Source organism: Dipteris shenzhenensis, chromosome 30 (assembly GCF_047967505.1).
Source record: "Dipteris shenzhenensis isolate YYH24624 ecotype China chromosome 30, Dip_SZ_1.0, whole genome shotgun sequence".
NCBI lineage: Eukaryota > Viridiplantae > Streptophyta > Polypodiopsida > Gleicheniales > Dipteridaceae > Dipteris > Dipteris shenzhenensis.
The window spans coordinates 28,227,787-28,299,875 of NC_141625.1; the positions used below are offsets into that span (position 1 = coordinate 28,227,787).

Below are 72,089 nucleotides of genomic sequence, written 5' to 3' on the forward strand. Positions count from 1 at the left end.
GAATAATTTTCAGTTTGTGCATCAAGGACAGCAGTCCTACCCTCAGCCTGTGATGCAACCAGGTTATTTTGGTAGTGGATCAGTTTTCCAGGCCATGGTGGGACAGCCCATGGGAGGAATGGGTATGCCAGGTCCTCAGAATGTTCCATTCCAACCCGGCATGCAGCCGGTACAGCAGCCTATGATAGGAGGCATGATGCAGCCCAGGAGTGCAAATGTAATGTATGCCAACATGGGGATGCAGCCCGGAATGCAGACTGGTACGGGACCCGGTGTGGGTAATCCCAGTATGGGAATTGTAACTAATGTACTTGGAATGATGCAGCCCCCATACTTGCAGCCACCAGTATATGACAATCTGGCGCCTAAGCGCAAACTAAAGGACTTCAAAGAAGAGTCAAGTTTGAGACTTTCAGTGGGATGCAGGACCGGTTGAAAGCTTTGATGTATTTGCAACAGTTTGATGCTGCATACACCGGAGGTAACTTCACTGAGAGCTCAAAAATCAGAAAAGCCGCCACTTTCTTGAAGGGTAATGCCCTGTAGTGGTGGACTAATTTACTTTTGCAAGGAAAAGCTCCCACGACATGGGTTGAGTTTAAGCAGTTGTTTTCAGCGGCATGGCTGACCACCGCGTTTGAAGTGGCCATTATGACTTAGTGGCATCAGCTTAATGCAAAGGGTTGCAGAAGTTTGTATGAATACAACAAGAAAATTTGGGATGCCTTGTTACGTGTCAGTTCTTACCATCAGGTTCCCTTCTCTGAGCAGGTTGAGAAACACTGTTGTGGATTGCCTAAAGAGATAAGGGATTATTGCACAACAACATAGGTGACAAATATGTCCCAACTCATAGAGAATGCAAATACAACATATGCTTTGATGCAGGGACGGATCAGTGAGTTCAAAAACAGCTCGGAAACAAAGGTAATGCTAGGGAAGATTTTAAAAAGGCTAAGCGGTTCGAAAAATCAACAAAATCAGCCTTTGTTGCAGGCCAGAGGTGTGGACAGCCTTTGTCACGACCTTGGTTGTCTCCCGAGGAGAAGCAGGCGTTGTTTGCCCACAAGTGTTTTATTTGCAAGTAGGAAGGCCATAGAGCCCATGAATGCCCTCATCGGAAGAGGAAGTCCTTTGCAGAGGAAAAGCATGAGCATAAAGAGGAAAAGAAAGATGACACAAGGGGGAAAAAGCCAAAGCCGAGTGTTGGTTTGTTGCCTGATGTTATTGGAGGCATGCATGAATCAAAGAAAACAGAGTTATGCAGGGATTGGGGAAAGATTAGGGATCAATCATGTCTTATTTTCTTTGATCCGGGAGCTCAGCGAATTTCATTTCACTTGAGCTCGCAGCCAAGTTGGGAATACGTGCAAAAGATATGGGAGCTCAATGTGAAGCAAACATGGCTAATCCCGAGTTGGTCACTCCTGTCACTCCGATCATCGGGAAGTTGCGGTTGCACATTTAGAACTACGTGGACACATAAGAGTTTTATATTATGCCACTACCTGAGTGCGACGTTTTGTTGGGGATGTTACCGAGTTGGAGGTGTGCTTGACACCAGAAACAAGAAGTTGACACTTACTCATTGGGGCAAGACCCATGTTCTTGATGTAAAACATAGGAGAGTCAATCCTTGTTGTATTAGCATCTGCTATTACAAATATAATGAAAAAGCATCTTTCAGCTTACTTGATTTTTGCAAAAGAGGGCTCTTTGAGTGAGGAAAATTCCAGTCTTTCAAAGCTGGATAAAAATAGGACGGATTTTCTTTTGCAATTTCAGGATTGTTTTTCTGATGCTTTGCCATAGGAATTGCAACCTGAAAGGCTGGAGGATCATGGCATTGATGTGATTCCAGGTAGCTCACCACCCAACAAGCCTCCGTATTGGGTTAATGAAGCCCAAGAGGAGGAGATCATGAGCCAAGTGAAGGAGCTGCGGGAAAAAGGGCCGATACAGCCAAGTTCCTCTCCTTATTGCTCTCTAGTGCTCCTTGTTCAGAAGAAGGATGGGTCATGGCGGATGTGCATTAACTATAGGGCTCTGAACAAGGTCACGATCAAGAATAGATTTCCAATCCCACATTGGAAGGGTCCACAGTATTCAGCCGTATTGATCTGAAAAGTGGGTACCACCAAATACGCATACGGCCAGGGGATGAGCATAAAACAGCTTTCAGGACAACCTTTGGTTTCTATGAGTTTTTAGTGATGCCTTTTGGATTAACGAATGCTCCTGCCACATTCAACAGGATGATGGACAGAATTTTCAGAAATCATTGGGAGTATGTTGGCACATTCTTCGATGATATCATTGTGTACTCTAAGAGTGAGGCAGAGCATGAGAAGCATTTGGCCATAGTTTTCGAAGAGCTGCGTAAGCACAAGCTGGTTATAAATGCCAAGAAGAGTGAATTTTCATGGCTGAAATTCACTTCTTGGGCCGGTAGAAGCCATCAGAAATTGGCCACCTTTGAGGAATATCCATGAAGTACGAAGCTTTCTTGGCTTATGCTCGTACTACAGGCGGTTTATACATTACTTTGCTGAGATGGCATCACCTCTGTATGCCTTACAGAAGAAAGGGGTCACCTCCAGATGGAAGGATCAGGAAATTGCAGCCTTTGAGGAACTCAAAAAGAAGTTATGCTCAGACCCCATGATTATTCTACTAGACCAACAAAAACCATTTGTTGTCCATTGTGATGCTTGTGGACATAGCATTGGGGGAGTGCTTATGCAGGATGGAAGAGTTGTGGCTTATGAGAGCAGGGTTCTCAGTGATACAGAGTACCACATGCAAGTTTACAAACAGGAGATGTTGGCTGTTATGCATGCACTTACCACATGGAAGCACTATCTTTTGGGTGCTGATTTTTATGTGCAGACAGGCCATCAATCCCTGAGGTACTTCCTCACTTAGAGGAAGCTATCCGAGAAGCACATGCGATGGGCCAATTTTCTTTCTATGTTTCATTTTCAGATTGTGCATGTGTTGGGCAATAAAAATGTGGTAGCAGATGCTCTTTCGAGGAGGCCACATCCAGATGCAATGTCTAAAAAGTCTCTAGTTTCAGCAGTGACCATTTCATATCACAATGAATTGGATGACATGGTAGATCAGTATGCAGATGATGCTAATTTTTTACGGGTACATGAACAGCTTGTGGTTGGGCAAAAGTATGACCATTATGCCCTCAAGAATGGTTTTATGATGATGCATGGGAGACTCTGTGTCACCAAGCAACTCAGGCATAAGGTTCTCATAGAAAGTCATGCTCTGCCATATGCTGGTCATAGAGGTATTGAGGCTACAATTAAGGCTGTGGAACATTATTTTTATTGGCCTACGTTGAGAAAGGATGTAGATGCCTATGTCAAGACATGTATCACTTGTGAGAAGGCGAAATATGATAGGCAAGGAAAAATGCAACTAGAGAGAAAAAGATGGGGACATGCACTGGAGGTAGAGGACCTCCAAATCTAGCTCTCTCACATGGTACTATTGATGTGACATCACCTTTGCATGGATTCGACACGGACTTCTTCGACAATGACGTTCTGAACGGAGATCCTTCACACTTTTTGCTACTGAAAGAGATATCTTCATTGCCACTTTCGGAGAATGGACCATCAAGAACTTTCGTTGCAAGCCCTCTCTCTCCAACCGCTGGTAGTAGAGACACAAAACAGATTGCATACGCGGGGGTGGTGCAGGAGTTTAGAGGCGGGCTCTTCACCCCCTGTTCATGCATCGTGCTGCTAGCGCTTCTAGGAAAGGAGAGCATGAAAAAGCAGGAGGAACTCACAGCTCCCTCAAGCTTTGAAGTGCCAACAATGGGGAGGACTGGAGATCAGCAAGTGCATTAGGAGGAATAGAACGAGGGACAGCGGTGCTAATACTGACGGCGAGGCTGATGGGTTCCGAGCGAGGAAAAAACGAATGTACCGATGCCCATCAAGAGCCCCTCTCCCCACCTCATGGATGAACCCATTACAGTTGGAGACGCAGGGGACAGACACCCCAACTCTCAATCGAAGGATGGAGCAGGCAGAGGCCCCAAGACAGCAAGCGCAAGCGGAGGAACCAAGGCTCTAGACCTAAGAAGAGAAGCTAAAAGCAATGCACCAAAGAACTCATGACAACATAAATCGCAGACTCAACAGCCTGAAGTTGAGGAGAAATCACCTTCTAAAGGTAAAGTGGCTGCTTTTCTAGATGAGGATAGGCTTGAACAATCTATAGACTAGCTTGAATCCCATGCCTTAATAGGATATCTTCCTGGCCCTAGACCTCCAGCTGCCTTTCTAGAGGGATGGCTAGAAACAATTGGATAAGGGAAGGGCTTGTAGTCACTAGTGTTATATTTCTAAGAAAAGGGCTCTTCTTTTTCCTTTTTGAAACTGAGGATATGGCCTGGAAGGCTCTCCACCATGCCGTCTGGACCATAAGGCATCAACCCCTTTATCTAGAGTTTTGGTCCGAAGACTTCAACCCTGATAAGCCCATATCCACCTTTGTAGCTGTTTGGATAGAGCTCCCTGACCTTCCCTTTTCTTTAGTGAACCAAGCTCCTAACCTTTGCAGAATCTTAGGGCAAGTGATAGATGTGGAAAAGGAGCAACTCATTAATCCTAGAGGCCATCCCCAGGTGTGTGTTAAATTGGATGTGGATGAGGAGCTCCTAGAGACCCTGGTGATAGTCAACAGGAATGGAAGTGTCTATATGGAGCAGCCTCTGGTGTACAAGAACCTCCCTAATTCATGTTTTTTGTGTGGGCTATCAACACACATGGTGAAAAACTGTCCTTTAAAGAGAAATGGTCTAAAACCAATCCAGGAGCCAGCTCAATAGCATGCCAATCTTCCTCCTAAACCAAAGTGGACTGTCAAAGGTAGGGCAAAAAACCAAGACATGGAGAAAACTGCAGAAACAGGGCAGATAACAGTTTAGACAAGAAGGTAGACGCTGAGAAGAAACATGTTGTATAGCAAGAAAAGGAGAGTAACATTTCCTCTAGCAACCAATAATACTTTTGAGGCTTTTATTGATCAAGAAACTGAGAAATAGATACAGGATGCACAAATGGAGGAAGCTGAAATCAAACCTGGCTGGTCCAGAGAGCTTGAGGAGGACATAAATCAAGTAGATCCCAGCATGAGTGAATCAGAGTTGGGAGACTCAAAGGAAGAACTCCCTTTGGCCCAAAAACTAGTTAGAGTAAGCAAACTGAGGTTAGTTAGGTTGGTGGAGTCAGTGTACATGTGTCCAATTGCATGGTTGCATGCATGGAGTTTAGGTAGGGTGGCGGCCACCTTATGGCGATCTATTATCTTGATCTTACCTTCTACTGCTCCTGATATTTCTCCATGATTGATGGGACATGATGCTCGGTTGCGACTAGCTTCTCTCTTGATAATCCTGGGGGGTCCACTAGGGTTTATCATATGGTACCACATGAGTGTAAGGGAGGGGGGTTATATAAGGGAAGGAAGGTACATTTTATAAGGTAAGGTCCCGTAAATAGGGGGTAGATAAGGGGAATTTTCATATATTTATTGCAGACAGGTGACGTCTCCTTATTACTACTAGTGAATCCCCCGTGTTGATAATGGCTCGGTGTCGAGGTGATAGAAGGTAGAGTGTGTCATCTCGTATGATGGCAGAGTTGTATTCACAAGACTGATCCTCCAACAAGCCCAATAGGGATGAGGAGGATCCATGATGATTGTATTGACAACTTTTCCTACATGCAATAATACTTTTAGTTAGTTATAAGAGCTCTCTATCTTCTGTGAATGTTTTCCCTAGGTTGATTTAGTGTCTTCATTTGGTATCAGAGCAAAAATCCACGAAATGGAAAGCAAGGCAGACTCTATGAAGTTGGGGATATTCGACGGAATGAACTTCAGTGCATGGCACATCGGGTTAAGGCTTTATTTCATGGAGAAAAGTCTATGGAGCATTGTCGTTGGCACCGAAAAGAAACCAACTGGCAAGGTCGCAAATAAATTTCCTGACAAGGTAAGTGCATGGGAAGGTAAGGATGAGAAGGCCCTCGGGATTTTTGGTCGTGCTCTAGGTGCCAAGTATAATCATCATCTTGATTTTGCAAAGAGTTCGCGGAAGAATTGGGTTGTCATTGAAACTCTGTTCAGTGCATGGTTGAAGAATTCGAAGGTACTCCTCAAGCAAGAGTTTTTTGGGCTCCACATGAAAGAAGGATCAACGCTTGAGAACACCTCAATCATATGAGAGTAGTACTTCGTCAACCGATAGATCTGGGAGTGAAGGTGGAAGATGACGACTCGAAGGTTGTGCTATTAACAAGTCTACCTCCAACATTTGATGAAATTGTGAAAATACTTCAGGTAAATGCAGATATGAGCTTAGAAGAGATGATTGCCACCCTGCTTGATGACAAATGATGTAAAAGGATGGATCAAGATCTCACGAAGGAGCAAGCATATAGCATGGGGTCCACTGGCAATATGATCTTCATTTTTGTTTTTGTGACGATCTTTTTAGCTCTTGTCTTGAGTTTTGTTGGACTGTTATCTCGGTGCAAGATCTTTTGCTTTTGGATCTTTTGCATATTTGTTAATAGCCACCACTGAAGGATCTTGGTCACCAATCCTCAGTTTGAGGGGGGGTGTTAGAGTAAGTAAACTGAGGTTAGTTAGGTTGGTGGAGTCAGTGTACACGTGTCCAATTGCATGGCTGCATGCATGGAGTTTACGTAGGGTGGCGGCCACCTTATGGCGATCTATTATCTTGATCTTACCTTCTACTGCTCCTGATATTTCTCCATGATTGATGGGATGTGATGCTCGGCTGCGACTAGCTTCTCTCTTGATAATGGCTCAGTGTCGAGGTGATAGAAGGTAGAGTGTGTCTTCTCGTATGATGGTAGAGTTGTATTCACAAGCTTGATCCTCCAACAAGCCTAGTAGCGATGAGGAGGATCCATGATGATTGTATTGACAACTTTTTTCACATGCAATAATACTTTTAGTTAGTTATAAGAGCTCTCTATCTTCTGTGAATGTTTTTCCTAGGTTGATTTAGTGTCTTCAAAATTGAGTAACCGTATTGGACCCCCTGCCAAACCTCAAGCCACCACTCTGAATAAGAGAAGGATCTCCCAAGTAAAGGGTCAAAGTGCCCCACCCCCCACCCAAAAGCCCAACCCCCAAGGCTAAAAAGGGGAAGAGTAAGAATGGTAAATAAACCATTCACATTTCTCACACTTAATGTTTGTGGATTAACTGACCCTTGGAGGAGTCAGGAATTAGTCAAGTGGCTGACAGACATCTCTCTGTCTCCTACATTTCTTGTCTTACAATACATGAAAGTAACAAATGATACCCTGGATAATAGGCTAAAAAAGGTTGACAGTAGAAGAATTTGGTATTTCACAAGACATGAGGAAGGAAGGGGTGGCACTGCAATTGGGATATTGTCACATTACAAGGATTGTGTCATCAGGATGCAGGCAGGACCCAAACCATAGATGGCTTGCCTTAGAATACAGAATGAAATTTTTTTCTTTCACAACTATCTCAGTTTATGCCCCAATAGGTTCCATGGAAAGAAGAATCACTTGGGATTCGATGCTGAATCTAGGAAGTGACTATATTTTTATGGGAGACTTCAATATGGTTGAGAATGTCAAAGACAGATGGATGCAGAAGGGATCAATACTAAGGGATCCTGAACAACAAATGTGGGAAGACCTCAAAGAAAATCTGCAAGTTGTAGACATTGGGACTCCCAGCATCTACACTTGGAGCAATAGACAGGTAGGTAATTTGAGGAGAGAAGCCAGGCTAGATAGAGTGTATATTGCTCAATGACCAAGCTCTAGAAGTCAAGCAATCCACCTTTTCATCTCTCACCTTATCAGACCACAAGCCAGTGTTAGCTTGTATTGATTTGGGGACTAGGAAGAAAGGAAACTCATGGTTTAAAGCTGACCCCTCCTTGTTCAAGGCTAACAGTTCAAATGCTCCGATGGCAAATGGAATACTCGAGTTAGGGTCATTTGGAAGATAGTAATTCTACCTCAGGCATCTTTGTTGCAGAAGGATGATGGGGAATTGGTTAAATCAAAAGCAGAAAATATGGAGATCATAGTCAGTCACTTCAAAAACATTTTAAGCATAGTGGACTTAATAGACAACAAGATCCTAGAGGCCAAAAATAGGTGCCATGCAATCAGACAAAACTCTGTATCCAACTTAGACAAAAATCAGTTGGAAATAGACCTCTCCCTTCGAGAACTTAATGAGGCTGCTTTTGCAATGGCTGATGGCAAAACACATGGGGAAGATGGGCTACCTGCAAAATTCTACAAGTTCTTTTGGGACACTGTTGGCCCCTCCTTACTAACTGTTTGGAGGGAGAGTGCTAAACAGGGTCTGCTTCCAAAACATTTAAATGGAGGGGTCATTAAGCTTATACCAAAAGAAGGGGACATGACAGTTTTAAAAAATTGGAGGTCCCTCACTATGCTAAACTGTTCCTACAAGATATATGTCAAAGCAATTGCTCTAAGACTGAGACACAAGATGGAAAAGTGGATTCTGGAGGAACAGAAAGGTTTCATCAAGAACAGGCATCTACTAGAGGAAATCATCAACTTATGGGAAGGGTGCACTCATGTTGAAGAAGCAATCAAGAGATCAGTATTATTAAAATAGACTTTGATAAGGCATATGATAGGCTGAATTGGGACTTTCTGCTGCAATCACTTAACAGCTTGGATTTGGGAAAGAAATTTACTTCTTATGTAGCTCTGCTACTATCAAATGCCTCTACAAATGTGTGTGTGAATGGTGAGATGTCTCAGAGCTTCATGTTGAGAAGGTCCATTAGACAAGGATGCTCTCTAGCACCTCTCTTATTTGCTATAGCTGCTGATGCTTTGGGATGGTTGATAAAAGAATAGGTGACTACAGGAGAAATCAATGGTATAGAACTCCCCTCAGGAAAGCAACTTGTAAACCAGCAATTTGCAGATGATACTACCCTAACAATTAGAAACACAGATGTAGACATACAAAGAGCTATGGACTGTATGGATATATTTTGTAATGCATCTGGTCCCTATGGGGTTGAATGTTAAGATGAAAGATAGGTGGGAGTGGTTTCTAGAAAAGTTCAAAAAGAAAATAGACAGTATCAGGGGATTGCAGGCAAACCTGGTAGTGATGAGAAGGGTAGTACTAAATCACTACATATATCCAATTGCCATTTTTAATCTCTCATGTTGGTGTCCTTCTAGAACAGGGTTAGAAAAGTTCATAAGGATCTGTAGATCCTTCTTATGGGGTGGGAGTGACACTAGAAGAAGGATAGCTAAGGTTAAGTGGGCTTTCTGCACTAGACCAAGGAAGGGAGGAGGATTGAGTGTCATAAATATTCAACTGGCAGCATATAAATTAGTAGCTACGTGGATAATTAAAGCCATCACTACTCTTGAAAGTGATTGGGCTAATCTCCTTCTCAAGAACTTCAAGCATGTAAGGTCTTTCAGAGCTCCTAGATGGAAGGACTATCCCCTTTTAGCAGCCATTGGGAACCCATACTCTTGCACTACCAAAGGGAGCTAGCTGTGGAAATCCCTATGGGGGACATTTGAACATATAAAATGCCACATCACTCTCTCTGGAAAAGGAAGCTTTATGACCTTAGATTCAATCTGGGTTTCTATCTTTTTCACAAAACAACAACTAAGTGACAATGACTTTCTGAGAGCATGGCACTTGGTGAAGAAGGGGCTTTCTTGTTGGGGGGACTTATGGGACAAGACTAATCTCAGATGGAAGAATTGGTTGGAGATAAGAAGAGAATTCAGACTGCACAATGCAGACCAAGGAATGATAATGGGCAGAATCTAGCTATGGGATGGGGACATCACTTGGAAAGGGGGCAGAATTCTTAATTTCTCTAGAGAGTTTGGATGGGTTGGTAGCTCAACTCTCCTACCTATACGCACACCATTTGAAGGTATAGAGGAGATTGTTGCTAAAATAAACTCTAGGTGGAACAACTCTGATAATGAAAGAAAATGGGCTATTAGATTTGAGCTGATTTGGGACAGAATAATCCCTGAGAAAATGTCTACACTTTTATGGTAAACTTTACATAAGGCAGTCTGGACCAATTGTAGAAGTTTCAGCATTGGTAAGGGAGATGGCACATGTAAACACTGTGTGGGCACTAAGGAAGACATCTTCCATCTCTTCATAGCTTGCCCCAAAGTAAGAAAAGTTTGGAAATATGTGCAAGTAAGAATAGGAGAACCTATAAACTGGAAGTCTATTCTCTTGGGAGATGCTCTCAAAATACCTTATGCTACATGGGCACACATCAGAGCATATGCACTATGGTTTATTTGGATATCCAAAAATGCTTTTCAATTCAATGATGAGGTCATGCATGCTAAACAGATCTTTGTTAATTGGTATGAATGCTATGTTCTTACTAATTGATCACTATGTGCTGTGGTTCAGGCTAAGTTTCTATTGGACCAAGAATATCACAATTATAATGACCAAGTATCTCAACTCTAAGCAGATTTGGAAGAACACATTTAGGAGGCAGGGAGATGCTCCAACTCAGGAGTGGATATGCAAGCTCAACTCTTTCCATCACTCTTCCCAGTCAAAATAGAACTTGTAGATTAGAGAACCTCCAGTGGCTACTGTTTCCTTGTTATCGATCTTTTGTGCACAAGCCCTATACACTATGGTTGGACACCATGAATGCTGTAGCTTTGATGGCTGTCAGAATAGCAGCAGTTTTGGTGGACCATGCAGTCAATTGTAGCACATTGTCTCTTTTTTGGATAGACAAGGATGGATCATAGTATGTGGCATAGCGTGCCTTCAACAAGAGCATATTTTACTGGTTACAAATGTTTTGATTTTTCCCACTTCTAGACAGTGGTTTTCTTGTATGCAGTTATTCCTCTCTAGAGGAGAACATTTTGTCAAAGTTTGACACCATTGTACAAAATGTATGATCAAAATATAATCAAATTTTCTTTGGCAAAAGCTAGCGGGGCTGTTGCATTTTTTGCCTATTCCAGATAGGCCTTGGCAGAGTATTGCCATGGATTTCATATTTGATTTGCTTCGTACATCCAGTGGACATGATGGGATATGGACTATAATTTGTAGATTCAGCAAACAAGCCCATTTCATTCCAGTAAAGAAAAAGATTACAATAGATCAAATGGCAAGAATTTTTATGTCACATGTGTTCAAACATCATGGGATGCCTCAATCAATTGTCAGTGATAGGGATCCTAGGATGACTAGTCTTTTTTGGAGAGGTATTTTTGAAAACATGGGTTCAACTCTGAATTTTTCGTCCTCTTTTCATCTAGAGTCAGATGGGTAGTATGAAGAAGCGAATTCCACTGCCCTGGATCTTCTCAAGTGCTATGTTTCAAATCAGCAATCAAAATGGGAGTAGTTTTTGCCACTTGTCGAGTTTGCATACAACAATACGGTGCAATCTTCCACAAGAAAAGCACCCTTCAAAATTGTGGCAGGGGAATGCAAGGTTCCACCCATTGTGCACATGAAGGAGAAGATTTTTGAAGCAGACAGGTTTGCGGAAAGTCTGGATATTGCCTATCAGAAGGTCAAATTAGCCCTCCAAAAAAGCTAGGACAAGCACAAAAGGGCAACAGATAAGCACCGCCGTGAAATGATCCTGAAAGAGATTGGTGCTGCTACGTTTTTAGAAAGCATGACTAAAGAAGATGAAAGGCAAGGATAAAGTGTACACTAAGTTGAAGATGCGGTGCTATGGTCCTTTCCAGATTTTGGCACCGATAAATGATGTAGCTTACAGGTTGAAGCTACCGGATCACTGGACCATCCATAATGCCTTTCATGTTAGTTTGCTGAAACCTTTTCAAGGTGAAGTGCCAGATGATGTGTTCCATGAAGATCAGCTCGAGGTTGAAGAGCTTGATGAGGTACTTGTTCCTGAGTAGATTTCGGAACACTCTGACAAGAAAGTACAGTGTCGCACTCAGCGTTGCTACTTGGTAAAGTTTAAGAACTATTCAATGCTGGATGTGAAGTGGTTGGAGGAAGGTTAACTAGCAGACTCACCTGAGCTAGTGTAGCTCTATTTGGATGCATTCCCGCTTATGCTGACTGCGGTCGAGGGACATACATGTTCAGCCGAGCATCGATCTAGAGAGCAGTACCTGGTGCTCAAGAGGGGGGTCATGCCTCCACCTCCTCAAGACGGATAGCTCACAGGGTATCATAGGTTCGCTTGGTGATACTTCATGTTTACCCGAGCTGCTGTTGGTTGACAGTATTTCTACCATGAGACTCTTATGATGAGTGTACTAGTCACTCCAGTTGGTTATGCCTGGACTTATGGATGGATTCACGTGCTCTCCTAGACCATATGTTCATGGCTAGTTGTATATCATTGGATGAGTTATTCATGCCCTATCTCTTTCATTGTTATTTGTTGTAATTTGGAACAACAAACCATTATGTTTGCTATTTCAAGTGGGGGGTATGTCACGGGGACGTGAATTTCGTAAGCAAATAAGCTATGACTAAGATTGTAACTAGTTTGGCCATGAGGGACTGGCCTAGAGGAGTGGTGAGTTTCTGAAAGCCTCTAGTGTTAACATCTAATTGGACACACTGGCTCGACCTAACTATGAGAATCAAGGCATGGCATCACTTTGACCTTGCGGAGGGGTGTGACAGAGCTAGGAAGTTTGCCCCCAGATAGATTCCCAAGTGTCACGTGGGAAGAGGGGTTAAAAAGGATTAAAAGGTTGCCCCTAGACATTACCAATGTTTGTCATTGGTTAGTGGGGTTAGAGCCTTTAAAATTTTCCCCTAGGAAACCAACGTTTCCTTAGTACAGGGGGTTAGGGGCATTAATGTGCCACGTGTCACCTACCAGCTCCACTTTTAGCATCTTTTCCCCTCCTTTAGGGCAGATGCATCCAAATCAAGGGCCTACTCTAGAATTCACCCACTTGTGCATCTTCTCCTACTCCTCCTTGCTGTGCCAGACCTTCTAGAGGTTGTTAGTCACTATTTTGTTGCTGTTTTTCTCTATTACCTTGCATCCAGCCATCTTGCACGCAACCCGAGTCAAGGAGCACCTTTTGTGATTTGCTGGAGCTCCTCCTAGTGCATATATGCTGCTGTATGGCACGTTTTTCAGCCTGTATGGACTAACAAACAGTCCGTGCAGACTGTACGGACCTTGTCTCAGGCGTCCGATGCTTGCACACAGCCTGAGGCTAGTTTCTCTTGCTGCGAATTAGGATTTCTAGCTTTGAAACTCTATTTTGAGGTCTTTGGCAGGGTCCTGGATACCTCGGGGACCTGTTCTTGCGAGGAGTAGGTATATTTATTGTAGCCCATGCTGTGGGTGCGTAATCTCGGATTTCCAGCCGAGTTTCTCTTTGTTTTCACTGTGGGATTGATTTCTAGTTCTCTGTTTTTTTTTTTTGGGCAAAAAAGAGACTTCTATTAAGTAAGAAAGAAACTCGCTAGAGCAAGCTTTGTGCGGAAATACAACATGCTAAGCATGTAATAAAACACATCTCAGACGAATAAGATAGAAAGAAACCAAGGCTGAGGCTGAAAATGCCAACCCGAGCAGTGCGGAAATACAACATGCTAAGCATGTAATAAAACACATCTCAGACGAATAAGATAGAAAGAAACCAAGGCTGAGGCTGAAAATGCCAACCCAACCCTGTAGAAGTCTTAACAAAGAAGGGAGAGTCTCTCCAATCTCTGAGAAAAGTAACTCTTCTGGAGGAGGCTGCTCGAGATGATCCCTGCATGGTCGCCCAAATGGCCATCAGAGTGTGTACCGGATCTGTCCAAGTACTAGCCAAGATCTGAGAAGGGTGAACATGAGAACCCTCCAAAGCCTCAGTGCATCTGGCTCTCCAAATGTGCCATGCTGCAATGCTAGCTAAGACCTCCCATGGAGAGTCAACCAAGGAATGAGCAGCCCTAATGAGAGTGGCCAAAACATCCTCTAGAGAGCACGACTCCACAAGGTGTCATCGGACGTGAAGAGCTAAAGAGGAGTCAAGTCTCTCAAAAAAGACCTGGGGCTCTGAAAGAGTAAGCCAAGCCACTGATCCCCAAGTCATATAGAAAGGTAGGCAAACAAAAGTGCTGAAAAGTCTTGCAATCCCCTTCCATATGATTCTCGCCTATCTGCAATCCCAAAGGAAGTGCTGTATTGTCTCCAAAGCAGAATGGCAACGAGGGCAAGAAGGGTCAACTCCGAACCTGGATCTCCATTGGTTTACTGCTATCCCACCATGAATAGAAAACCAAAAGAAGAGAGTGATTTTCCTATTTCGGTGGGATTTCCAGAGCCTCTACCAAAAAAATTTCTGCAAGTTAGCAAAAATCTGAAAGTTCTCCCAATGATGAGCTCTGGTAGGCCTCCAACCCCTACAGTTGAGTTGGAATTTCCTAGCATTACTAATTGTGTAACGAAAGAAGGGGATGCCCTTCTCTCGGTGCCTTCATCTATCCATTCCCATTCCCTAGGGTCCCACTGCAAAAACTTAATTGGGACACCTCCATAGAGCCATAGCCTCCATGAGCCCAGGGCGATGAGAAGCGGGTCAGGATCCAAGTACCACTGTGAAAGAGAGCGCTCCATGAAGCCCACTATCCTAACTGGCTCAAACGATACCTCCAACAAGATATTGTCTGTGGATCTGGACAGCCTGCCCCCCGAAGAAACATCAAAGACTAAGGCATCCTCACGTGTCATGAAAAGCAATCACCTATAAAGGAACTTCCAGTTTGGAAAATGCCCCCATCTAGGTGGAGCAAGTAATAGGCATGTCATCTATGTCCACCCAATCCAAGGGCAAGGCTGCATCAATCTATCGAACTCTCCCTGCACTCCCTGTGAGATTAAGAACCATCTAGGCCTGTCGGTCTGCAGGAAGCTTCCTGAAGGCTTTCCATGCTCCCACAGTAGATGCAGGGCCCCTCTCCCATCTTGGCCACTGCATGTAAGGAGAAGCTCCAAGTGGTTTGCCATGCTCATCCAAAATCCTGTCATTCCACATGATAGGCTACCTTTCAATCTCTTCACGGGTGGATGGGGGAATCCTGTGAAGAGTACTCCTGAAGCTGGCCCATGCTTTTAGGATAGCAACCATAAGAGGGGAAGAGGGAGATTTAAGGTGGGCTGTGGTGAAAACCCATCTGGTACTGTGTGTCCAATCCTCTCCTAAAGTGGGCATGCGAGACTGTATGTAGCTGATAAAGAAATCCTTCCAAGGCTCTTGCCCTAGCATAAGTCCTCTCACAACGAACTTGCAGAGTAAAGCTCTGCACTATAGATCTGGGTCGATGATATTCAAACCCCCTTCTCTTGAAGGAAGAATCAAGGTCTCCCAAGCCACCCTGGCTGTAACATCAGATGTGCCATCTAGACCACTCCATAAAAAGTTTCCTACAGGCCTCTTAAGCTGAGTGATACAATCCCTAGAGTGGAACCAACAAGAGCATACAAACCATGCCGTGGCTAGAAGAACCTGGTTAACCACCACCACCTTGGAAGCCAAGTCAAGTTTGGCTAAGCTCCAGAAAAGGAGCTTTCTTCTGATGCTCTCCAACACCGGAGCAAACTGTTGTGAAGGAGAGATGCCCACTCCAACTTGGCAGCCCAAATATTTGATGGAGATGCCCCTCTGTACCCAAGTGAAGCCAAAATCATTACCCCAATCTGGGGTGTCATCATCGCAAATCCAAAAACCATTGGATTTATGCCAATTAATGTGTGCACCTGCAGCTGTGCAAAATAAATCCAAGGCTGTCCGGAAGGAAGTGAGCGTCCTAGGGGAGGCATCCAAAAAAACAGCTGTGTCATTTGCCAACTCACTATCCAGGAGCTCTTCTTCCTGACAAATAGGAAGCCTCAGCCCATAAATATCAGCTTGAGATCTAATGTAGATACTCATAGCTTCTGCCACAAACAGAAAAAGAAAAGGGGCAAGAGGACATCCCTGGCGGACTGATCTAGAAATCTGAAACTTGTTCCCTCTTACCCCCCCAATGAGCACCTGGCTATGGGCTGATCTGTAGAGAGAGGATAGTCCTCTATGGGCTGATCTGTAGAGAGAGGATAGTCCTCTAATCCATGCATCTGAAAAACCAAAGCGAGATAGAGTACCCTCTAAAAAATCCCAGTCTACTCTGTCGTAAGCTTTCTCAAAGTCCAAGAGTAGAATGGCCAATCTCTGGCGGCTCTACATGGCCCATTCTGAGGCCTCCCAAAATGAGAAAATATTATAAAAAATACTTCTACCATGCACAAACCCTGTCTATGTGTCATGAATCAAATTTGGAAGAAAAACTTGTAGCCGCAGACTGATGGCTTTCGCCAGAATCTTGTAAAAGGTGCCCAATAGAGTGATGTGTCTCCATTGAGATACAAGATTCCTATTACCCCCCTTTGGGATGAGATGAATGAGACCATCTATAAGTGAGTCCAGCATCTCACCAGAGTCCCACACACCCTGCATGGCTAAAAAGTACTGAAAAAGGAAGGGGTAAGTCCATCCGAACCTGGGCACTTGCCCTTGTGAAGGGCAAGTAATGCAGTCTTGAATTCTACATTAGTGAAAGGTGCATCCAAAGAAACATACATCTCATCCTTCACCAATACAGGGATACACTGCCAAATAACCTCTCTGGCATCATCTATAGCTTGTGTGCTTGGATCTGTAGTAAGAAGGGATGAAAAAAAAAATGAAGCTACACGCATGACAACATCAGGATCTGATTGTAACACCCCGTCTGAGTCAACAAGCTATGAGACACTATCTCTACTATGTCTGGGTCCATGAGTAGAGAAAAAGTGTTTGTTGACCCTGCCACCCATCTGAATCCAAAAGGATTCCAGAGCATGAAAGGCATATTCTGCTCTCTGATCCAACAATGTCTGTATATGAGCCCTTGTTGTAGCAAGGTGCTCCTGAATCCAAACATCTGTGGGCCTCTTCTGCTCTTCCCTCTGAAGGGACACTAACTGCTGGTGTATACCAATCTCATGTCTCCTGGAACCAGCAACTGTATGATAATAGTCCCTAATTCTGGATAAGGTTGCAGCTACCTGAGATGGGCGGACAGCTCCACCCTATATGTGAGAAACCCAAATCTATAAAATATCCTCCGTGAGGCTATCTTCTGCATAAAAAGCATCCGAAATCTTGACACTGGTAGAGCGTCCTCTCCGATGAGGCTCACGAATCTGCAACACCACTGGAAAATGATCTGAGGTGGAAACCCAGTGGAAATGCATACAGATCCTCCTCTGTCAAGTGCCCAATCGTCTACATAAAATCTATCAATATGTACATGGATGGGCATGTGTATCTCTTGCTTGACCAGACCAAGAGTACATGAGTGACAAACATGAAAGGCATCATCCAACCAAGTGTCCCTGCCACTGTACTAAAAGAGAAAGGCATCCCCGGCTGCCCTCTCCAAAGAATGAATCCCACCCTGTCTGCCTCCCTTTTTGTCTAAAGGCAACTCAACCATGTTGAAGTCGCCACCAATGATCCAAGATTTTGCAATGGGGGCCCAAGAGAGTAACTCCTTCCAAAAGGAGATCCGCTCCCCTCTGGTGTTGGGAGCATAAAGATTGAGAAGACCAATCTTACGCCCTCCAATCAAAATAATGATCCATTGAGGTCTAGAGGGGGAGATAATACCATGACCAGCAACCAAGGGGAGAATAGAAGGAGAAATTGAAATGCAAGTACCTCCACTTGTGCCCATAGCAGGCGACCAGAAGGTATGTCTTGAAAGTAGTTTGCTAGACTTAGAGCAATCATTGGCATCAAACTTGTGTTCTTGGATAAAAAGGATATCAATAGCACCTCTAGTGACACTTGGATGAAGCTGATTCCAGATCAGCTGCCTATGATGACGGTGTGGAACTCTGCCCAAGCCTTGTATGTTCTAGCTGACTATCCTCATCGAAAGGAGGATGCTAGATGGAAAGGCTTACCCGACCTAGTAGAGGAGACTAGCTTCCCCTGGGCCGAAACACTCTTGCTAAGGGCAAGAACCTCAACAGGTGAAAGAATCCCCACACCTGCTGAAGGGGAGGCCCTATCAAAAGGAGTCCCAATGACCGGGACCCCTAAGGTGGAGGACACAAACTCCTCCTCATCCATGAAAGTAGCCGAATCTGCCAGTGCCGAGAAAGAGTTCCTGATAAACAAGTCTCGCTAAGGAGTGCAAAGAAGACCTACACTCGTGGAAGATGGAGGAGAAGGACCTGCCAGGCCTCTATCAGCAGAACTGGAGCTGGGGGCTGAGGAGGCCTGTGGATGGGCTGAAGAGGAATCTGGAGTCCTCATATGTGCCTACACTTTCTCTGTTGTCTTGACTGTGGTAGGAACAGTCTGTGGGGAAGAAGTATCTATAGCCCCCTCGTGGTTAGAAACCAAGGTGACTGGGGCTGGTGCATCTGAAGGCCCCTCCTAATGTGGAGCTATAGTGTCTGGGGCTGCAGCAACATCCACCTCTGGAGTCTACAAGGTGTCTATCTGAACAGGATCAAAGGTCTCCTCCTGAGGTAAGGGAGCCGATCTGAGAGCTCTCCACCATGGTACTGGGTGTGCTGCGAGCATTGGGCGCCCTGTTGCCCCTGGTGGTCTTGGGGTGCACAAAGCAAGGTGCCCTACTACTCCTGGTGGTCCTGGATTGCATGGTACAGGGTGCTCGGGAGGTGCAGTCGGGGTAGTACATGAAGGAGCCGCACCAGAAGACCTCTTGGTTCTTTTTCTCTTCCTTGGGGAGTCTCTAGCAAAGTGCCCCAGGGTCCTGCAAATCCTGCACTAGTTCTATCTACCTGAAATCTCGACACTGTCGAAAGAGAGAGCCGTCTGGACATTGAAGCATGATGTGGTCATTTGAGATGTTAGGGTCAGAGACAATGACCCTAACACGAGGCACCCCATTTGCACTGACTGCCTCTGCCGAGGAAGAAGGCATGCTAGGAAGGGGGGGGATCTCAGTGACCACTCCGAATGTGGCTCCGATAGTGGCAAGCAGTCGATGGTAGACTTGAGGAAGACCAAGAAATCTAATGAATAGTGATGTGACCTGCCTGTCCTTCTCAACTGGATCGAAGCCCAAGGTGTAGGGTAAAAGAAAGATCCTCCTCAAACCCAAAGCCAGGGGATTAGCTTTGAGAACAAGGGTTGTGGACTTGTGGGAGTCGAAAACCACTTGGAAGAATCCACGTCCCAGAAGTCGAATATCCCTGAGGTGTGGGGTGAGATCTCCTGGTAATGCTGCTAGCATCCAGTCTCTAGTCTGTGATCTGGAAGGGTGTGACCCAAAGATGTGGGCAAAAAGTGATGTGGAGCGCTCTAATTCTGCATCTTTCTTGAGCTACTTCAACTCGTCTTCTGAAAAAATGATTGTTCTCGCAGCCGGTGGAAGTGGACGGAGATTGGCTGAATGGGGATCCATTCACCAATCGATGTGAAAAGGCCGGTTCCAACACTGAAAAAAGCTCTGTCCATGAAACTACTGCCCAGGACGCCCTAGAACACGGGCGTAGGAAGAAGGAGAAAGAGAGGGTAGGAGAGAGGGGAAGGGAAGTCTTATGAAGAAACGGCAGTCAAGAATTTGTTGCCATTTCCTCATAAGAAATGGCAATCAAGAAATTTTTACCATTTCTTCATAAGAAAGGGCAATCAATTCTATTGGCTGCCATTTGGTGTTGCCAATTATTCCTAAGAAATGGCAGACAATAAAAGGTTGCCATTTTTTCCAAAGAAATGGCAGTTCAAGAACTACTTGCCATTTCTAACTGCCATTTTTGCAAAAAATATGGCAATTTGAGAAGTTGTTGCCATTTCATACATAAGAAATGGCAAAATTGGAAATTGTGTGCCATTTGCTATTGCCATTTCTACCTAGTTTTGTAGTAGTGGTAGCTTGAGCTCCCTCCAAACCCTCAACCTGTCGTGAGGTGCTACCCATGTGGTAGCCCCCTCTCTCTATCTCTTTTCACTACATGGAGAAAGTAGCCAAGGCTCTAGTTTTTCTAACAAGGTCTTGTTGCTGCCTTGACTAATAAGTTTTTTATCATGTGGTGGCATCTTGTACAAGAAGCTACATGTATGAAATGACTATACACAAGCTTTCCTTCAAGCCATTTGTGAGCTTCTTATGAACCCTAAAGATTTGGCTTATTAAATTGTAGTATTAAAGTGTGAGCATGCAAACAAAGGAGAGCAAGGACAGAAGTACGAGTAGAGTTTGTGCTCACCACAAAGCATCTAGGGCAGCAAGTTGTTGCATAAAAACCCTCTCGAATAAAATCATTCTTGTAGCAACAATCATTTGTTTACAAGAAATGCATGTTGCTCCAACACATGCCTCCTTCACTTCCAATGAATTTCTAGGACAGAGGGTCTTGGAATTGCGACATATTACAAAAATGAACTTCAATGCATGAGAGAAGACTACATCTTCCAAGATGGCATTGAATGGTTGCTTTTCATATTGCACTCTTCCCCCCATAGCTATACTTAATGTCTATAAGTCACCCAAGACCAGGGGACACATTCTCTCTCATACTATTCACCAAATGCTTACCAATTTGAACATAAGGTATCTATAATACATATTAGGAGATTTAAACATTGAGTATAGCACTTCAATCAGAACCAACACCCAACTCCAACTCCAACTCCAACAAATCATGTCAAAACACAGTATAGTACAACTTGTTCACAAGATTACAACAATCCAACCAACAATACATCTAAAACTAGCTTCAACCATTGGCTTGATCATTTCCTTCACTACGCTTCTCCCTCAATTGAACATTGAGGAGACATCAACAAACTAGATCTCTGAGCACACCACCCATCTATTGATTTCACTACCTCTTATCTAACCTTGACCCTACCCTTCCTTTTGATCATTATTAGGCTACCCTGCATTAGCTTTAGATCTGTGAACAATAGAGGAAGCCACTAGCATGACAAGTTATAAAATCAATATCCTTATTAATTCATTTCAATATCCATCTCCTTTAGGCAAGCCTTATGAGTATCATTTACATTATTTCTCTTTGTCTTTAGGAGTTAAATTGGGCTTGCCAAGGGTGTTTCTTGTTTCAAGTGACATGTCTCTCCATATGTATAGATACAAATACCACACGACTTAGATATCTTTAGATATCTTATGTCTCGAGTCTTTCATATTTTCTTCAAAGTGACTCCAAATCTACTTGTTTCACAGAAGGATGCCTTAAAATTCCACTAGAGGAAAATATATTTACACTATGGGATTTATAAAATTTATAAAAATTTACAGAGGGGGTGTAAGGAAATGCTAGAAATAGGTTACATAGGGATTAACAAAATAAGCCTTGAATGCACATGATATAGACATATTACACTAAGTGACCCCCCCGAGGGCCCAAGAAAACGTTACAAATTTAGGTTGAAAGGGTTATGTTGGAATGAAACAAGAACTTGTAAGTTTAATAGTTTTCTTTCTTTTCATAATTCATGTTTTTATAGTAGTACTCTTTGATAAATCCACATGTATGACAAATATTTTAAACATGTAGATCTCTAAACTTCAAAGGTCTCCTTCATTTGATCTTTGTACCACGGATGTTGGTTCGCACCTCATGGCATTTCCATTACTGAAGAAATCCCATTCCTGAAAGAGTGGTTCATGGAACTACTGTAGAGATTATTCGGACCATTCGAGGTGTTTTTAGAAGCTCATACCTCCAAAGGATATGGGATGAAAGGAAGAGGAATACTATCTGATTATGCATTGTCTAAAGAGACCAATGGTGTTGTTTCATTAGAGGTACTTCATGTTCTCTTTGTTTTATGAATAGAAACTATTAATTAATGAAATATAATATCAATTTGATATATTTTATGTTTTTTATTGTGTAGGATCCTAATCCAAATGACAATGGGGATAATAACATTTCTGGTCCAAGACTGGTTGTACCTACTAAAAAGACTACTTGTGGCAAAAAAAAATTTGCAATCGGTAATTTAGACCAAGTGATACATGAAAAGAGTGTTGAGTTGCAAAGAAAGCTTCATGACAAGGATAAGGCTATGGATGCCTTGCAAGAATAACTTAATAATTTGAGGAAAAACATTTTTGCTCTACTTTTGGTAAATTTCATGCCTACTTCATGATAATCTTCACAAAAAAGATGATTCATGCTCACACAGACACACAGACACATGCGCGCGTGCGTGTATTGTAGATATTGTTTTGAAAAGGTTTAGGGATCTTTGAGTAGAGTAGAAAGCATTCACATGAAGCATTATTAAGTATCACATTTGCTTTATTTTAAAAAGGTTCATCAATCAACAATTGGAGTAGAAAAGACAATAGCACAAACAAATGACATACATGTTTTCCAAGTAAGTTAAATCTATTTATTTTTCTTAATTAGTATGGCAATGACCCTAAGGTTTTTGGATATTTCTCATAAAGATATTTTAAACAAATATTCTACTAATGATCTCTTGAATGTATATTTGTAGGTTGATGCTTTTCAAAGGGGACAAGGAGTAAAGATCTTGCATAAGGACTCAAAAGACATAGTTGGAATAGGGACAATAATTAGTTTAGTTCCTTCATTTAGAGTTCATACTATACCAATAGGAATTGGTTATGTAGTAGTACGAGTTGATGATGCAATCATTAAGGATGCTTGTGTATTGAAAGCAAATGATGAGATTTAGACATTGGGTCAAGCCGTAGGCTTGAATGTTGCTTGGAAAACTCTTCATGTAATGTCTTTAAAATTTTTTATTTTATTTTGTTATGTAAAAATTGAATTATTTGTTTCTCAATCAACTATCGAATAATATTTGTTATCAAGTAAAATGTGTGTGTTATAAAAGGTAAAAGTTATCCTTAGAATTTTAGATGACTTCTTCACACTGTGTAATATGAGTACTGATGTACTTAAGACTTTTGATTAATCTTTCACACTTAGACAATAAATTTCATTCATGGATACCAAGTATCAAATGTAAAATTTTAGTCATTTAAGATTCCAATGCCATGTAACTTTTTGGCCCATTTTAAAAGCTAGTAGAAGTTAAATATTTTTGCCCATTTGGAATGCTGTTGTTTATAAAAGAAGAAATGGCAATTGTGATTCCATTTCTTTCCATTTGTAACATAATAACCGACATTTTGTATGTCACTTTATTTCCATTTTCAACATGAAATCTTGCAAATTTTAAGTCATCTTTTGCCATTTCGAATATAATAAGTGACAAATTTCATGTCAACTTTTGCCATTTCTTTCACAGTTGGTCTCTATTGTAGTGCCATTTCATGCATTAAAAATGGCAAAAATATATGGTACATTTGGTTGCCATTTCGATTGTGGAAATGGCAAAACTATATGGCACTTTTAGTTGCCATTTCATACGTAAAAATGGCAGAATATATGACACTTTTGGTTGCCATTTCAGACATTAAAATGGCAAAAATATATGGCACTTTTGGTTGCCATTTTGAATGTGGAAATGGCAATACTATATGGCACTTTTAGTTGCCATTTCATACATAAAAATGGCAAAATATATGACACCTTTGGTTGCCATTTCAGACATCAAAATGGAAAAAATATGTGGCACTTTTGGTTGCCATTTTGCATGTGAAAATGGCAATACTATATGGCACTTTTAGTTGCCATTTCATACATAAAAATGGCAAAATATATGGCACTTTTGGTTGCCATTTAAGACATAAAATGGCAAAAATATATGGCACTTTTGGTTGCCATTTTGCATGTGGAAATGGCAAAACTATATGGCACTTTTAGTTGCCATTTAATACATAAAAATGGCAAAATATATATGGCACTTTCAGTTGCCATTTTAGACACAAAAATGGCAGAAATATATGGCACTCTTGGTTGCCATTTTGTATGTGGAAATGGCAAAACTATATGGCACTTTTAATTGCCATTTCATACGTAAAAATGGCAAAATATATGGCACTTTTGGTTGCCATTATGGACATAGAAATGGAAAAAATATATGGCACTTTTGGTTGCCGTTTCCAAAAAATGGCATACGTGGAAATGGCGGCAAGAAAGTGCCATTTAATAATGTAGAAATGTCACTTTTGGGCTGCCATTTCTACCTAGTTTTGTAGTAGTGTGCCAAGGGTGGATGGCAACTCCTTCAAGTTTTGGCACCATGACATGTGGAGGGTTTGGAGGGAGCTCAAGCTACCAAGGGTGGATGACAACTCCTTCAAGTTTTGGCACCATGACATGTCGAGGGTTTGGAGGGAGCTCAAGTTGCCAAGGGTGGATGGCAACTCCTTCAAGTTTTGGCACCGTGACATGTTGAGGGTTTGGAGGGAGCTCAAGTTACCAAGGGTGGATGGCAACTCCTTCAAGTTGTCGTAGCCTTTCATGTAGAGGGTTTGTAGGGAGCTCAAGTTGCCAAGGGTGGATGGCAACTCCTTCAAGTTTTGGCATCCTAATATGTCGAGGGTTTGGAGGGAGCTCAAGTCGCCAAGGGTGGATGGCAACTCCTTCAAGTCATAGCAGAATTAGCTCAAGTTGCCAAGGGTGGATGGCAACTCCTTCAAGTTTTGGCACCGTGACATGTTGAGGGTTTGGAGGGAGCTCAAGTTACCCAGGGTGGATGGCAACTCCTTCAAGTTGTCGTAGCCTTTCATGTAGAGGGTTTGTAGGGAGCTCAAGTTGCCAAGGGTGGATGGCAACTCCTTCAAGTTTTGGCATCCTAATATGTCGAGGGTTTGGAGGGAGCTCAAGTCGCCAAGGGTGGATGGCAACTCCTTCAAGTCATAGCAGAATTACATGCGGAGGGTTTGGAGGGAGCTCAAGCTACCAAGGGTGGATGACAACTCCTTCAAGTTGTCCGCAGCCCAACATGTCGAGGGTTTGGAGGGAGCTCAAGTTGCCAAGGGTGGATGGCAACTCCTTCAAGTTTTCGCACGATGACATGTTGAGGGTTTGGAGGGAGCTCAAGCTGCCAAGGGTGGATGGCAACTCCTTCAAGTTTTGGCACCGTGACATGTCAACAGTTTGGAGGGAGCTCAAGTCGCCATGGGTGGATGGCAACTCCTTCAAGTTGTAGTAGAATGACATGCAGAGGGCTTGGAGGGAGCTCAAGTTGCCAAGGGTGGATGGCAACTCCTTCAAGTTTTGGCACCACCATGACATGCCAGTTTGGAGGGAGCTCAAGTTGCCAAGGGTGGATGGGAACTCCTTCAAGTTTTCGCATGATGACATGTTGAGGGTTTGGAGGGAGCTCAAGCTGCCAAGGGTGGATGGCAACTCCTTCAAGTTTTGGCACTGTGACATGTTGAGGGTTTGGAGGGAGCTCAAGCTACCAAGGGTGGATGGCAACTCCTTCAAGTTTTCGCAATCTGACATGTAGAGGGTTTGGAGGGAGCTCAAGCTACCAAGGAAGGATGGCAACTCCTTCAAGTTTTGGCACCATGACATGTCGAGGGTTTGGAGGGAGCTCAAGTGGCCAAGGGTGGATGGCAACTCCTTCAAGTCGTAGCAGAATGACATGCGGAGGGTTTGGAGGGAGCTCAAGCTACCAAGGGTGGATGGCAACTCCTTCAAGTTTTGGCACCATGACATGTTGAGTGTTTGGAGGGAGCTCAAGTGGCCAAGGGTGGATGGCAACTCCTTCAAGTCGTAGCAGAATGACATGCGGAGGGTTTGGAAGGAGCTCAATCTGCCAAGGGTGGATGGCAACTCCTTCAAGTTTTGGCACGGTTTGGAGGGAGCTCAAGTTGCCAAGGGTGGATGGCCACTCCTTTAAGTTTTTGCAATCTGACATGTAGAGGGTTTGGAGGGAGCTCCAGTTACCAAGGGTGGATGGCAACTCCTTCAAGTTTTTGCATTGTGACATGTCGAGTGTTCGGAAAGAGCTCAAGTTGCCAAGGGTGGATGGCAACTCCTTCAAGTTTTCGTACCATGACATGTCGATGGTTTGGAGGGAGCTCAAGTTACCAAGGGTGGATGGCAACTCCTTCAAGTCGTAGCAGAATGACATGTGGAGGGTTTGTAGGGAGCGAAAGTTGCCGAGCGTCGATGGCATCTCCTCTAAGCGTGCATGTGTGCCTCTCTCTCTCTCTCTCCTCTCTCTCTATGTGTGTGTGTGTGTGTTTATGGCAAATTGAATGATATAAAAATATAGCATTCTCTAATAAATAATGTAACTAATAAGTATATATGTTTTTATTATTTTCATAATAGCCAATCATTACCATTACATTTATATAGAAATTGCTAATCCAACTAGCTCAAACTATATGGTTTTCTTTATAAAGGTTCATATCTTACCAATTGGCAATTGATCAGAATGCTGCAAAAAAAAAAGAAAGGATTACTCCTCGCAATATCAAACTTGCAATGAGAAATGATTAGCAACATAATTTGCAATGATGTCATTGCAAATGGGGATTATTTTTTGACATTTCATACAAATAATATTACCTGAGTAGTCTAGGAATAAAAATTAAATGGAGATGAGTGTTTAAGTGTTTATCCAACCCATCATTTGCATGGTTTTTCATTGTAGGTAATCACAAAAAATCATCATCAGTGGATCTTGAGCCTCACTTAACCATTATCTCCCATTGAGTCCACCATTACATCAGGTTGATCAAATTTATTTATTTTGCTTCCTTGGAGTACTGAATGGGATTGACATAAAATGCTCATTTGATGGTTGGGGTAATCCAAGCATGGTAGAGGCATTGAACTTATTTTGCTATTTCTTGCCAAAGAAAAAGCTTCTTTCTACAATGGGCACAAATATGTCCCTTTAGTTGGTTTTCAACACTAAAGGATACCAATACAACATTTATGTTGCCCCAAGAATATTTTTATTCAATCAAAAATTAATGATTTGTACTTATATCTTACATAAACTCAATAGAAATGCATATTTTTGTTATCCAGTATATGGTTACAAAAATAAAAATTTAAAAAAAAATTAATTTGAATTCTACTTTTCAAAATCATTCCTAATATATATATATATATATATTACATATATGTTCTAAATTTTTATGGAAAAAAAACTAAAAATTATATATATATATATATATATTTTTTTTCACACAGAAGAAAAAACATGGATCAAAATTTAAAGAACAAAAGACATAGAGAGGTGTATCAATCCAAACAAATGGCTAATATAAGGTCCCAAAGTGGAGGTAGACATCGTTTAAGACAATTGAATGATATATACAATAGCAACAACGACGTCATCAGTAATATGCAAGATGAGGTCTGTATATATATATATATGAAGATTGATATTATTCAGACCTTTTTCACATAATGAATATTTGTATTATGGATGAATAGAAATATATTTAGAGCCTTATTCATTTAATTCAGACCTTTTTCACATAATGAATATTTGTATTATGGATGAATAGAAATATATTTAGAGCCTTATTCATTTAATCACTAAATATATTTTTAAAGATTAAGTAGATATTTAAATCCCTTATTTAGAAATATCTTTCTTTGAAATTAGATAAAAAACTTTTAAGGCCCTTCACAAAGTACAAATATATACGAGAGCTTTTGTAGAATGATTGAAGAATCCCAAATAGAAGAAACTCATTTAAGACAGGAAACGAGCACAAATGCATCCATGGGACAATCACATCCTTCTTTTGAACAATTGAAAAATGTCAATGGTCGAAATGATCTTGGTGGAACGAACTTAATATGCTTATTTTGTGGAGCCAAGTTCTGGAAAGGGGAGAAACATAATAAATCATCAATGGATACATGCTTTGGAAAGCTATGTTGCTTTAATAGAAGAGTAATCTTGCATAGAGTAAAAAGGCCTCCAATTTCATTGTGGATGCTATTGTGTGGTAATGATAGAAAAAGCCAAGATTTCAAAACTCCAATTCGAGCTTACAATAGCATTCTAGCTTTCACATCATTGGGAGCAAGGATAGATGAAAGTGTTTATGGGAATGGTGGAGTATACACTTTCAATATACATGGATCATTGTATCATCGCATTGGATCATTGATTCCATTTTTAAATACAAATGAAAATCAACCCCAACTTCAAGGTCCAAGATTTGAACAAATGTACATATATGACACTGAGCATGAATTGGAATACATAATGTCTTTGATGCCAACATTGGACCCTGTGGTATTGGAGTCATTGCAATGCATGATGCATGAAGTAAATCCTTATGTCTGTTTTTTTTGCCAAGTGAGGGATTTTTTGGAAGAAGAGCCTAATGAATCCTTGAATTTTGTACTCTTGGCAAAAAGAGGTAATCATCAATATAATCTTCCAACAAACAGTGAAATTGTTGTTCTTATGATTGGAGAAAATGATGAAACAACAAACCACCATGATACAGTGCTTTAAACAAAAGACAATGTTTTGCATCATGTGTCAAATTTACACCCCTCTTACATGGCCCTAAATTATGCTCTTTTATTCCCTTATGGAGATGATGGGTGGTACCTAGACTTGGTTCTAAACAGATCAAATAGTTCAAAAAGTTCACGGGCAGGAAATAATGTGTCACAAATGCAATTCTATTCTACAAGGCTACAAGTTTGTCAAGACGATTGTGAAGGTCTATTATTACAGTAAGATTGCTACAACAATATATTGTTGATGCATATGCTAGCATCGAACAATGTAGATTAAATTGGATTCGCGACAATCAACATAAGCTGCGAGTTGTAATGTATAGAGGACTTCAAGACATGATCTCTAAGACAGATAGTTGTCTTCCCATCCTTGGAAACACTATAGGGCAACGAATAGTGTTGCCTTCATCTTTTACTGGTGGACCAAGATAAATGCATCAATTATATCAAGATGCAATGGCTATAGTTAGATATGGAGGAAAACCAGATTTGTTTATCACATTCACTTGCAACCCACTTATAGGAGCCACCTCTTTTGAATATCTCCGAACTTTTGAAGGTGTTATGTATAACACCTTCAAAGAGGCATGTGTAGCCAGGAAATTATTAGAATCCAATGAAGAGTGGCATGAATGTCTGCATGAGGCTTCTCAAGTTCAGTCAGGGCAACAACTTCAACAATTGTTTACTACTATACTACTCTTTTGTGAACCCAAATATCCCAAAGATTTATGGAATTCTTTCAATGCATTCTTTTTTGAGGATTCTATTTATAGGTTCCAACAACAAAATAATTATCTTGATGTTAGAGATATTGAAAAGATGGCTATCAATAGTGCATTATTAGATCTCCAAAGAATATTGCAAGCAAGCAACAAAAGCCTTAACGACTATCCTGATCTACCACTTCCTGAAGAAAGCAATACAAATGGAACAAATAAAGATTTGATGATTGAGGAATTCGGCTATAATAAGGATGTAATGACCCTACAAGCCTGCAAATTGTGTGCAATGCTTAATTTAAATCAATGGAAGGCATTTGATATTATTGTAAATGCAGTAAACAAAGAGCAAGGAGGTCTATTCTTCTTAAATGGACCTAGAGGCACAAGAAAAACATTTGTCTATAGATGCCTGCTTTCACACTTTTGAGGAATTGGAAAAATTTGCTTGCCAGTTGCATCTTCAAGGCTTGCTGCATTACAATTGCCTGGTGGTCATACTGCACATTCTCAATTTAAACTACCTTTAAATCTAGATCAGAGCTCCACTTGCAAGATATCTAAAAATAGCCATCTGGCAGAACTCATAAGAAATAACTCTTTGATTGTTTAGGATGAACACCAATGACACATAGATGTGCAAGCAATGGAGCAAACTTTCAATGACATTGTGTGTTGCAAATCAGAGTCTTACAAGCCATTTGGAAACAAGGTAATCCTTTTAGGAGGTGACTTTCGTCAAATATTACAATTTGTACGCAAGGGATCACGTCAAGACATTGTAAATGCATGTTTGGTAAAGTCAAGCTTCTAGAGTCATGTAAAAGTTCTTCAATTAACAAGCAATATGCGTGTCCAAAGAAATCTTAGACATGGTATCAGTGACAATGATTCATTTAGTTCTTGGTTGCTTTAGGTTGGAAATGGAAGCCTTCAAATTGGTGAAAAAAATTTAATAAAATTTCCAAAATCAATGATCGTCGAATAAAAAAACATCGTAGAATTGATCGAGTTGACATATCCATCATTGTCAAACATACAAAACACTTCAGGATATTTCAAAGAAAAAGCTATCCTTGCACCAAGAAATGATGAGGTGGATATTATAAACAATGAAACAATGTCTAGAATGCCAAGGCAAACACATGTTTACCTTAGTGTTGATTCTCTACTTGATAATGAATCGATGTCTAGCAATAGCTTATATTCAATTGAGTTTCTCAATTCATTGAATTTGGAAGGTGGATTTCCTCCTCCCATTATCTCTAAAGGAAAATGTTCCAATAATGCTTTTGAGAAACCTAGATCCATCTTCAGGGTTATGCAATGGTACATGGCTTTTGTGCAATGCTTTCCACCGAAGAGTTATCGAAGCGAAAATCATCACAGGTGCACATGTTGGTAAAGGGTATTTCTTCCATGTTTTTGGAGACTTGCCATTCACTATGCAAACGAGGCAATTTCCAATCAAACTTGCTTCTGCCATGACCATAAATAAATCTCAAGGGAAAACAATAAAGCAACGAGGACTATACTTAAAAACACGAGTATTCTCACATGGTCAACTATATGTTGCTCTATCTAGACTCATCATCTCCAAATAACATCAAAGCAATTATTGCAAAAGAAGATACATCATTATCTGAAAGCGAATGCAAAAATGATGAAACAATTAACATTGTCTACAAAGAAGTATTACTGAATATTTAAATATTACAAAATTATTTAATTGCTTTATGCTTTTAAATAAAAATTTACAAATTGATTTTTTAATATGTCAAATTTCTATTTAGGCATCAATGGACCAGGAAGAAATAGTTCCATGCTTTCCATTTGATAATATTCAAAAGATAAAAAAAAAATAAAGAAATTGCATCTTCATCAAGTGGAGGCATTAATGAGAATATATAGTTGATAGTTGATCTAAATGAGGACGATACAAATGACAAACAAGACAAGAAAATGAGGAACAACCTCAGCTGCAAAAAAAAAAGCAAAAGAAAGAAGATAACATTGTTGAAAAGATGAGGAAAAGATTCAATCCAATTAGCAATACAAATCAATTAATAGAAAGCTCCGCTTGTACGAATATAATTACAAATGTCATGAAGGACTTGCAATCAGAGATGTTAAAAGGGCATCATATTATATTGAAGTCAATAGCAGATAAATCCACGATTGACTTGGATATTTAGAAGGAACAATAATTAAAATTGTTGGAATTTATCAATAATCAATTGCAACAACAAAACAATGCCACTTTTGAATGTCATATTAAGCAAAATATCATTCAAATCGAATTGAATATTGTTGCATTGAAGACAAATGTTGGAGCAAAATATGATTCCAATCGAATTGAATATTGTTTCATTGGAGAAAAATGTTGCAAAACAAGAACATCAGATCAAATTGTTGGAATCAGGTATTGCTCAATTGCGTTCAAATATGAATAGGTTAAATGGGCTATTAACAAGAGCAGGCAATTTAATGTCACCAAAGGAAATTCCAAGTAGAAGAACAATAGATTGAGCTTAGAAAAGGTTAGCACTTTTGCAAAAAAAGTACAAATTTACATATTTATATGTATTTTAAAAAAATATAAAGATAAAAGATTTTTATTTTTTATGCTTTTTTATTAAATTTTATTTGAATTCTCACTAAATTTTTCATTTAACTCTCGGTTTTCAAGATGCTATTCAAAGTTAGAAAATCAAAGTTTGAGAACAAAAAAGCTCAACTGTCTCAATTACAATGAGCTTTGATACTAACGGAAAAGATAGCTATAGTGCGCTTCTTACTTGTACATTCTCTTGGATTAATAAATTATGATGATGCAATTTGTAATTGCATCAGCATATTTGTTATCATAAACTATTCCAAGGGTAAACACATAACATATCACGTACATAACTATACAAAAGAATTTGATTTACACGTTGTTAATGAGTCCTTTATACCAAATGGTTGGATGAAAATATCTAGCTATGTAGGAAGGAGAGAAATCCAAATTTTATACAAAAAGTAAATATTAAAGACTCTTTTAGTATCCAAAAAAATCTTTTATTAATCAATTTTCTTGAAATGAAAATTTATTATCTTCAAATAATAAGTAATATAATAAATTCTAACTTTTTCAATTTCATTCATCAAATATAAAAAATTTGGAAATATACATTTAATTATTTAATAGATATAAACAAATACGTTTCAAATTTAGAATAATTTTATTAATGATATTTTATGTATTAAATCATAAATATATGATACAAATTCTAACTTGCATAACTTAAAAATAATTATTTTTCAACATATTCAAAAATGGTGAAAATAAAAAATAATGTATCAAGAAGGTGTCAAAGATCTATGTCACAAAAGACATTAAATATACAAAAAGTAAAAATTTCAAATTTAAAGATACAACGGCAAATCAAAGATATGAAGAAAGTTACAACTTTGATTACAAAAGAACGATCAAAGTTTCTATTAGAAGAAAAATATATTAAAAAAAAGATTGTCAAGTATGAAGAGGATCTAATCATGTATAAGCACTTAGTAGATTATCAAAACAATAGAGTTAATGATCTTGAAAGTATAATTCAAGATATATAAAGCAACTCTCTAAGACAATAAATTCAAAAAATGGAATATATATGGAAGTGTTTGATAATATTAAAAAAAATAAAATAAATTTAACATAAATTATAAGCAATTTGCTTTTTAATCATTAAATTAATGCTTTTGGGGAAACAAATTTGATCACCAAGTCAAAAAATTTCGTTGCATGGCTTGCCATGGGTTTTACACTAGTGTCCATGTAAGAGATGGGGGGAAGGGCATGCATGCTTTACACATAGAAACACTCAAGGAGGGATTTTCAAATTTGTCTTTTGAAAAAGATCACCATGTATTCATGTGATTTTGTACATAAAATAGGAAGCCCTATCCTCTTCAGCTCTTCCATTACAACTCCACCAAGCTGTTGCATCTTGATAGGCCAAGGGTTTGAAGGGATCAACTTCTAATGATTTCAAGGGAGGTCAAGTTGTTGAGAGTCAATGGCAACTCCTTCAAGTTGCTGCAGTTTAATAGGTTGAGGAAGCTCAAGCTATCAAGGGTGGATGGCAACTCCTTCAAGTTTTGGCACCCTGACATGTCGAGGGTTTGGAGGGAGCTCAAGCTTCCAAGGGTGGATGGCGACTCCTTCAAGTTTTTGCACCCTGACATGTGGAGGGTTTGGAGGGAGCTCAAGCTGCCGAGGGTGGATGGCAACTTCTTTAAGTTTCGGCACCATGACATGTAGAGGGTTGGGAGGGAGCTCAAGCTGCCAAGGGTGGATGGCAACTCCTTCAAGTTTTCGCACCCTGACATGTGGAGCGTTCGGAGGGAGCTTGGATGGCAACGCCTTCAAGTTTTCGCACCCTGACATGTGGAGGGTTCGGAGGGAGCTCAAGTTGCCAAGCGTCGATGGCATCTCCTCCAAGTTCCTGCATGATATGTCGAGGGTTCGTCGGAGGCAGCTCAAGTTACCGAGGGACGATGGCAACTCTGCCCGGTCAGGGGTTTGAAGGTTGTCGCTGCTCAACTGAAGGATCTGGAGGTCGGGGGGAAGCAGCTGTAACAAAAACCCAAGAAAGCGTAAGTGGTTTGCTATCGCAAAAGGACATCGTACTGCTGAACTGTAGGTTAAGCTACTGTAGAGTTAATTTAAAGGAGACGAGGACGGACTCGTGGAGGGATGAGGTGTGGAAGTGTGTCGTCGACTTGTAAGACTCTGAGCTTGGGCAATATGGTGGCGGCTTTGAGCGACAAGGGTAGGAGCTGATGACGCCCGAAGCTCCTCCTCGTGAATCGCAGGACTCTGAGGTTGGGCATGCTTCCGATTTGGAGTGACTGCTCGGCATTCTCCATTAGAACAAAGCGACTGCTTGGCATTCTTAGTCTGGTAGTGCGTCTTCGAACCATTCCACTCGACGGAACCGGAGCTGGCGGCAGCTTGTGAGGAGGAACCCCAACATGTTTTGACGATCATAATTTTCTGATGAGAATCCACGAACATTCTCGACCAGCTGCTGCTGTTGCCCCTGTAACGCACAGACAAGAAACCACATTGTCAGCCATGACGACGCTCAAACAGCTGATGAGAATCATGAGCAGCAGCAGGCGATGACACAAGGACTTACCTTCTCAAGTGTGTCGTCCGCGTCCGTCAGGTAGATCCAGCCTTTCGCCTCCGCGCGCTTCTTTGCTATTGCCCTCAATAGGTCGTGAACCTCCACCCGTTGTTCCTCCTCCCTCACCAGCGACTGGTCCTGTAAAACCCCAGCAAGTCTTCATCGTTCTTATCCATGAGCGAATACTTGGCGTCCTCCCATTCCTTTCCACGGAAATACAGTGCCGTATCCAGAAACGCATCCTGCACTGGTTGCTTCTGAAAATCAACGCTCGCCTCTAGCTTTCCGAACACGTCCTCTTCTGTGCGGGATGGCGAGCCCTCAGCATTTACAAGGCGTCGTTCCACCGTCCGCCACCCTTGTTTCGTGCGCCTCTGCTCGTCCTGAAAATAGGCTCCATACACCGTTAGTACCAACGGAAGGCGATCGCACAGCGGGACTATTCTCCCCACGAGCTCTCCGTAGTTGGGCAGCAGCGGCTTCCCTCTCCTCGAAGCTGTCTCCACGAACAGTTGTTGCGCTTCTTGGGGTGTTAACAGCGGAGGATTGTAAGACAGGTAAATCCACTTGAACTCTTCGTCGGAGCCTGAACTAAGCTTCCCCAATTCATCTGCCATTTGTTGGGAGCGGGAGGGCACTAGAAGGTAGCTCGATGTCGGAAGAACGTTGGCTAGGTCGCTGGGGAGCAGTTCTTCCAAATCTGCAACTCTCCACACGTTGTCTAGAAACAAGCAAACCCCCTTGGCTGCACGTTGCGCTTTCAATTTCTTCATGTGCTGTGCTAATCTCGCTCGGTCCTGAGCCGTGTCAGAGCGACCTGTAAGTTGGAAGAATAAATGTTCTTGCAATGTTGTCAATGCCAAGGGCAGCTTCTCCCCCACCTCTATGAAGGCCACATCGTGCTTGTTCCCCCGTGCACCTCTTGACGAACAGCATGCAATAGGGTGGTTTTTCCCAGACCCCCAACGCCATACACCCCAACCGCTTTGTAGTAGCCACGGTGAGGGTGTTTTTTCGAAACATTGTTGGAAGTCCAAAGAGCAAGCTACAAGACCCTCTTTGTAGTAGCCACGGTGAGGGTGTTTTTTCGAAACATTGTTGAAAGTCCAAAGAGCAAGCTACAAGACCCTGCAAGAAGATCAGGATAGATGTTTGCACGAGCTTGCCGTGGTTTTCAATAGTTATGAAAAGTAGTCTGTTGTCCTGAGAGATTTCCAAACTAGAGTGAAAGTCTTGGAAACGACCCATGAAGATGTTTTTCAACAATTTACGTAGCTTCAACAGATGCTGAGGGATTTAGATGAAGCTGTTGCACAGAGTGAGCAAAAAGTGAAGGAGATGAAGGAGAACATCTGCAGCCGTAGGATGAGGGAGAAAGGAATCAAGAAGCAACTTTGTTATGTACAGAGCAAGACTGTGGTATTGACGGCCGCAATAGTTAAATCGGATGCCTATCCTACTATGTAGCAGGGTCCGAAATGCATGGTCTGCCATACCCCCATCATAGATGACTGCTCCCGGCACTTTGTGGAGGAAGGTCATCACTTCCTCCATGCGCTCACCCAACCCAATTTGAACGGACGGTATCTCTGGTGGAACGGTGGCCGGATGCTCAGTACGGTCTGTAGTGATTTGTGCAAGAACTGTATTTAGTTGTGCGTTAGGACGCATCAGTTGAGTCGCCATTTGATCAAGCTTGCTGGCGTTGCACTGGGCACAAACCGATGCAGGCACGGAACGACGCACAACATTGCTGCGTGCTTAGACACATTGCAAATTCCAGCCATGATTTGTGCAAGAACTGTATTTAGTTCCGTGTTAAGACGCATCAGTTGAGTGGCCATTTGATCAAGCTTGCTGGCGTTGCACTGGGCACAAACCAATGCAGGCACAGAACGACGCACAACATTGCTGCCTGCTTAGACACATTGCAAATTCCAGCCATGATTTGTTAGTTTTCGTTTCAGAGTCTTTTTCAAAACAGAGTAACAGACCCCTGCTTCCTCTCTCGAACCAGGCCTCACCTCTGCATTCATAGGGAAACACCCGATGCTTCATAGAAAACGCAACGTCCGCCGCCCATCCAACATTATTACTTATATGGAACACAACACTCAGATCATACGATGCTTCATAGAAAACGCAACGTCCGCCGCCCATCCAACATTATTACTTATATGGAACACAACACTCAGATCATACGCACGCGAATTATCAGAAGACCAGGACGGATATGGAATGAGATATAGATTAAGGAGACACTGACCTGGTCACTGTCCCGGTATGGATAGCACACGCATCAGCCAAGAGCATCACAAGGGCATTCTCCAACGTCTCCTCTATCAACCGATTTCCATGCGGGAGCTGCTCAGCTTCAAGTTTCTTTAGGTTGTCCTCAATGAAGTGGGCATGCTGGAGGACGTTGTGTTGCTTGCTTTTGTTATCTTCGGCTGTCCCCATGCTTTTGATAAGAGAGGCTATAGCTTGGATGGCCAGCCCCACTAAAGGCACTTCACCAGCTAACTCGATAATGCCGTCTGCGAGGCCTTTCACAACCCTCGGATCTGGAGCAACATCCAACATCACCTAACAATGCAAACAATGCCACTAGCTTTCATGACTTGTTCAAACGAAAAGGACAATGTATCACAGCGAAAGCATCTACCAAACACAAAGAACGAAGAAGAGTTGAGTTACAGGCACGAATTATAATATCCCGAGCAAACCCAAACAAAGGACGGTACACATCAAATGAAGCTGAGAATGGGCGTAAAATGATCGGATGCACAATACAAACTGGAAGATCAATCAAACAAACATCAGGCCTGCTTGCAACCATTGGTGGGTCGAATGCATTGCACGCCGGATCTGAATATCATTCACGTCACAACTAGAATCCACTACTACACACGGATCCTATTGCGACGTTTAGCGCCCGCTTAGCGTTAATCGTCGGTATGAAAAGCGAGTTTCGTAAATCGTCGCTATATAGCGACTTTTGCTAAAAGTTGCTATATAGCGACACTGAGACAAAATATTATAGCGACGTTTTTACAGAGAGGTTTTTTTTTTTTAATAGGCCTTAAAAGTTAGTTTTTTCCAATGACAAATTTTTTTAAATTTTCATACATGTTTGAGCTCATAGAGAATAAAAAAATGAGAGCATGTACATCAAGCCTTTGAAGCTCATATATTCATGTCCAAGTTTGAGATGAGAAAAATCAAATAAGAGCATTTACATCAACTGTTTCATCTTGAGCCAAGTCTAAGGCGCCAAGCAAGTCTATCTCCAACTCTATACCGAGTTGATCTCCTATATCATCATCGTACTCTAGCATCGTACGTTCACCTAAAAGTATTTGATCATCTTCTTCAATAAAGCTTAAGTGTGGTGATTGATCTTGATGATTGTTGTCTTCTTCGTCAATATCGTGATCTCCATCCTCCTCCCGTGCGATGTCATTATGCGCATCTTCCTCTTGCCTCATATGGTGATCTACATCTTCTTCGCTAGATTCATCAATTGGATCCGGCATTGGTAGTGGCATCTCCATATCCACATCTCGATCTTCAAAAATTTGCTTACTTCGTGGTGCAACTTGGATCACGTACCACCATCTTGGATCAGAACGATCCGGATGAAAAACCACCTATATTGAAGATGGGTGCCAAATGTCGTCAATTATATATATATCAATGGACTTTAAAAACGAAAGCTTCGACTAATTAAATCATTAGTATGCACCTGCTCACAGTGCTCGGGAAGAACAAAAGTATCACTTTCATTGGTCCAATGTTTGGTGGAGTCTATTGCAAAGAGAGCGCTACTATCTTTTCTCGCTATCGCATGGGGACCGTTGTAAGTAGTTCTAAACCATTTTACATCAAGAATGAAAATAGTAAATCGTCTGAAATCAATTTCATAGATGTCGCGTATGGTTCCACAATAATCCAACTGTGAGGAGAGAAGATTAGTATCCGAAGCACTTGCTCGGCTATCTTGTGTGAAGTTAGCCATGACTCCACAATCATACGTGACTCTCTTTGAATCGATGCGTTCCACACGAAAATGTCGTCCATATGACCATAATGCACTGTACTTTTTGTACTGTAAAAGAGCATCATTAAAACAATGAAGATGCACCTATTTTATAGCATATATTGCCACAAATAATTACTTAATTACATCAAGAGATAAGAAACTTACATGCACCATACATCCAGATGATAACTCCCGCTCGCGCTCGTTTATTGTCTCTCCATCACGTTCGGCTTTACGTCGAGCCAGTTGTAGCCAATCAAGTGACATGTGAGTAGGGAGAAGAGCCAGATCTCGTGGATATGGTTGTGATCGCCTGTACATTACTCTGAATCTCGTCCTTGCATTTATTCTTTCTGCTTTGGCCACTTCATATCTTTCAATCCACTTCTGCATCTTAGGGCTATTGAGGATACAAAACTTATTGAATTTCTCCATTTGCTCTTCGATCATCTTTCTTTCAATCCCTTTTCCTTGGGGGACCTCGCCAATGATGCGATCATCATCCTTGTTGTGCCAAGCTTGCGGCATATCAGGATCCGTGGATGCAAGAAACTCTGTGATATATACTAATGACTCTTGCACAAGCCATCCCTCTGCCATGCTTGCTTCCGGTCTTGCTCTTTGTCTTACAAACCCCTTTGAAGTTTTCATAAACCGCTCGAGAAAAAACATCCATCGATTATGAACGGTACCTGCTATAGCCACCTCATCAACTATGTGCACAAGCAAGTGGACTTGAGTTGTCATAATGCTTGAGGGAAAGTGCTTCTCAAGCAAGCATACGGCTTCGATGGATTCCACCCTAGCCTTCTCGATGCTCGATATAGAGATCTCTTTTTGAGATATCCACCTATTTCACATGTCCATGCATATGTAAGATATTTGAGATATCCACCTATTTCACATGTCCATTAAGAAAATACATAATGCGATTTGATAGTAAGCATACCTCACAATACCACAGATCTTGAATATAGCATTTCTAACATCTTCTTGTAAGCACCCTTTTATTGTAATTGGGAGGATGAACTATCAAAGCAACAATGAAGTCATGTCAACAATATAACATAATAATAATTATGCTAACGCATCACTATTATCGGTACACTAATTCTACTTAGAATACCTGTAAGACCTTGTGCCAATCATGGGACTTGAGGCCACTAAGCTTATTGTCCTTTGAAAATGCTCCTTTCAAGCAACGCATGTACCCTGTCGGTGTTTGAAAAGAGGCAATGTCTGCCTTGACCGTTGCCTCCTCCCTCGTAGAGAGGATCCACGTTGCTTTCGGGAGGAAAACTTTTCCCGAAGCATGCACTTGGGGCCACAAACGAGACATCCTATTCATAGCACGCAAGTCTTCTCACACTCCTCTCGAGTCCTTGGAACCAACCAAGTGTGCCCAAATGGTAGCCCCCACATTCTTGAAGATATGCATGGGATCCAAGAGATGATTGATTTGTAACTGACCCCAATAAGGAAGCTCGTGAAAGATTGATAGCCTCTTCATACCAGGAGGAGGTTCCTCTCCATTCGCCCTCCAAGCTTGAATCCAATCACTTGCCTTCAAATATGATGGTGGTGGATCAAGCTGACCTCCACGTGTGAGATGGTCGAGCGGAAGGTATCGAGCATGACCTTCATAAACATTTTTCCTCATATGTTTGGAGTAGCGTGCAAGCGATTTCAGAGCCCGATCCACAAACAGGACAAGCATGGTACCCACTTGTAACAAGTCCTGCACGCGTGCATGAATATGTTAGTACAAGACATGCGTGCAAAAGAGAGTAAAAAAAGCATAATCCCTCATTGTACATGTAAAGACATAACCACGTACCTGCGCACTCTCCATATCCTGGGTAGTCATGCATGGTCCACATCAAGATACCGCTGACCAAAATATCATTGGTATGCCTAGGAGCTCTGGAAATATCAAAGACCTGCACTCCTCTCCATAATATCTGTAACTCCTCCATCAAAGGTGCCATGTACACATCCATGTTTTTTGCCTTGTACTTTCCTGGCACAAGTAGTGCAAGCATGAGGTGTCCCTTTTTTATTGTTAGCCATGGTGGGATATTGTAATTCACCACGACAATGGGCCATGTCGACCAAGATGTCGAGCGTAACCCGAAAGGATTCATGCCGTCCATGGCTAGCCCAAGATGTAAGTTGCGTGGCTCCCTCGCAAAGTCCAGCCACTGATTATCTATGTGCTTCCAAGCTGCACAATCTGCGGGAATCCTCAATGTGTGATCAGTGGACCGATGAGATGCATGCCATGTCATCAACTCCGCTATGGATTTGCATCGAAACATGTGTTGTATTCTTGCAATGATGGGAAAGTGTCTTAAGACCTTTACCGGTATCCGCTCACCCTGCAAGTCATCTCTATATCGTTGTTCCCCACACTTTGGACAACTAGCCAAATCTCCATGCTCACGACGAAAGAGAATACAATCATTACGGCAAGCATGGATGGTATCATAATCCATACCCACCATTGTTAGCATCTTTTTTGCTTCATCTCTTGATGCGGGCATGGTATTTGGTGCAGGCAACATCTTCTGGAGCAACCTATGACAAAGACACTATCCAAATGATGATTCTCAAAACAAACAATATCCAAATAATGAGTCAAATTAATGCAAGGGCTAACCTCATTAAGGCCGAGACACTTGTATCCGACCACCCATACTGTACTTGTAGATTCAAGATTGAGAGACAAGCACGTAGTTTAGACATCCTAGCACCCTCGTACAATTGTGTTGATTGCAACTCTCGCATTTTGACCTCAGACTCTGACATCACGTGTACGTGGGATGTAGTGCCCCTAAAAATGGAATCCATCATGTCGACCATACCCTCGTCGTCATCCGGGAGACTATAGTCTTGTTGAAAGTCAGAAGGTATATGTGTACCCTCGTCACCCTCCTCATCCTGTCATAAGCTCATTCGTGTAAATATAAGATCTTCTATTTCCGAGTATACAATAAGATTGCGAACTTAAATAGCTTTGACTTACCGATGATCCATCAACATGTGCAACACCAACGGGGGGTACTGGTTCCGGCTCCTCCCCATACATCCGCAAAACACCTATTTCATTAATTTTGGACTTTTTGTGTTGTTTTTGGACGAAGCCCAAAAATCCTTCCCAAATGAAAACTTTACTTTATGAAAATATCCTTTCCAAATCAAAATTTTACTTTCTAAAAAGTTTCTTCCCAAATTAAAAGTTCACTTTGTGGCACTGTCATATTCACATAAAAATATTGTTTTTTCAATCTATACTTTTGCACCAACATGCAAGAATTTGAAATAATCCTATATTAGAAATTCTAGCTATATCTAAGTTATTTGTTAATTTAATTATTTTTAATATTTTTCCTTGACGTTTTTCCTTCCCAAATCAAAAGTTCACTTTGTGGCTCTATCATATTCACATACAAATATTGTTTTTTCAATCTATACTTTTACACTCATAGCTACAGTCTTTATATCCAAAATGATATAGATTGAACATATGTTTACAATTTAAATTGTTGCTCTTAAAGAGCCTCAATTCGTGCCATCTGCATAATTTGACACCCCATTGTCTTATTGCTCAATGTCACGACAGTCCCTTGCCAGTTGCCATCTGCATAATTTGACCTAGGCTTGTCTTGCCAAGCCTTGCCCCTTGGGTGCATTGACTCCCCATTGTCTTATTGCTCAATGCGATAGTCCCTTGCCAGGTGCCATCTGCATTAACTCCCTGTTGTCTTGCCAAGCCTTGACCCTTGGGTGACATCCAGTGCAAAATACAGGTGCCATCTGCATTAACTCCCACAAGTTATCTTGCCAAGCCTTGCCCCTTGGGTGCATTGACTCCCCATTGTCTTATTGCTCAATGTGATAGTCCCTTGCCAGGTGCCATCTGCATTAACTCCCTATTGTCTTGGCAAGCCTTGACCCTTGGGTGACATCCAGTGCATATTTTGACTCTTATTTGACATACGAGGTGATGACTCTGATTATAATTGTCTTGGATTGGCTCCTTGCCTAGTACCCAAATAAAATCCTTCTGAATCAATGGACTTCAATACAAAGCTTTAATCATGGACATTCTTCATTTGCGCTATCTCCTTCTACTTCCTCCATGGCGAGCATCCTTAAAAATTCGTGTATATGCAAAATAGTTTGCTGTGGTATTTTTATTTTTCCTTCTACCTCATATCCCATGTGCTTCTTTGATTTCTTTGCCCTTGAATGCCAAGACACTATGATTGTCTCTGTCGAAACTTGAGAGACTGCTTCATCATTTGGGACCCACTCCTTCATTATACAATTAGTATATAATGTGTTGTTATCCATATTCTCCTTCCTGCCCTTTGGCTCATACCATACCGCTGTAAATGTTGTAGCTCTCCCTTGGTCATCTCTTTGCACATCAACTACTTTTGCAACCCAAAACTTCACATTCTCATATTCATCATCCGATGGCCGAACCACAACAAAACAATCAACCTCTATATCTACTTGTGGCATAAACTCTCTCTTCTTCGGTCCACAATATGGACGTGGGAGTAATGATACAAAATCATTTTCAAAGACTGGAGCTGGGCGCAAATCGTTATGAACATTTGGCCAAAACATATTGCATTCTTCCTTGACATCCTTTGAGCCTCGCATTCTCTCAAGGTCCTTTATTAAATTTCGTGTCTTGTTAATTACAGTGGTAGTGTGTTCTCTCCAAGCAGGCTTCGAATCAGGATATCTCTGGAGCATTTCCTCTTTGTATGTAATAAATGCTTTTAATCCATCTATTTCACAATTAGACCTCTCATTAAATTCTTGTATAGGAGCCCATGTTGGATACCTTTCCTTGCTGGGAATTGAAGTTAAGAGACTGTAAGGTTCTTCAGGTTCCCATTTTGTATCATGAGAATACTGTTGCCATTGCATTACGGGTTTTTCATCTTTTAAAAAAAAACGAAAGTAGTGTGGATTGGTATGACCTGTCAATGCATCACCACCCGTTTGTATGAAAGGTAGAATGAAGCTCTTCCAATCATACATTCTTTCGAGCCTCTCACATACTGTACTTTCCTTACGACCACCAACTTGCCTGCCACATCTTCTTACCAAGTCATCTATTGTCTCCACATCCTTGCATTTAAGCTCCCTTGAGACTGTGCTAAAAACTTGATCGATATCCTCATGTGTATGCCCAACATACAAAAATCCACATTCGACCTCATTGAAGATTCGATGAGCAACTAGCATGGAGCAGAAGGCAAACATAAGTACATTCTTATTTTCTCGCCAGCAATTATCAGCTTGTATTCTCAAAGTCGGTGGCAGGCGACCTTTTTCTACATGTACATTGCGAATTGCCTTCATAATAGATGTTACAACTTGATTGCTATCATGTAGATGCAAGGAATCAATCCATATATCTGCAAAGAACTTAATTCCATGCACTAACACTCCACATAGATGTGTCTTTAGAAAGTGCTTTCCTTGTAATTTAGGTGGAGTGGCAACAAAACGAGGCAATGTTGTTGTATTCTGATCCATGCCATCTACAATAAGACACATGTAGTCATCAGGATGCGAAATAGCTTGCTCCTTCCAAAATGCATATTTTTGTCTGGAATGTCGAATAAGGTCATGATGAGATTTTCGGTTTTTTTTGTATAATTCCCTTTGATTTGGACATGTTGCACTCTCAATCGCTCGCTTTAAATCATCACAGACATTGCACTTTGACATTTTTTGCCTCCTTGGGATTTTAACATATCCAAAGTTCTTCTTCCAAAGAGTATACAAAGTATGAGAAGAAGCTACAGCATCCCCTCTTTGCCTTTGCTTTTCTGCAATAGAGTCAAATACTTCGAGCTTTGTCAAGCCCATTGGAAGGTGCATTTCAGTGATCGCGTCACCGTTAGGGAGTTTGGTAGATATATGGGGTTGAGGCAAAGCATTTTCATGTATGAAGTCTTGTAAAATTGCTGCTGCCCTGACAGTTGAGATTCTTGATTTGGACCTTCCTCTATTACCGTGAATGCTAAATTTGTTGCCGCCCTTTGCCTTGGTGACTAAATCCCAATATGTACCATGGGATAATCCAGTAATATTGCGATATGCCTTATTGCAAATCCTTTTTCCATTTACGAGAGGTTTTACCTTTTGTCTTGAACTTAGCCTTTTATTGCCATTCTGAAGAAAGCAAGAGAGACTTGTGAGAAGGTATTCATTTCTTTCGCTTCCCCTTCTTTGCCACACGTGTCCTCTACATTCCCTGATGTCTGCAAGATCAATGAAGCGCATACATCTTCGCTTGCAACATAGATATCCCAATGCATTTAACATGTTCTCCTCCTTCATTACTCTCTTCCTCTTTGGTTGCTTTTGTGGATCTGCCTGGATTCTCTTTCTCTTCATGCATATGTATGACCGTTTTCGTTCCTCGTACACATTGTTATCTGTCTTTATGCACTTCTTCTCCTCACATTTGTTTGTAACCAAGCATCCATGATTGGTCGTTGCATCCTTGTTCATATCACAATCAAAGTTAAATACTGAATAATCCTCTGTTGATCTCATCCTCATTTTTAACATACTCTTAGGACCATTCAATGAATTCAATATTCTACGAGAGTATTGAGAACCTTGAAACTCTTCCACTCCTGAGAGAACATCACTCATTGGGACATCTTGCATGGCTTTCACAAATCCACAACCTTGATTGACACCAGGTTTGTTAATATGCATGAACTCATCCACACTTGACAAGACATCGCTATTGAAACCTTTGCCCTTCTCACTGTGCAAGAATTCATCCACCCCAGATAAGGCTTCGCTTCTAAAATCATTTTGTTTCTTGGAACCAATGAACTCATCCACTCCAGATAAGATGTCACTTCTATAATTGAGTATATTGAAATCATCCACATTTGAAGTGATAGAGCCTGGCACATGGGCACGCTTTTTAGGTCCTTTGATATTGTAGTATGCGTTGTCTTTATCATTGAAAACCACGTGCCTCTTTCTCATGTTTAAAAATTGCATGCTCCATCTCATATTCTTGCCTACCTCATAGTAGGGATCACATAAGGATGTTATGTTATCAACCATACCATCATCAGTGACTTTTAGAATCCTCATCTGCGCAAATGACCATTGCTCCACTTGTTCAAATCCCAATACTTCACCTTCTGCTACAATCTTATTTGCAAATGATCTCATTTGTAGAATGTCCCCTATAGTAAAATCCAAGGTGGTGCACTTTGTATTCTTGATAATGTCTGTTGCATAAGTCTCATCTTTGTCCCATGCTATAAATGATTTGTTGGATGTATTGTAGGGCATAACATCTCCAAGTGTTTCCATATCTCCACATTTATACTTTAGCTCAACATGTGCGCTAAGAATCTTTGATACAGTAACTGCTACCTTATCTTCGCCAAGTCTTCGAAAGTGGCAAAGAGAATTGGGATCACTATCATGGATTGTAGCAAATGCAACTACTTCTCTTTTGCTACATAAAATCACATCCATCCCTGGAACAAAATCTATAGCCATCTCCTTTGTGAGAGTCCTTCGCAAGCAAGCTGCAGTGGCAACAATTACATAAATATTAGTCTCTTTTTAATAATCTACTTATTTATTATAATTTTTAATTAGTACTTAATTTATTAGTGGGAGAAGTTATGCGATCAAATACTCATCAGATGGACATGCCAAGTTATCCTTTGCATGGTCAATCTAGCATTAAATACTATTTTTGCTCTAGTGTCATGCACATCCGTAAAAAAACATGAGCCTACTAGGTACGTTATCCAATCAAACACTAATGGGATGCGGGTGCCACTTTGCATGTAAGTCAATTCCACCTAGTTGAGGTGTACAAAAAGTGTTGTGCCCATCGGATATGCTTTGCATGGTCCATCGAGCATTAAATACTATTTTTGCTCCTATCATGCACATCCATAAAAAAAACACGCTGCTAGGTGTGTTATCCGATTAAGTACTTATGCGATGGGAATGCCACTTTGCATGTAAGTCAATTCCACCTAGTTGAAGGTGTGTGCAAAGTATTGTGCCCATCCAATATGCTTTGCATTGTCGATCAAGCATAACACACTATTTCTGCCTTACTGTCATGCACAACCATATAAAAACATGGCCATAGGTGTGTTATTCAAATAAGTACTTATCAGATGGGGGCTCCACTTTGCACGCAAGTCCGTTTTAACTACATTGAGGTGCATGCAAAGTATTGTCACCATCGGATATGATTTGCATGGTCGATCACGCATTATACACCATTTTTTCCCTAATGATATGCACATTCGCACAAAAACACGCCATTAGGTGTGTTATCTGACCAAGTACTTATCGGATGGGTGTGCCTCATTGAGAACATTTCAATACCACCTAGGTTGAGGCGTAAAAAAAGTTTTGTGCCCATTGGATATCCTTTGCATGGTCGATCGAGCATTAAATACCATTTTTGCCTTAGTGCCATGCACATTCGTCAAAAAACGCAGTCCTAGATGTGTTATTCAGACTAGTACTTATCGGATGGGGGCTCCAGTTTGCACGCAAGTCTGTTTCAACTAGGTTGAGGTGTGTGCAAAGTATTGTCACCATCAGATATGATTTGCATGGTCGATCACGCATTATACACCGTTTTTCCCTAGTGGTATGCACATCCGCAAAAAAACACGCCCTTAGGTATGTTATCTGACCAAGTACTTATCGGATGGGTGTACCTCTTTGACAACATTTTAATACCACCTAGGTTGAGGTATAAGAAAAGTATTATGCCCATCGGATATGCTTTGCATGGTCGATCGAGCATTAAATACCATTTTTGCCTTAGTGCCATGCACATTCGTAAAAAAACACGCTGCTAGGTGTGTTATCCGATCAAGAACTTATGCAATGGGAATGCCACTTTGCATGTGAGTCAATTACACCTAGTTGAAGATGTGTGCAAATTATCGTGGCCATCCGATATGATTTGCATGGCTGATTGAGCATTAAATACCATTTTTGCCTTAGTGCCATGCACATCCGTAAAAAAACACGCTGCTAGGTGTGTTATCTGATCAAGCACTTATGCGATGGGCGTGCCACTTTGCATGTAAGTCAATTACACCTAGTTGAAGGTGTGTGCAAAGTATTGTGTTCATCGGATATGCTTTGTATTGTCGATCGAGCATAACACATCGTTTCTGCCTTAGTGTCATGCACAACCATATAAAAATACGGCCATAGGTGTGATATTCAAATAAGTACTTATCAGATGGGGGATCCACTTTGCACGCAAGTTCGTTTCAACTACGTTGAGGTGCATGCAACGTATTGTCACCATCAAATATGATTTGCATGGTCGATCACGCATTATACACTATTTTTTTCCTAATGATATGCACATCCGCAAAAAAACACGCCATTAGGTGTGTTATTTGACCAAGTACTTATCGGATGGGTGTGCCTCATTGAGAACATTTCAATACCACCTAGGTTGAGGCGTACGAAAAGTTTTGTGCCCATCGGATATCCTTTGCATGGTCTATCGAGCATTAAATACTATTTTTACTCTAGTGTCATGCACATCCGTCAAAAAACACGTTTCTAGGTATGTTATAGGATCAAGCACTTATGGGATGGGCATGCCACTTTGCATGTAAGTCGATTCTAGCTAGTTGAAGGTGTGTGCAAAGTATCGTGCCCATCGGATATGCTTTGCATGGTCGATCGAGCATTAAATACCATTTTTGCCTTAGTGCCATGCACATCCGTAAAAAAACACGCTGCTAGGTGTGTTATTTGATCAAGCACTTATGCGATGGGCGTGCCACTTTGCATGTAAGTCAATTACACCTAGTTGAAGGTGTGTGCAAAGTATTGTATTCATCGGATATGCTTTGCATTGTCGATCAAGCATAACACACCGTTTTTGCCTTAGTGTCATGCACAACCATATAAAAACACGGCCATAGGTGTGTTATTCAAATAAGTACTTATCAGATGGGGGCTCCACTTTGCACGCAAGTCCGTTTTAACTACATTGAGGTGCGTGCAAAGTATTGTCACCATCGGATATGATTTGCATGGTCGATCACGCATTATACACCATTTTTTTCCTAATGATATGCACATCCGCAAAAATACACGCCATTAGGTGTGTTATCTGACCAAGTACTTATCGAATGGGTGTGCCTCATTGAGAACATTTCAATACCACCTAGGTTAAGGCGTAAGAAACGTTTTGTGTCCATCGGATATGCTTTGCATGGTCGATCGAGCATTAAATACTATTTTTGCTCTAGTGTCATGCACATCCGTCAAAAAACACGTTGCTAGGTATGTAATCCAATCAAGCACTTATGGGATGCGCGTGCCGCTTTGCATATAAGTCTATTCCACCTAGTTGAAGGTGTGTGCAAAGTATCGTGCCCATCGGATATGCTTTGCATGGTGGATCGAGCATTAAATACCATTTTTGCCTTAGTGCCATGCACATCCGTAAAAAAACACGCTACTAGGTGTGTTATCTGACCAATTACATATCGGATGGGTGTGCCTCATTGCGAACATTTCAATACCACCTAGGTTGAGGCATACGAAAAGTTTTGTGCCCATCGGATATGCTTTGCATGGTCGATCGAGCATTAAATACTATTTTTGCTCTAGTGTCATGCACATCCGTCAAAAAACACGCTTCTAGGTATGTTATCCGATCAAGAACTTATGGGATGGGCGTGCCACTTTGCATGTAAGTCGATTCCACCTAGTTGAAGGTGTGTGCAAAGTATTGTGCCCATCGGATATGCTTTGCATTGTCGATCAAGCATAAAACACCGTTTTTATCTTAGTGTCATGCACATTCGTAAAAAAACGCAGTCCTAGATGTGTTATTCAAACTAGTACTTATCGGATAAGGGCTCCAATTTGCATGCAAGTCCGTTTCCACTAGGTTGAGGTGTGTGCAAAGTATTGTCACCATCGGATATGATTTGCATGGTTGATCACGCATTATACACCGTTTTTTTCCTAGTGGTATGCACATCCGCAAAAAAACACGCCCTTAGGTATGTTATCTGACCAAGTACTTATCGGATGGGTGTGCCTCTTTGACAACATTTTAATACCACCTAGGTTGAGGTATGAGAAAAGTATTATGCCCATCGGATGTGCTTTGCATGGTCGATCGAGCAGTAAATACCATTTTTGCCTTAGTGCCATGCACATCCGTAAAAAAACACGCTCCTAGGTGTGTTATCCGATCAAGCACTTATGCGATGGGAATGCCACTTTGCATGTAAGTCAATTCCACCTAGTTGAAAGTGTGTGAAAAGTATTGTGCCCATCAGATATCCTTTGCATGGTCAATCGAGTATTAAATACTATTTTTACTCTAGTGTCATGCACTTCCGTCAAAAAACACGCTGCTAGGTATGTTATCCAATCAAGCACTTATGGGATGGGTGTGCCACTTTGCATGTAAGTCGATTCCACCTAGTTGAAGGTGTGTGCAAAGTATTGTGCCCATCGGATATGCTTTGCATTGTCGATCAAGCATAAGACACCGTTTTTGCCTTGGTGTCATGCACAACCATGAAAAAACACGGTCCTAGGTGTATTATTCAAACTAGTACTTATCGGATAAGGGCTCCAATTTGCATGCAAGTCCGTTTCCACTAGGTTGAGGTGTAAAGTATTGTCACCATCGGATATGATTTGCATGGTTGATCACGCATTATACACTGTTTTTTCCCTAGTGGTATGCACATCCGCAAAAAAACACGCCCTTAGGTATGTTATCTGACCAAGTGCTTATCGGATGGGTGTGCCTCTTTGACAACATTTTAATACGACCTAAGTTGAAGTATAGGAAAAGTATTTTACCCATTGGATATGCTTTGCATGGTCGATCGAGCATTAAATACCATTTTTGCCTTAGTGCCATGCACATCCGTAAAAAAACACGCTGCTAGGTGTGTTATCCGATCAAGCACTTATGCGATGGGAATGCCACTTTGCATGTAAGTCAATTCCACCTAGTTGAAGGATCGTGCCAATCACGGATATGCTTTGCATGGTCGATCGAGCATTAAATACCATTTTTGCCTTAGTGCCATGCACATCCGTTAAAAAACACACTTCTACATTTGTTATCTGATCAAGCACTTATGCGATGGGCGTGCCACTTTTCATGTAAGTCAATTCCACCTAGTTGAAGGTGTGTGCAAAGTATTGTTCCCATCGGATATGCTTTGCATGGTCGATCGACCATTAAATACTATTTTTGCTCTAGTTTCATGCACATCCGTAAAAAAACACGCTGATAGGTATGTTATCCAATCAAGCACTTACGGGATGGGCGTGCCACTTTGCATGTAAGTCAATTCCACCTAGTTAAAGGTATGTGCAAAGTATTGTGCCCATCGGATATGCTTTGCATGGTTGATCGAGCATTAAATACCATTTTTGCCTTAGTGCCATGCACATCCGTAAAAAAATACGATGCTAGGTGTGTTATCTGATCAAGCACTTATGCGATGGGCGTGCCACTTTGCATGTAAGTTAATTCCACCTAGTTGAAGGTGTGTGCAAAGTATTGTGCCCATCGGATATGCTTTGCATTGTCGATCAAGCATAACACACTGTTTTTGCCTTAGTGTCATGCACAACCATATAAAAACACGGCCATAGGTGTGTTATTCAAATAAATACTTATCATATGAGGCCTCCACTTTGCACGCAAGTCCGTTTTAACTACGTTGAGGTGCGTGCAAAGTATTGTCACCATCGGATATGATTTACATGGTCGATCACGCATTATACACCGTTTTTTCCCTAGTGGCATGCACATTCGCAAAAAAACACGCCCTTAGGTATGTTATCTGACCAAGTACTTATCAGATGGGTGTGCCTCTTTGACAACATTTTAATACAACCTAAGTTGAGGTATAGGTAAAGTATTATGCCCATCAGATATGCTTTGCATGGTCGATCGAGCATTAAATTCCATTTTGCCTTAGTGCCATGCACATCCGTAAAAAAACACGCTGCTAGGTGTGTTATCCGATCAAGCACTTATGCGATGGGAATGCCACTTTGCATGTAAGTCAATTCCACTTAGTTGAAGGTGTGTGCAAAGTATCGTGCCCATCGAATATGCTTTGCATGGTCGATCGAGCATTAAATTCCATTTTTGCCTTAGTGCCATGCACATCCGTAAAAAAACACGCTGCTAGGTGTGTTATCTGATCAAGCACTTATGCGATGGGCGTGCCACTTTGCATGTAAGTCAATTCCACCTAGTTAAAGGTATGTGCAAAGTATTGTGCCCATCGGATATGCTTTGCATTGTGGATCAAGCATTAAATACCATTTTTACCTTAGTGCCATGCACATCCGTAAAAAAACACGCTGCTAGGTGTGTTATCTGATCAAGCACTTATGCGATGGGCGTGCCACTTTGCATGTAAGTTAATTCCACCTAGTTGAAGGTGTGTGCAAAGTATTGTGCCCATCGGATATGCTTTGCATTGTCGATCAAGCATAACACACTGTTTTTGCCTTAGTGTCATGCACAACCATATAAAAACACGGCCATAGGTGTGTTATTCAAATAAATACTTATCAGATGGGGCCTCCACTTTGCACGCAAGTCCGTTTTAACTACGTTGAGGTGCGTGCAAAGTATTGTCACCATCAGATATGATTTGCATGGTCGATCACGCATTATACATCATTTTTTTCCTAATGACATGCACATTCACAAAAAAACACGCCATTAGGTGTGTTATCTGACCAAGTACTTATCGGATGGGTGTGCCTCATTGAGAACATTTCAATACCACCTAGGTTGAGGCGTACGAAAAGTTTTGTGCCCATCGGATATCCTTTGCATGGTCTATCGAGCATTAAATTCTATTTTTACTCTAGTGTCATGCACATCCGTCAAAAAACACGTTTCTAGGTATGTTATAGGATCAAGCACTTATGGGACGGGCATGCCACTTTGCATGTAAGTCGATTCTACCTAGTTGAAGGTGTGTGCAAAGTATTGTGTCCATCGGATATGATTTGCATTGTCGATCAAGCATAAAACACCGTTTTTATCTTAGTGTCATGCACATTCGTAAAAAAACGCAGTCCTAGATGTGTTATTCAAACTAGTACTTATCGGATGGGGGCTCTAGTTTGCACGCAAGTCCGTTTCAAATAGTTTGAGGTGTGTGCAAAGTATTGTCACCTTCGGATATGATTTGCATGGTTGATCAAGCATAACACACCGTTTTTGCCTTAGTGTCATGCACAATCATATAAAAACACGGCCATAGGTGTGTTATTCAAATAAGTACTTATCAGATGGGGGCTCCACTTTGAACGCAAGTCCGTTTTAAGTACATTGAGGTGCGTGCAAAGTATTGTCACCATCGGATATGATTTGCATGGTCGATCACGCATTATACACCATTTTTTCCCTAGTGGTATGCACATCCGCAAAAAAACACGCCCTTGGGTATGTTATCTGACCAAGTACTTATCGGATGGATGTGCCTCTTTGACAACATTTTATTAACAATTAGGTTGAGGTATAGGAAAAGTATTATGCCCATCGGATATGCTTTGCATGGTCGATCGAGCATTAAATACCATTTTTGCCTTAGTGCCATGCACATCCGTAAAAAAACACGCTGCTAGGTGTGTTATCCGATCAAGCACTTATGCGATGGGAATGCCACTTTGCATGTAAGTCAATTCCACCTAGTTGAAGGTGTGTGCAAAGTATCGTGCCCATCGGATATGCTTTGCATGGTCGATCGAGCATTAAATTCCATTTTTGCCTTAGTGCCATGCACATTCGTAAAAAAACACACTGCTAGGTGTGTTATCTGATCAAGCACTTATGCGATGGGCGTGCCACTTTGCATGTAAGTCAATTACACCTAGTTGAAGGTGTGTGCAAAGTATCGTGCCCATCGGATATGCTTTGCATTGTCGATCAAGCATAACACACCGTTTTTGCCTTAGTGTCATGCACAACCATATAAAAACACGGCCATAGGTGTGTTATTCAAATAAATATTTATCATATGGGGGCTCCACTTTGCACGCAAGTCCGTTTTAACTACGTTGAGGTGCGTGCAAAGTATTGTCACCATCGGATATGATTTGCATGGTCGATCACGCATTATACATCATTTTTTTCCTAATGACATGCACATTCACAAAAAAACACGCCATTAGGTGTGTTATCTGACCAAGTACTTATTGGATGGGTGTGCCTCATTGAGAACATTTCAATACCACCTAGGTTGAGGCGTACGAAAAGTTTTGTGCCCATCGGATATCCTTTGCATGGTCTATCGAGCATTAAATACTATTTTTACTCTAGTGTCATGCACATCCGTCAAAAAACACGTTTCTAGGTATGTTATAGGATCAAGCACTTATGGGATGGGCATGCCACTTTGCATGTAAGTCGATTCTACCTAGTTGAAGGTGTGTGCAAAGTATTGTGCCCATCGGATATGCTTTGCATTGTCGATCAAGCATAAAACACCATTATTGCCTTAGTGTCATGCATAATCGTCAAAAAACACGATCGTAGGTGTATTTTTCGAACAAGTACTTATCGGATGGGGATGCCACTTTGCACACAAGTCAATACTGCCTAGGTTGAGGAACGTGTAAAGTCTTGTGTCCATTGGATATGCTTTGCATAGTCTGTCTCACATGATACACCATTTTGTTCCTAGTGTTATGCACAATCGTCATAAAATACATAGGAGGTGTGTTATCCGAACAAGTACTTATGAGATGGGTGCACCACTTTGAATGCAAGTCAATAAGACCTAGGTTGAGGAGTGTACAAAGTTTTATGCCCATTGGAGAAATGTAGATGCGATAATATTAGAAAATTCTCGGTATATGTATATGTGTGTGTGTGTGTGGCAAACAATTTTGGCACAAAGTAAACACCTAGTGCACAAATTATGCACTTCATACCTTGAGTAAATAAGCTTGTTGATGAGGATAAATATACCCTTGAATAAAAGCACAGTTGTTGTATGACCACAATAGGATCGCTTTGACACCTGTGATTTTGCCCATATGTAAGTTTACAAATAGTATAAAAAATCATGTAATAATATATTAATAGTTTGCAAATGTGTATAGCAAGTGAGTAATGGGAAGTGGAAGTGGGAATGAGGAGGGAGGAGTGGAATAGGATAGGGAAGTAATAAGGGTGTATGATAATTAGTATAAAAAATAGTATAATAATATATTAATAGTTTTTAAATGGCAAGTGAGTAATGGGAAGTGGAAGTGAGAGTGGGGAGGGAAGAATGGAATGGGAGAGGGGAAAGTAATAGGGGAGTAGGCTAATAAGGGAGTGAAATGAGTGAGGAAGTTAATAGGGGATGAAAAAGAGAAGGGTGAGATGGGGAAATATGGGATTTTGGAAAATGGGACGTGGTGGAAATGTGGGATGGGAGTGGTGGCAATGGGGAGGAAGAAGAAATGGATGGATGGGAGGAGGGCTAATGGATGAGGGATGGGGGTTCAATAGGAGAGGGGGAGTAATGGGAGCCAATGGGAGAGGAGATAAATGAAAAGCCAATAGGAGAGAGGGGAGGAATGGAAAGCCAATAGGAGAGGAGGAGGAAAACCTAATTTTTCTTATATATAGTCTTCCTTCATTCATTCTTTCTCCCCTCATTTCATTCAAGCAAGAAAGCAAGGACGATCAAGAGAGCAAGGAAGGAAGAGCAAGAAAGCAAGAAAGAGCAAACTTACAAACTGTTTCCAGGTACTTGCAAACTTTTTTTTCTAGTTTCTTTTTTAAAATTTGAAGAGAGAGAAATTAGAGAGAGAAAGGTTCAGGGGAGGGGAGGGAGGAGGAAGGGAGGGGAGGAAGAGGGTGGGACGGGAGGGAGGAGGAAGGGAGGGGAAGAAGGGGCGAAGAGGGAGGTGGGTGGGAGGGTGGGAGGGGAGGCTGGCGCGGCGGGTGGGAGGGAAGCGGGTGGGTGCAGAGGGGAGGCTGGGAGGAGGAGGGGGGAGCGGCTGAGAGGGGGAGGGGGGGGCGCAGCGAGAGGAGGGGGGAGCGGCTGAGAGGGGGAGGGAGGGGGCCGCGGCTGAGGGGGGGAGGGGGGGGGAGGGTGAAGAGGGGGGGTTGGCGGCCGCGGCCGCCAGCCAAGGAGGGTGAGGGAGCGGCTGAAGGGGGCGAGGGGGGAGGAGGGGGAGGGGGGGGGCGCGGTGAAGAGGGGGGGCTGGCGGCCGCGGCCGCCAGCCCGGGAGGGTGGGGGAGCGGCTGAGGGGGGGAAGGGGGGGTGGGGGAGGGGTTGCGAAAGGGGGGGGGCGGGTGAAGAGGGGGGGAGAGGGGGAGGGAGAGGGGCGCGGCTGAGGGGGGGAGGGGGGGGGGGGCTGGCGGTCGCGGCCGCCAGCCCGGGAGGGTGGGGGAGCGGCTGAGGGGGGGTGGGGGAGGGGTTGCGAAAGGGGGGGGGGGCGGGTGAAGAGGGGGGGGGGGGGTTGAAGAGGAGGGGGGGGGGGGGGGGGCTGGCGGCCGCGGCCGCCAGCCCGGGAGGGTGGGGGAGCGGCTGAGGGGGGTGGGGGAGGGGTTGCGAAAGGGGGGGGGGGAGGGCGGGTGAAGAGGGGGGGGGGGGGTTGAAGAGGAAAGGGGGGGGGGGGGCTGGGTGAGAGGGGGGGGGCTGGCGGCCGCGGCCGCCAGCTAGGGAGCGTGAAGGGGGGGGGTGGGTTGGGAAGCGGGGGGGGAGGGTGAAGAGGGGGAGGGGCTGGGTGAGAGGAGGGGGGGAAGGTGTGGGGGGTGGGTGAGAAGGGGGGGGGGCTGGCGGCCGCGGCCGCCAGCCCAGGGAGAGAGGAGAGGGGGGGGGGCTGGGTGAGAGGAGGGGGGAGAGAGGAGAGGGGGGGGGGGGCTGGGAGAGAGGAGAGGGGGGGGGGCTGGCGGCCGCGGCCGCCAGCCAGGGAGCGGGATGGGTGGGGAGGGGTGGGGGGTGGGTGAGAGGAGGGGGGGGGCTGGCGGCCGCGGCCGCCAGCCAGGGAGCGGGATGGGTGGGTTGGGAAGAGGGGGGGAGGGTGAAGAGGGGGAGGGGCTGGGTCAGAGGAGGGGGGGGGGCTGGCGGCCGCCAGCCCAGGGAGAGGGGGGGGGCTGGGTGAGAGGAGGGGGGAGAGAGGAGAGGGGGGGGGGGCTGGCGGCCGCGGCCACCAGCTGGGAGGCAGGGAGAGAGGAGAGGGGGGGGGGGCTGGGTGAGAGGAGGGGGGAGAGAGGAGAGGGGGGGGGGGCTGGCGGCCGCGGCCGCCAGCCAAGGAGGGTGAAGGGGGGGAGGGGTGGCGGGTGGGTGAGAGGAGGGGGGGGGGCTGGCGGCCGCGGCCGCCAGCCTAGGGAGAGAGGAAGGAGAAGGGGGGGACTGGGTGAGAGGAGGGGGGGGGGCTGGCGGCCGCGGCCGCCAGCCAGGGAGCGGGATGGGTGGGTTGGGAAGAGGGGGGGAGGGTGAAGAGGGGGAGGGGCTGGGTCAGAGGAGGGGGGGGGGCTGGCGGCCGCCAGCCCAGGGAGAGGGGGGGGGCTGGGTGAGAGGAGGGGGGAGAGAGGAGAGGGGGGGGGGGCTGGCGGCCGCGGCCGCCAGCTGGGAGGGTGAAGGGGGGGGATGGGTGGGTTGCGAAGGGGGGGGGGTGGGTGAGAGGAGGGGGGGGGGCTGGCGGCCGCGGCCGCCAGCCCAAGGAGTGAGGAGAGGGGGGGGCTGGCGGCCAGCCCCAGGGAGGGCGGAGGGGGAGCTGGGTGAGAGGAGGGGGGGGTCGCCAAGGAAGGAGGGAGGGGGGGCCAAAGGGAGAGTGGGGAAGAGGGTGGAAAGGTTGGGGGGGTCGCCAAGGGGGGTGGGGAAAATTTAGGAAGGTTAAAAGGGGTAGGGGGAAAAAGGGGTAGGGGAGGAAGAGGTTAGGCGACGGGAGAGGGGAAGGGTAGCAAGAGGGGAGAGGGATTTTGGGGAAGGAGGGAGAGCTGAGGGAAGGGAGGAGTTTTGGCGGCGGAGGAAGGGGAGGGGAGGGAAGGAGGTTGGAGGAGAGGATTGGGTCGAGGGATGGATGGAGGGAAGGAGAGGAGAGAGAGGAGAGAGAGAGAAGGAGAGAGAGAGATGGGAGAGGAGGATTTGACTTACTATCACGAGCAAGAACGAAAAATAAGATTTGACTTACGAGAAGAATGAAAAGGACGTACGAGAATGAAAAGGACTTACATGAAAAGGACTTACGAGAATGAAAAGGACTTACAAGAATCGAGAAGAATGTTGAAGAAAGTATCAAGAAGAATGTTGAACATAAATTTGAATTCAAAAGGAACGTATAAGAAGAATGTTGAACACAAATTTGAATTCAAATTTATAATGAATTCAAATTTCCCTCTCTTTTTTGAAAATTCAAATTTATGTGTAGGAGTGGACTAGTTTTAACTCTCTCCTCGTTTCATTGAAGCAACCAAGAGCGGAAGAGAAAGGATAAGCCGAGCCTTACTTTTTTCACTTTTTCCAGGTACTTGCATTCTTTTTTATTCGTCTTGTAATTCTTTTCAATTAGTTTCTTGTTAAGGTTTTTGAGTTCTATTTCTTAAAATTCGTATTGTAATTCTTTTTCTTTACTTATAATTCTTTTTCAATTAGTTTATTCTTAAAGTTTTTGAGGAGGGTGGTCTTTTAGAAGGCATTACAATTCTTTTTAAATTAGTTTCTTATTTGAGTTTTTGAGTTCTATTTTAATTAGTTTTTTATTTATATTCGAGTTTGTAAATTTGAGAAATGGGAGAATAGGGATTAGTTTCTTATTTGAGTTTTTGAGTTCTATTTTAATTAGTTTTTTATTTATATTCGAGTTTGTAAATTTGAGAAATGGGAGAATAGGGAGGGAGGGAAAGAGAGAAATTAAGAGAGAGAAGAGGGGCTCCTTAAGAGAGGGAGAGAGAGAGAGAGAGATTCACACAGAGAATAGGGGCTCCTTAAATGAGAGAGAAGAGTAGGGAGGGAAAGAAAGAGAGAGGAGAGAGGCGGAGAGAGATTAAGAGAGAGAAGAGTAGGGAGGGAAAGAAAGAGAGAGGAGAGAGGCGGAGAGAGATTAAGAGAGAGAAGAGTAGGGAGGGAAAGAAAGAGAGAGGAGAGAGGCGGAGAGAGATTAAGAGAGAGAAGAGTAGGGAGGGAAAGAAAGAGAGAGGAGAGAGGCGGAGAGAGATTAAGAGAGAGAAGAGTAGGGAGGGAAAGAAAGAGAGAGGAGAGAGGCGGAGAGAGATTAAGAGAGAGAAGAGTAGGGAGGGAAAGAAAGAGAGAGGAGAGAGGCGGAGAGAGATTAAGAGAGAGAAGCTGGTAAGGAGTGAGGAGAGAGGGGGAGAGAGATTAAGAGAGAGAAGCGGGTCTCTTGGGGGCCGTGGCTACTTGAGGGAGGGAGAGAGTAGGGAGAGAGAGGGAGAGAGAAAGAGAGAGAGGGAGAGAGAGAAAGAGAGAGAGGGAGAGAGAGAGAAAGTTTATAGGAATGAAACGTGGCGAGAGGAGAGAGGAAAAGAGAGAGAGAGAGAGAAGAGAAGAGGGAGACTTAGGGAGAGAGAGGGAGAGAGAGAGAGAGAGAGAGAGAGAGAGGAATGAAACTTCTGTGCTAGAGGGAGAGAGAGGGAGAGAGAGAATAAGTGGGATGAGGATAGAGAGAAAAATACTTAAGAGTTGTCAAAGAGAGAGAGAGAGAGATTAAGAGAGAGAATGAGGTGTCTTGACTATGACTACAAGGAGATTTAGGAGGAGAGAGAGAGAGAGAGAGAAAGTAAAGAGAGTTTTATATATTTACATCTTTTATATTATATTTTTAAATGAGAGAGAAGAGTAGGGAGAGAAAGAAAGAGAGAGGAGAGAGAGGGAGAGAGATTAAGAGAGAGAAGCCGGTCTCTTGGGGACCTTGGCTTCTCTTGGGGACCGTGGCTCCTTGAGGGAGGGAGAGAGTAGGGAGAGAGAGGGAGAGAGAGAGAAAGAGAGAGAGGGAGAGAGAAAGAGAGAGAGGGAGAGAGAGGGAGAGAGAGAGAGGAATGAAAAATACTTAAGAGTTATAGAGAGAGAGAGAGAGATTAAGAGAGAGAATGAGGTGTCTTGACTATGGCTGCAAAGAGATTTAGGAGTAGAGAGAGAGAGAGAGAGAGAGAGAGAGAGAAAGTAAAGAGAGTTTTATATATTTACATACTTTATATTATACTTTTAAAAAATTATAAAAGAGTGAATTTATGGTTTATTTTGAAAGTGAGATAATGTTTTTATATATATTCATCTTTTAAATTGAAAAATGTTAACTTTTCTTTAGATACTTGTTCTTTATTTATATCACATGCAGGTTTAGCCTCTACATCACAACCCCTTCTTTTGCATATTTAAGCCTCTTAAACCCCAGCACATTAAAATGAACACAGAAAAAGAAATTATTTATTGCTTTTCTTCGCTTCGACGGTTGGTTTAGCATAGTTTAGCATAGATTAGATTGCCTTAGAGGAGAGACAATTCTCCAAGTTGCCAATCGAAGCCATGCTCAAATTTTTCTAACTAGTTCCTATTCGTTGTCAGTCCCTTCGCTCACATGCGGTTTAACACTCATAACATGCTATTAAATAAGACCTTTTACCATTTACCAAGAAGTTTATCAGTGGGCAGATTGCATGAGCAAATATCAGTGGACAGATTGCATGAGCAGATATCAGTGGACAGATTGCATGAGCAGATATCAGTGGACAGATTACATGTCATGGGACATATTGGAGCTTGATGATTATTGGTTATTTTTATTGCATTTGTATAAATATTTAAGCTCATTTATTGTCATAAAAATCCTTGTAAAGCCTTTTATGCTATTTTTTACATTTATTGTCATATGAAGCGCCTTGTAATAAACCCGACCATCCCGACCATTCACTAATTAACGAGTATCAGTGGGATGCATAAGTGGATATCATGTGGGCTGCATAAGTGGATATCAGTGGAACAGTTTTTAGTGGATAGATTGCAACAGTTGGGTATCAGTGCTCAGATATCAATGGATGGACAGATTACATGAATCTTCACGAAGATTGAAGCTTTATCACTAGACGACATTTTATATTACTTGTAAAGCTTTATTGGCTAATTCTTTTACATTTGTACAAATATTTAAGCCTTGTAAAGCCTTTTAGGCTATTTCCCACATTTATTGCCATATGAAGCCTTGTAAAGCCTTTTGGGCTATTTTCCACATTTATTGTATCAAGGGTTGTATATTGTACTTTACTTGTATGTATCTAAATTCTTCATTATCTTTTCTTGTAGGATTATGGAGCAATCAGCTAATGTGATGGCTATGCTAGATGACTCTGAGATCAGAGAATGGGTTTCTGATGTCACTTTGAATTTCAAAGGAAAGGAATATAGCCCCAATGGCTTTGGTAGGTGGACTCGATATCACATGGGTAGAAGAGCCTGGTTTCTTCATCAAAAGGAAAAGAGACTCTTTCTACTTATGTCAAAAAGGGAGTTCAATGGTGTTGAAGATCCATGGGATGCTACTTTCTTCAAAAAAGATATGACTTCAAGCCTTGTAGTAGGCATAATAATTCAGCGAAAAGACACCTTTGTGGATATTTTAACAAAGAGTTCAGATCCTGAAGTTGGCGGTATGCATTTTATTGTGTCAAGGAGAGACGCAAAGACCTTTGTGATGCCTCCTCCTCAACCATCAAAGTTTCCAGAGTTGCAAAGGGCTTTGGAGACTCTTTCATATACTTGGGAGCAATTTCCTAGTGTGGTGGCAAAAAGGATGCATGCAAAGATAATGCTTGAATACTTTCAGGATGCAGAATATGCTCTCCATATGCAAGAATCATCACATGAAGGAGATCAAAAAGCTCAGACTTCAATGCAGGGACAAGAAGAACAGGCACACTGTCACAAACCTGTAGAAGATGAGCGCAAACTTGTAGAGCCAGAAATGGTGAATGTAACTAAGGATGATGAAAAACAAGCCTTGAGTGCACGGGAATTAGCAAAAATTGAAGAAGATCAAGGTCGATCCACTGCAGTTATGCTAGAAGCTCTTGCTAGCAAGCCACGACGTGAAATGCAAAAGGCTAGTACTGCAAGAGCCACGGTTCCAAGCAGTAAGAAAAGACATCGTCCCACTGTAGAGAAAGATAATGTGGATGAAAAACGGTCAAAAAAAGAGAAAGATGAAGAAGACTCAGAATCCGAGGCTGAAGATGATCAAGATGAACTCACATCAATTAAAAATCTTAATCTGCGTCTTAATGAAGCAGTTACAGATGATGATGTGGGATATATCTGGGGTCAAAGGACGTGGTTTGTGAATGCCAAAGATGTGGAAGCTGCAGCTCTGTTTACTAATAGCCGAAGCCTTGATATATCCTATGCAATGCAAATATACGAGGCTTTGAGAGATGGCAAGAAACCTGTGGCAAGTAATGTGGTCTTGCGCCCAATAATGTTTTGTCCAACCAAAAATAGTTTTCTGGATCAAATAACATTTACAGGGCCTACACATTTCGAGGAGATCTTCAGTCAATTCTTTAAAAACACTCTAAAAAATATTCCACATGAACGAGGCGAAGAGGCACAAGGAGAGAATATGCTAAAGGAAGTCAAGAAGGAATTTCTCCTTCATTGCAGATTCCAGCCCATTGATGGTCAACATTGGACTTATGCTTGTAATCAGATCGCAAGGGAAGCAAAGGAGGGCAAAAGACTCACTCCAGAACAATTTGTAAAGATAAGCTCATTCCATTATTATCCTGCAACGATCTGTATATTCAAGCATGAGATTAAGTATTTGATTGAGTCCGAAAGACTTAATCATTATGTCCATGGAAAGCGTAAGATATCCTCAACATCAGAGGTCTTACAGAAGGCAAGGGTGATATGGACAACATTTGGTTCCCCAAATCCTGATTTGAAGCGAAAGGTCACAAAAGCAGACGCCGACACACTCACAAACTTTTATACTTCTTTGAGTGCAGTTGTGCCTAGGGGAACCCAAGAGCGGGAAGAAAGTATGACAAGCCTCAAGGTGGTGAGGGACAAATATGCCGACTATACTTCTATCATCTTTCGTCCTGTTGAAGTGTTCAATGAGATGCTTGAAACGTGCATTGCTTGTGAGCGTGGACAGCTGACCTATGAAGCTCCTTTGTTTATCTCCGGCAAGTCAAAGGTAATGGATAAGAAGGAGTTGACGGCAAGGATGTGGAGGCCTGTAAAGTACTTACCTGATAAGTATGCATCCATGGCAGCACAAAGAATTTTAAAGAAAGAATGGTTTTTTGGAAAAAAAGACAAAGACCACTGCATGGAAGAATGCATCAATGTACAGGTGAGGCGTGATGCAGTGCATAGTGCCATCAAGTATTTGCTGTCAGAGAAACAAATTCCACTTACTCATTGCAACATTGACTATAATGTGGTGAAGCATATAGCTTCTTTGTCAACACCCAAGGTAAAGCTATGGGCCAACAGGTGGATTAAAAAGGATGAAGATGGGTCGGAAATAGTAACCTCTTATATGAGAAAAGAGATCCCACAACAGGTGGTTGCATATGTGGAAAGATTAATCAGCGAGATAAGAATGCCAACAGATATGCACCAAAGCTTTCAATTCAATGTAGAGGTTACGGCAGAGTCTGGAAAGCTTGTCAACTTCAGGGGAGTCTCAGAAGATGACTTCTTTAAGAATGAGTCAGCATGGGATAAGCCACAACTATTCTTTATCAATGAAGTTTCTAGCGATGATATCCATAACTTCATTGATAGAATAGTATATACCACCATTAGCAAAGTGGCGATTTGTAACATTGTCATATTTGTTGATAAAAAAGACAAAGAAGCCATGCAGGTTACTCTAGAGCGAGCATATTCATCAGATTTGAAGATCTATAGTGGTGTTTATGCAGCAAAGAGAGGCAAGAGAGAATGTGGCATAGCGATTCAAACTCTTGAATCATTCTTTCTATGTATGCGGAGTCCCAACCCTGATCACTCTTTACAAAAGAACATAAGAGGGAATTCAAATAATTTGAGATTGATGCTAGAAGAGCAAGATATTCCCAGGTCCATACATTATCAGAAAAACAACTACGGAAGTCCTGCAAAAAGTGGGAGTCTCTTGCTTACCATGATGGAGAATTTGCTGCCGGCAGGTTGGGAGGTCACCTTGTGCAGGATGGGATATTTATTTGAGGATCTCCTAAGAAAAGGCAACTCCACCAATATTATTGAAAATAAGCATTTCATGGCCTATTTCCAGCTTCAAGCAGATCTAACCACAGGCTATGAAAAAGAGATAGACCACAAGGACACCGATGACATGGATGATTACCTTGAAGATCATAATGTCCCAGTTGTTAATGATGAAAAGATGGACTTACATGACCCATTCACAGAGAGGTTGGTGGATGAAGACAAATATGATGATGCCCTCTTTGATAATTATGGCTCTCAGGGTTATGAAAAAAGGCCACTACGACAATACTTAGCGGTATGAACTCTCTATTTCTCAACTAAATACAATTTTTTAAATAAGATTTAAATTTAAAGATAATGACTCTAATCTCTCATATTTATTTACAGGCAATAGAGGGAGAAGAAATGGATGAAGTCAATACGGAGGCACTCCCTTCCACTTCAACAATGCAACCACCTCTAAATTTGATTGAAAAATCAAATTTAGCTGCATTAGATAAAATGGAGAGCTCATTTCAAGTTAAGATCGTTTTGAAACGAGAACCTCAGTATTTAAGCTTTGGTAGAGAGGAGGTTTCAATCCTCTCCAATCCTTTAAAAGAGGTTAATGACAATGTTATCTTGGCCATTCTCAGGTAATGTTTATTTATTTATTGCTACTTCAATAAGCTAACATTTGTTTATTTATTCACAGTTCAGTTATATATCAGTTTCCTAGTGCAGAATGCAAATCAATTCTATGAGCTAATGTTTGTTTATTTCTTGGTGCAGTGTAGTTATTTCTCAACTTCCTAGTACAGTGCAGCATCGTGTCTACATGCTCGATGCTCTCCTTTCTTCTATTCTTAGCTCTCCTCAAAAGACTATAGAAGATGTCTGTACCTGGTTAAGCCCTTTGAATTTAGATGGGGTGCGAGTCATCTTAATGCCTTATCATGAGGCGTAAGTATCAACTCTAACCTTATTTTTACTATTTCTTTGGCAAGTTTGTGTAAAACAATAATCATTTTTATTCTGGTCGTGTAGCTCACATTGGAGTCTGATCTTCTGGGACCTTGAACTCAACCATTTATGGTTTGTGAATTCAATAGAAGGCTATCATGCCAACTCCCCAAGGTAATTATTCTCTTAATATTTTTGATACTTTCTTATTTTGTATCTTATGATCATGACATATTAATATATTTCATATGTCATGCTGGACAGTGCTGCATATCGGCTAGTATCTGCTGTCAGAACAACCACGGAGCAACAAGATCAAGTAGAATTCAAAAGACGTCTGCCAGTGGAGCAAAAAGATGGACACAGTTGTGGGTGGAGAGTCGCCTACAACTGCATGTTGTTTCTTAGAGAGATTTTTGATCTGGAGTTACCAGTCAAAATGGAATCATATACAGAAGCTGATCTGCTAGCATTTCGGGCTGAGAGTATTCAGCATCTAATTACTACCATTGGGAAACAACATGAAAATATGACTACATTGCAGCATGTATAAAACCTTATCTTTATACTTGTATACTTGTTCCAGCCTTTAAGTGGGATGTATAAATCTCATAACTTTTTTATATTTTCCTCCAAAAGGAGAAGAGAATGAGTTTAATGAAAGCATACTATCTTTATACTTTTATAATTATTTAAACCATTAATTTTATTTGGGATGTATAAATCTCATAACTTGTCTAATGAAAGCATGCTATCTTTATACTTCTATGATTATTTAAACCATTATTTTTATTTGGGATGTGTAAATCTCATAACTTTTTAAATTTTTCATCCAAGAGAAGGAGAGACTCACTCTAATGAAAGCGTGTATGAAACCTTTTTAAATTTTTGCTCCAAGCAGAGGAGAGACTTACACTAATGAAAGCATATATGAAACCTTATCTGCTTGTTTAAGCCTTTATTTGGGATGTGTACATCGCATAACTTTTTTATATTTTTATGGCAGAAGGAGGATGTGGAGGACATAGCAAGTGAAGAAGAATACGATGTAGACTACTCCCTCAATAAGATGAGTCATAAAAATATGAATCTATTGGAGCAGATTGGAAGTTCATTCACTGCTATGTTGTTAATTCGACAACAACCTCATTTTTTTGAATTTGGTGAAGAAGAGATTTCAATCCTCTTGAATCCTAAGAATGAGGTTAATGTCAAAGTCATTACAACCATCCTCAGGTTTGATGCAGCCTTTTCCTTGGCTTTATACTTTGCTTATTTTGATTAAACCCAAGAAGCTAATACTTTTTTTTTAAATATAGCAATGTTATAGCAAATTTTCCGCAAAATATACAAAGCGTTTCATATATGCTCGATCCTCGTATTTCGGAAGTGCTTATCAACAAAGAAGAAACCATAGAGAATGTTTGCAAGTGGTTGAAGCACATTCCTATGAATGACGCACGAGTTATTTTTACAGCATATTATGAGAAGTAAGCATCAAACCCTACTTGTTTTTCCTATTGCATTTGCTAGAATTGTCTCAAACACAGTAATTATTCTTTATTGATAATGCAGCTCACATTGGAGTCTGGTAGTCGTGGACATCCTTGCAAAGAAGTGCTTCTTTGCAAACTCAATGACATCCGTCCATGGCAATGTGTTAGAGTAAGTATAGACTACACTTGTTGTCACTTCTTGACATGTAGATTGATATGCAATGCACATATTCACTGTTGTTATATGTTTTGATATCGACATAGTAATGCGGCAATGTGACTTGGCACAACAAATAGAGTATATAACATGTCAGGTATCACATCAAGATAATAGCCACATCTATAATTGTGGATGGAGGGTGGGCTACAATTGCTTTTTGGTACTTGGTCAAATTTTTGAGATGCAAAATGACACCACACTATCAACATATACGGATTTGCATCTCTATGCATTTATAACATGTACCATTCGAGCAATCATTGATTGCGAAATGAATGCCATCAAAGAGTCAAAGAGGATAGATGACCTCAACTCTACAAACATGGCCTCATTAAAAGAATTGGGAAGCTCTTTTAATGTTAGGGTTATGATTCAACATAGACCTCAGTATCTTGAATTTGGGGGAGAAGAGATTTCAATTCTCTCTAGAGCTTCAAATGAGGTCAATAACAACGTTATGATGGCCATTCTCAGGTTTGATACAAACTTTTTCTCTACTTGATAATTCAATATTTTGATTTAATCTAATAAGCTAATAAGCTAATATTCATTTATTTTGATTAAATCTAATAAGCTAATATTCATTTATTTGTTGGTGCAGTTTAGTTATCTCACGATTTGGTAGAGTCGTACAAAATCGTGCGTATATGTTGGATTCCCTCCTTTCTCCTATACTTAGCGATAGCAGAAAGACAATAGCCGATGTTTGTAAATTATTACAGCCTTTACATTTACATGGCGTGCGAGTCCTATTTATGGCATATCATGAGATGTAAGTATCATGGCAACCTTTATTTTCATCTTGTACTGGCAACATTGTGTTAAATAATAATGGTTCTTAATTATTCGTGTAGGGAACATTGGAGTCTGGTGGTTTGGAACCTTGAAGACAACTATTGTTGGTTTGTTAACTCCATTGCAGGCTTTCATGGCTCAATGCAAACGTAAGTATTCTATTAATCTGTTGTTACTTCTATATTATGTACCTTATGTGATAGATACACTAAGTTTTTTTAATATGTCACGATGAGCAGGTCGATTGAGAAGTTGGTATCTGCTATCAGAGAAACAGGACAGTACAAAGACTCGGTAGACTTCCAAAAGCGTTTAGTAGTAGAGCAGGAAGATGGGCATAGTTGTGGGTGGAGAGTTGCCTACAACTGCATGTTGATTTTCAAAGAAATTTTCTCACTTATGCCACAGATCTCATCGGAAGACTCTTTGGAGCTCAAATATTCAGAGGAGGATATACAATTGTTTAGGGCTGAAATCATTCGAGACCTAATTGCTACCATTAGAATACAACGTGCAACTGAAGCAATACCAGAGCTTCCCTTTAAGGAAGAGGAGACTGAGTCTACTATGAAAGCACTGCATACTACAGAAGAAGTAGAGACCCAATGTACACCTACAGCACCACAGCCTCCACTGGAAGCATCAGAAGAGTTGCCACCGCCTCCGCTTGCATTTAAGGAAGAGGATACTGAGTCTACTCCGAAAGCACTACATACTACAAAAGAAGTAGAGACCGAGTGTACATCTACAATACCACAGCCTCCATTGGAAGCGTCCGAAGAGTTGCCAGAGTCTCCACTAGAAGCATCACAAGAGTTGTGATGCATGTATGATGTTGTGCTTGTAGTTTTTGTTGATTATACACCAATTTGTGACTTATTACTTAAGTGGCATAATCATGATATTTATATAATTTCTTTATGCACACAATTTTATGATATGAATGTGTGATGATGTGATTATTTGGAAATAAATCCTTGTGTGATGGGAATTCTGATATGAATATTTGATGATGTAATATTTGTAATATATTTATTTCATGCACACAATTTTATGATATGAATGTGTGATGATGTGATTATTTGAAAATAAATCCTTGTGTGATGAGAATTTTGATATGAATATGTGATGATGTAATATTTGTAATATATTTCTTCATGCACACAATTTTATGATATGAATGTGTGATGATGTGATTATTTGAAAATAAATCCTTGTGTGATGAGAATTTTGATATGAATATGTGATGATGTAATATTTGTAATATATTTCTTCATGCACACAATTTTATGATATGAATGTGTGATGATGTGATTATTTGGAAATAAATCCTTGTGTAATGAGAATTTTATTCAGTTGGACAGTCTCCACTCACTTAAAGTAGAGCATTCGCAATGCTTCTCTCACTTTATTCCAACCCTTATCCTTATCATCTCCACTCACTTAAAGTAGAGCATTCAATCTCCACTCGCTTTATTCCAACCCTTATCATAGTGAACACATCGTGCCACTCACTTTATTCCAACCCTTATCCTTATCGTAGTGAACACATCGTGCCTTAGTGCACTTGTATTCTTCCATCCTAGTCTTTCCACAAACACTCTCTTATTTCTTACATCCTAGTCCTTCTGAGTAACTTGTATTCTTCTATCCTAGTCCTTCCGCAAACACTCTCAGAGTCTTCTTTCATCCATCCTGATAACCAAGTATCCTTCTGAGTAACTTGTATTCTTCTATCCTAGTCCTTCCCCAAACACTCTCAGAGTCTTCTTTCATCCATCTTGATAACCAAGTATTCTTCTATCCTAGTTCTTCCACAAACACTCTCTTCTTTCATCCATCCTAGTGCTTCTCACATTAACTTGTATTCTTCTTGTATTCTTCTATCCTAGTCCTTCCGCAAACACTCTCAGAGTCTTCTTTCATCCATCCTGATAACCAAGTATTCTTCTATCATAGTTCTTTTGCAGACACTCTCTTCTTTCTTGCATCCTAGTGCTTCTCATTAACTTGTATTCTTCTATCCTAGTCCTTCCGCAAACACTCTCAGAGTCTTCTTTCATCCATCTTGATAACCAAGTAATCTTCTATCCTAGTTCTTCCTCCGCAGACACTCTCTTCTTTCTTGCATCGTAGTCCATCTCCCTTTCTTTATCATCTCCCCACCCATGGATGTCCTTGGCATTGTCGAAGACGTGGAGTTCGGAATTAACAATCTCAAAGAATGGATTGCTGACCAAGGAGCACAGAGAGAGGCCAGAATTCGACAAGGTTCTCCTTTGACACACATGGAGAGAGAGGAATTTGCTGCACAAAGGCACGCAGAGAGGGAGGAGACTCTCAAGATAGCAGACAGTGAAAGACTTCTAAGACGTATGATAAAAGCACGACAAGATCTATTAGATTTCTTAAGTAACCTGCGTTATCGTAGCTCTCGTCATGGGCGATTTGATGCGGATGCTGAGAGAACAATAAGAGCCTCTCAGAGAAATTATAAAGAAACAATTTGTGATTGCTTAAACTTCTTCTTCTCATGTAATTATGTTGAGGATACAGCTGTGGAGGCAGTGAAGGATTGGGTTGTTGAGAAGATAAGAGAGACCAATGATGAGATCTTCTAGACTTAGATAAGAGAGACTGTATTAAGGTGTTTTTTGACACCATATGGCTTTGTATTAAGGTGTTTTTTGACACCATATGGCCTTGTATTAAGGTGTTTTTTGACACCATATGGCTTTGAGTAATATGATCTAGTACTTCTTGTACAAATGTGATGTTAAGATGATGTTAAGAGAGACTGTATTAAGGTGTTTTTTGGCACCATATGGCTTTGAGTAATATGATCTACTTCTTTACAAATGTGATGTGCTCTTTTTGAAATGTACTCTAGTTTTCATAACATGTCACGCCATTTTTTCTAATTTGATTTTTTAAAATCTTACTTTTTTGTCTCTTTTAACAATGTGATGTACTCTATTTTTAACATCTCACGTCATTTTTTCTAATTTGATTTTTTTAAATCTTCCTTTTTGACTCAATGTTTTGTTTTATAAGAGCCTCTTTTTTTGAAATGTTTTATCCAGAATTATCTCACAAAATGAATTTGGACAGTGCAAGAGTCCAAAATTAATGAAATAGGTGTTGCAAGTGGCGCATGATAATACGACGTTGATGTCGTACTTCTCGCTTGCAATGAGTGCAATGACAGTATAACCTCTCCGTAAGCCACTTCGTGCTCCCAGGCGTTGGCGCATCATCGGATGAGCTTCCACTCGTCCCTTCCATCTACACTTATAAAATCACAACATAAGCATGAAGAGGAGATATTGACAATTATAAAATAGCATGTTTGAGCTTCTCTTGAGGCCATATAAAAAAAGTGACAGTAAGCGTCGCTATATAGCGACGCTCTGTTCCGTCGCTATATAGCGACGCTTTTAATTAAAAACGTCGCTATATAGCGACGAATAAGCGTCGCTATATAGCGACGCTGTGGATTAAAACCCGAAACGCCGAAACGCACGGTGTTTTGCTCAATCCATTCCCTAATCTCTCAAGTAAGCAACCCAAAATCTCCTCCCACCTATTTTCGACGACCTCCCATCTATTCCAAGCAACCTCCCACTCTATTTTCCACTGCTCACCCTTCTCCTACCTCTTGTACTCCCTCTCTATCCTTTTCCTCTTTGGTTTCTTGAAAGAAAGTTCTTCAAGACGTGAGTTTGTTTCAACAATGTAGGTTGTTTATTTGTTAGCTTTAGTTTTGTGAGTGTTTCTTCTTGTATTGCTAAACCTGTAAACTAGTTTTCATGCTTGTTTTGAAAGGATTGAAACAAAAAACGAGATTTCAAGAAAGAAAGAAAACTCACCTCTTTTTTATGTATTTCTCTTCCTTCTCTTTCTCCTTGTCTCCTCAATCTCCTCCTTTCCTTGTCTCCTCAATCTCCTTCCTTCAAGAAGTTGCTTTTGTAATCTCCTCCTTCCACTAACATCTTATTTGAAAAAATGGGTTGTTTTCTCTCTTTTGTAGGGCCAGTCCACTACACCGAGCGGGACATACTTTTTCAGGTAAGTGCTTCCTCTTTTTTCCATTTATTATTTTTGTTATTTGCATTGGCCTGCAGCTAGCTGCAGTGATGGGCGTAGGAACCCTCTCTTCCCCTCTCACTCTTTCCTTCTTCCCCCTTCTCTTATTCTCCTTTTTCCCCCTTCTCTTTTTTCCCTCTTCTCTTATTCTCTCTTTCCCCCTTCTCTCTTTCCCCCTCATCTCTTTTCCCTTCTCTCTTTCCTTTCCCTCTTATTCTCTATTTCCTTTCCCTCTTATTCTCTTATGCTTATGCTTCTCTCATTCCCCCTTCTCTATTTCCCCCTTCTCTCATTCGCATAAGCTCATGCTTATGCTCATGCATGAGCATGAGCTTATGCATAAGCTCCTTCTCTTTTTCCGCATGAGCATGAGCTTATGCTTAAGTTTACGCATAAGCTTATGCTTATGCGTGAGCTTATGCGGAAATAGAGAATGAGAGAAGCTTATGCTTCTCTCATTCTCTATTTCCGCATAAGCTCATTCTCTTTTTCCGCATAAGCTCCTTCTCCTTTTCCGCATGAGCATAAGCATGAGCTTATGCTTAAGCAGAAGCATAAGCATAAGCTCATGCTTATGCTCATGCATGAGCATGAGCTTATGCTTAAGTTTCCGCATAAGCTCATGCTTATGCATGAGCTTATGCGGAAATAGAGAATGAGAGAAGCTTATGCTTCTCTCATTCTCTATTTCCGCATAAGCTCCTTCTCTTTTTCCGCATGAGCATAAGCTCATGCTTATGCTCATGCATGAGCATGAGCTTATGCTTAAGTTTCCGCATAAGCTTATGCTTATGTGTGAGCTTATGCGGAAATAGAGAATGAGAGAAGCTTATG

The 72,089-nt window shown here is 41.7% G+C and overlaps 1 protein-coding gene across 1 annotated transcript; it reads right to left on the reverse strand.

The window, feature by feature from the left end:
• Positions 1 to 24,240: 24,240 nt before the first annotated feature.
• Positions 24,241 to 25,723, reverse strand: LOC147881925 (uncharacterized). Its single transcript, XM_087401478.1, has 2 exons — positions 25,154 to 25,723; positions 24,241 to 24,639 (listed from the first exon to the last, which is right to left on the reverse strand). Exons 1-2 carry the CDS (start codon positions 25,721 to 25,723, stop codon positions 24,241 to 24,243), a joined length of 969 nt encoding a protein of 322 aa, XP_087257604.1.
• Between the last annotated feature and the right edge of the window lie 46,366 nt (positions 25,724 to 72,089).

Bases quoted from the DNA above. Each gene is read 5' to 3' on its own strand.
- LOC147881925 (XM_087401478.1), bottom strand. From the start codon at position 25,723: ATGTCATGGTGCCAAAACTTGAAGGAGTTGCCATCCACCCTTGGTAGC. The intron at 24,640-25,153 runs GTTGACATGTCA...TATGACTTGAAG, and splicing joins ACTTGAGCTCCCTCCAAACT to GAGTTGCCATCCACCCTTGG.